Consider the following 72089-nt stretch of genomic DNA (forward strand, 5'->3'; position numbering starts at 1 on the left):
CAGAGGAATCAGCCAGGCAATTCTGGACACGGTTCCTAACAAAGAAAAATAGAATAGTCGACTGTCCGGATGCAGAGGCCCTAGAAGCCTTCAAACACAATATCCGTGACGAGTGGCTTGCCCGGCACCTTGGACAGGAAAAGCCGAAATCTATGGCAGCCCTCACGACACTCATGACCCGCTTTTGTGCGGGAGAAGACAGCTAGCTTGCTCGTAGCAACAATATGACCAAGAACCCTGGTAATTCGGATACCAAGGACAGCAGTGGCAGGTCGCGTCGCAACAAGCAAAAGCGCCGCATTAACGGCGACAATGCTGAGGATACGACAGTTAATGCCGGATTCAGAGGCTATAAATCCGGTCAGCGGAAAAAGCCATTCAAAAGAAATACTCAGGGCCCGCCCAGTTTGGACCGAATACTCGACCGCTTGTGCCAGATACATGGCACCCCCGAAAAGCCAGCCAATCACACCAACAGGGATTGTTGGGTGTTCAAGCAGGAAGGAAAGTTAAATGCCGAAAATAAAGACAAGGGGCTGCATAGTGATGACGATGAGGAGCCCCGGCCGCCGAACAACAGTGGACAGAAGGGTTTTCCCCCACAAGTGCGGACGGTGAACATGATATACGCAACCCACATCCCCAAGAGGGAGCAGAAGCGAGCGTTAAGGGACGTATACGCGATGGAGCCAGTCGCCCCAAAGTTCAACCCATGGTCCTCCTGCCCGATCACCTTTGATCGAAGGGACCACCCCACTAGCATCCGTCATGGCGGATTCGCCGCATTGGTTCTAGACCCAATTATTGACGGATTTCATTTCACTAGAGTCCTTATGGACAGCGGCAGCAGCCTGAACCTGCTTTACCAGGACACAGTGCGGAAAATGGGCATAGATCCCTCGAGGATTAAGCCCACCAAAACGACCTTTAAAGGCGTCATACCAGGTGTAGAGGCCAACTGTACAGGCTCAGTTACACTTGAAGTGGTCTTCAGATCTCCGGATAGTTTCCGAAGCGAGGAGTTAATCTTTGACATAGTCCCGTTCCGCAGTGGCTATCACGCACTGCTCGGGCGAACCGCATTCGCCAAGTTCAATGCGGTACTGCACTACGCATACCTTAAGCTCAAGATGCCAGGCCCTCGAGGAGTAATTATGGTCAATGGAAACACCGAACGCTCCCTCCGAATGGAGGAGCAAACGGCGGCCCTCGCAGCGGAACTACAAAGCAGCCTCTCAAGGCAATTCTCCAGTCTGGCCATTAAACATCCGGACACCGTCAAGCGCGCCCGGAGTAACCTACAACAAGACCGTCTGGCACGTTCCGAGCAGGCGTAGCAATGCGGCCCCAACCCCAGCCCTCGCGAAAATGCGAAACCAGTGCTTCGCGTACATAACTACGCTCTTCAAATACCATGGGCGCGGGGGGAGGGGCAACATCACGGCACGCCCGAAACACGGCTTAAACCGTACTAGGGGCTGCCGAATTTTTTTAAAATTTTCTCTTACTTTCAGGACTCCATTCTTTGGAAGGCCTGTCCGGCAGTATAATTGCCGCACAAACGATGCAAGAACCTGGGAAGTAGAAAAGCTACGCCGCATTATGGAACTCCCAGGTGGTCTCTATCACGAGCAGTATACCTGTTTCGCATACCATTTCACAGCCTGCCCCTGGAAAGGACATGTTAAATAGTCCAACCTTTTGCTTATCGTGTTATTTGTATCGTTCTGCCTTGATCGCAGCCTTTTTAATAAACAATGCATAGCTTTTGTCTATTTTTGCATTACTCTTTTTACAAATATATGTTCATTAACGACATGTTGCAACCGTACACTTTGGTACGGCCAATACGCCAGGGGCTTCAGTACCCCTCAATATGGTGTGAGAAGTCCGAACACTTTAATAAGTGCGGCACCCCGAACATATAGCATTATATGCATCGGCTCCAAATCATGTCTTGGGTCAATAGTTGGGTTTGCCCGGCTCCTATGTTTTGGTGCCTTACGTTCCGCTATATCGGCTAAGGTAGCACTAGGAGAACTACTGCGATTGTGCCCTAGTTGAGCTGGGCTAAGCACCTCAGCAGAGAAAGCTAAAACTGACTGTCATGATGAAGCGAGAGCTGGTCGCTGTTCGAGAGGTTCTTCGAGTCCCTAAAGACTTATGCTGCTTAGAGCGAGGAGTCGGCTTTGTCCAGCCAAGGCGTGGATAGCGCCCCGAACTCGGTCTTCCGAATACTAGGGGCTTCGCCAAAATTTTAAATTATAGAATTCTATAGCTAAGTGAGAGTGTTCAAGCATTATAGTCCGATAGCCTTGTTCGTTGTGCTGAGCGCCTCCCTCGAAGGACCCAAACATGGGAAAAAGAGCGCTCAGGTTTATCTCGAACACCCCAGCACTAGTGGCATGGGGGAAAAAGCCGACGACTCGCCATCTCTCAAATTTGATAAACGGCCGCACAGAAGGTAATATTTTAAATTCAAAAAGCATTGCTTAGCGCATATGAACAAGTTTTCAGTGCACAGGACAAAACGAGCGAGTTTACTCAAAAATTACATCCCTGGAACATTCATCCGCCATAAGGCGGGCACCCTTCAGAACGCCCTCATAATACATCTCGGGCTTGCGATGCTCTTTCCCCGGCGGTGGCCCGTCCTTCACAAGCTTCTCAGCATCCAACTTGCCCCAGTGCACCTTAGCACGGGCAAGGGCCCTACGGGCACCTTCGATGCAGACGGAGCGCTTGATGACTTCGAGCCTTGGACAGGCCTCCACCAGCCGCCGCACCAGCCCGAAGTAGCTCCCAGGCAGAGCCTCTCCAGGCCACAGCCGAACTATGAGGCCCTTCATGGCCTGTTCGGCCACCTTGTGGAGCTCGACCAGTTGCTTCAGCTGGTCGCTCAAGGGCATAGGGTGTCCGGCCTCAGCATACTGAGACCAGAACACCTTCTCCGTCGAGCTGCCCTCCTTGACTCGGTAGAATGCGGCGGCATCGGACACGCTACGGGGCAAATCTGCGAATGCTCCTGGAGAGCTCTGGATTCGGGTAAGTAACAAGTAACTCACTTTTACATGTTTGCTTTGCATAAAGAATGCCTTATCCGCCGCTATATTTTTCATCGCATCCACCTCCTGGAGGACCTTCTCGGATTCGGCCTTGGCAGACTTGGCATTTTCAATGGCCGCCGCGAGCTTGGACGCTCGCGTCTTTGAGTCAAGCTCCAAACTCTCATGTTTTTTCATGAGAGCCTGGAGCTCTTGCCGTACCTCGCCAACCTGGGCCTCATACCTCTCCCGCTCGGTGCGCTCCGTGGCCGCCCTCTTCTCAGCCTCGGACAGCGCTTGCTTAAGGGTCGCCACCTCAGACGTGCCCCCTACAATAGCCACGTTAATCCTGTCATTTTTTGCAATTGCACTTTTTATATATTTCAATAAGGTATCTCTTACCTTCCTTCTCCTCGAGCTGCCTCTTGGCAAGGCCGAGCTCTTGCTCGGAACGCTCGAGGTCCTGCTTCAGCGTACCCACCTCCGCAGTCAGTGCGGCGGACGCTAGCAGCGAAGCCTGCATACGCATATTGACTCATTTTTTGTTAGACTCCTGCGAATTTCATTGGATCCTCTATTCGGCTTTTCTTTCCGAACGCCAAACAGAGCATCAGGGGCTACTGTCTATGCGGTAATATTTTTACATATTCTTTACTTACCTCAAAGCCTATTAAAAGGCTGGCGCAGGCTTTAGTCAGTCTGCTCTTGGCGGACTGAACCTTCTGGATCACCACACTCATAACAGTGCGGTGCTCCTCGTCGATGGAGGCGCCGTTAAGCACCTCCAGCAAATTGTCCGGTACCTCCGGTTGGACGGAGGCCACCGGCTCGGTAGGCTTGCTCCTCTTGGAAGGAGGCTGCCTACTGGAGTCCGGAACCATTGAAGGTTCCGGCACGGAGTCCGGCTCAAAGCCAGACTCGGAGCCCTTGGGGGATCTATCCCCTTTACTCCTGGAATCCGGGAGGTCGCCTTGCGGTGCCTCTGGGATCACCTCCTCCTGACTTGGAACCTGTTGGGACAACACTTCAGCGTCGTCCGTAGGGTGGAGGAGGTAGCCGTCGGAAGTGAATTCACATCCGACGAATCCAGGGAGCCGCTCGACGACTCATCGAGCCCGGCCTTGGGCGGACTGCACAATCATATTCGACATAAGGAAAGGCTGTGCAATAAAGGAATACTATGAATTACTCTAGTATCCGGATACTTACGATTTCGCCGGGCGCTTGGCCCTGTGCGTCCACTCCTCTTCGTCGTCGGCGGCGTCGGTGGAGTAGTCCGGAGGAAGGGTCTTCCCCTTCTTGGACCCTTCGGCCTCCCCGGTCGGGGCAGCCTTCCTTTTCTTTCCTCCCCCCGCTGGAGGGGGGGAGGTTTCTTCTTCCTCCTCCTCGTCTTCACGGGAGGAGCGCGTCTCGGATTCGTCAGATGATGAATCCAACACCTCCAGGCGTCGGGCGCTCTTTTGAGTCCCTGTGGCCTTCTTCTTGGCCTTCTTCTCCGGCACCACATAGGGTGCCGGAATCAGCAGCTTTGCCAAGCGAGCATCGGCTGGGTCTTCAGGCAAAGGAGCCGGACAGTTGATCTGTCCGGACTTCGCCTGCCAATCCTGTCAAAGGTAAGGGAGCTTAGATCCCGCATAGAGTCAAACTATGAAAAACTAATACCCTGTAAAAGGTAAAAATAGCTTACCGCACTAGCGTAACACTGCGTGCTGAATCCGCGGTCCTCGGAAGCGGATGCGGGAGCCTCGGCGCCCTTGAATAGCATCTTCCAGGCATCTTCGTACGTCGTGTCGAAGAGCCTGCTCAGAGTTCGGTGCTGCGCCGGGTCGAACTCCCACAGGTTGAAAGCCCGTTGTTGACACGGGAGGATCCGGCGGATGAACATAACTTGGACTACATTGACAAGCTTGAGCTGGTTGTTCACCAGGGTTTGGATGCATGTTTGCAGTCCAGTCACCTCTCCTTTGTTGCCCCACGACAGGCCCGTCTCTTTCCAGGACGTGAGCCGCGTAGGGGGTCCGGACCGGAACTCGGGGGTTGCAACCCACTCAGGGTCGCGCGGCTCGGTGATGTAAAACCACCCCGATTGCCACCCCTTCAGGGTCTCCACAAAGGAGCCCTCGAGCCATAGGACGTTGGCCATCTTGCCCGCCATGGCACCTCCGCACTCCGCCTAGTTGCCGCGCACCACCTTTGGCTTGACATTGAAAGTCTTGAGCCATAGGCCGAAATGGGGGCGGATGCAGAGGAAAGCCTCGCACACGACGATAAACGCCAAGATGTTGAGGATGAAGTTCGGGGCCAGATCGTGGAAATCCAGGCCATAGTAGAACATGAGCCCCCGGACGAATGGGTGGAGAGGAAAGCCCAGTCCGCGGAGGAAGTGGGGAAGGAACACTACCCTCTCATGGGGCCTTGGGGTGGGGAGGAGCTGCCCCTCTTCGGGAAGCCGGTGCGCGATGTCGTTAGACAAGTATCCAGCCTTCCTCAGTTTTTTGATGTGTCCCTCCGTGACGGAGGAGACCATCCACTTGCCTCCCGCTCCGGACATGGCTGGAGAAGGTCAAGGTGGGAAGTGCGGACTTGGGCGCTGGAGCTCAAGTGCGCGGAAGATGGATAAGCAAAGGAGGAAGAAGGCGTAGGTGAAAAGGTGGATCCTTGTCCCCTTATATGGGCGGATGCAGCTATGCGTCCCCACCAGCCTGATAAAACTCGCTTATCTCCCAAGCGCCGTAATCAATGGCGTGGTTGGGTTACCCACGTCCGTATTGATGAGAATCCCGTGAAATGAGGGGACACGATCTCTGCTTTGACAAGACGTGCCAAGGAACCGCCTCGCGAAATGCACTGAGGTGGGGGAGTAAAAACGATTCGAATAAAGGCTTGGCCGCAGTGTGATGTCACGCTACGGAATACGTTAGTAGATTATATTTGTGTAAATATTATTCTCTCTACGGCAATATGTGGAAACTTATTTTGCAGAGCCGGACACTATCCTTTGTGTTCAAAATCTTCCATGAAGTACTTGGAGGAGGAACCCGCCTTGCAATGCCGAAGACAATCTGCGCGCCGGACTCGTCGTCATTGAAGCTTGGTTCAGGGGCTACTGAGGGAGTCCTGGATTAGGGGGTGTTCGGATAGCCGGACTATATCTTCGACCGGACTCCTGGACTATGAAGATACAAGATTGAAGACTTCGTCCCGTGTCCGGAAGGGACTTTCCTTGGCGTGGAAGGCAAGCTTGGCGACGCGGATATGTAGATCTCCTACCATTGTAACCGACTCTGTGTAACCCTAACCCTCTCCGGTGTCTATATAAACCGGAGGGTTTTAGTCCATAGGACAACAACAGCAGAACAACAATCATACCATAGGCTAGCTTCTAGGGTTTAGCCTCCTTGATCTCGTGGTAGATCTACTCTTGTACTACCCATATCATCGATATTAATCAAGCAGGAGTAGGGTTTTACCTCCATCGAGAGGGCCCGAACCTGGGTAAAAACATCGTGTCCCTTGTCTCCTGTTACCATCCGCCTAGACGCACAGTTCGGGACCCCCTACCCGAGATCCGCCGGTTTTGACACCAACACATGCCATTACGGCGGTTTATCACTACGGGCCTTAAGTCGCCTGCGGGCTTTAGACCCTTTATTGAACCGTCATCTTCAAGCTTTATATTGGGCTTCATATAATAAATCGTCATAGCGTAACTCGGCCCCTCCTGGGCGGGTTACACTAATAGTTATATCCCCAACACTACCCTTCCGTAGTAATCTACTTTATTATCTCCTTCGGTGGAGACTCCGATATTTATAGTTTTGGGATCAGGCTGACTGTTCTGGTGCTCCTTTGTATGGAAGCGATACCCATTCACATCATACTTTTCGCATGTCATGACCCGACTGTTAAAACCCATGGAAACCCATCTCAATTCTTCATCCATTGATGTGTTCAGATCTTTTCCCTACAAGTTTAATTGAAATTATAGGGTGCATGAGTTTAGTTGGAATTGTAGGGTGAACTAGCTAGGTAATAGGGAAGTGTGAAAATTTACTTTCTCCATGAACCACGCAACAATTTTTTTCCTTCCATCGGCACCCTTTCGAAGAAGAGCAAGTGCCTCCGCTTCAGTAGGAGGCAGCATTCCCGTCCACTCTTCATCAACAAATCGACTAAAATAAGAAAAGTGGTATTAAAACTAGGCAAAGTTAACATAACGAATTGACTAAAAGAATGGTGCAAAGGCTCATCCTCAACTTCCTTGATGTTGTGCAAGATATAGAAAATGACATCCTCCCACTCATCTTGTGGCATGATACAAGGTGTCGAGCATCTAGCCCTGCCACCTTGCCTGCTGAATAGAGGCAGTTTGGGTTTATACTTGGGTTCTTCTGTATTGTATTGAGACACCTTATTGTGCAGCGTGGGAACATGGTCCGGATAGTACGCTATCCTGAGGTCTGCCACCTCCTCTAGGATAACTGCCTCGGCTATGGAAGCTTCAATCTTAGCTTTGTTTCCACATTTCTGTCTTAGATGCTTGTTCTGTCTCTCAGGGTCGTACTGCCAACGATTCTGCACAGGGCCCCCCAACAATACCTCGTTCCCGAGGTGCAAAATGAGATGTGTCATCGGAGTAAAGAAGCCTGGCGGGAAGATCTTATCTAGTTTGCATATCAACTCTGGCGCCTTCTTATGCATTTCTTTTATCATCTTGGGACATACTTCTTTAGCACAAAGCGTCCGGAAGAAATGGCTTAGCTCCGCAAGCACACGCCAGACGAGCTCGGGAACATAGCCCTGAACCATCACCGGCATAACCGCTCAATCCATACATGATAGTCATGACTCTTGAGCCCGGTCACTTTACCCGTTAAAAGATTGACCCCCTTACGTATATTCGGCGCATAACCATCAGTGAACTTCATGACCTATTTCATCCACTTGAATGCCTCCATCTTATGATCCTTTTTAAGTACAAAGTCAGCATCTAGTTTGAACCAAGATTTTCGACCGTCTGTTGGAGGCTGCATGTGTAGACGTGGTCTACCATAAATATTCTATTGATCGACTCTAGCATTAACATTATCCTTTGTCTTATCAGGAATGTTGACGATCGTGCAAAAAAGGGCCTCCGTGACATTCTTCTCGGTGTGCATCACGTCGATGTTGTATGGAAGTTTGATGTCCTTGAAATAGGAAAGCTGCGTGAAAGGGGGTAATATGAGTCCAGTTTTTCGTCTCACCATATCCTTCAAAACCTTTTGCTTTCCCTTTGCCTTTTCCTTGGCCCTCGCCCTCGCCCTCGCCTTCGCCTATAGCTTTGCCTTTGTCTTTGGCTTTGGCATTGGCTTTTCCTTCGTCGGCAGGCTTAAGAGCTTTCAGCTGAGCAAGCACATCCGCACTAGAAAATGTTGGAATCTCGTTTACTTCATGGACGACTAGGCCTTTTGTGAAGTTCTTCTTGTCTTCCCTATTAGGATGGTCTGGAGGGAGGAACTCTCGATGCAGGTCAAAGGAAACATACTTGCCACCCTACTTCAGCCAAATGAAACGCAAGGCCTGCATGCACACTGGGCAAGGCATCTTACCACTTGTACAGCATCCGCAGAATAAGGCATGGCCGGGAAAGTCATGCATGCAATGCTGTAGCCAAACTTTCATCAAGAAATTTTTCTGGAGATGTCGGTCGTACGTAAACCTCGGGAAGTACCAAGAATGGTGCAAATCATCCACCAACGGCTGCATAAACACACTCAAATTCTTCCTCGGATATTCAGGCCCCGGAATTATAAGCGACATGAACATGGTCTTGCGTTGCATTATGGCGTCGGGCGGGAGATTGAGAAGAATAACAAACACAGACGAGCAGCTGTATGGATTAGACGACATACCATATGGATTGAACCCATCACCTGATATAGCAATTCTGACATTCCCAGCCTCCGCTGCTTCCTCAGGGTATTCTATATCGAATGACTTCCATGCTTCACCTTCTGATGGATGTACAATTTTATTTGGATTGTACTTTTTCCCTTCCTTGTGCCACTTCATCATTTTGGCAAACTCCTCGGTGATGAAAAGGAGCTGCATTCTTTCTATGAAATGAAGATACCAAGAACCTTCGCAGGGATTTTTACCTGCTTCTTCTGACCCTGTTCATTGACCACCTCAATATACCGAGAGGAACCGCACTTCCTACAGAAGTTGTCATTCGCATACTCATGCCTAAACAAAAGGCAATTCTTTGGACAAACAAGTATTTTCTCATAATCCGTGGAGAGCGCCTTCATGGTTTTCTTCATAGCATACATGGTTTTCGGTAGTTCATGGCCCTCAGGGAGGCTGTTAGCCCATACTCCCAGAAATGCTTCAAAGCAACCTCGGCTACAACCGTACTCGGCCTTTGACTGCCATCAGTTGCGAGGTGGCATCCAGCACAGAGAGCGTGGCATCCTCATAAAGAGGTTTCTTTGACGACGCCAAGATATCCAGGAAGGCCTTTGCGGTTTCCTCCGGCTCCTCCGGTTCATTCGCTGAATGTGATGGAGGTGTCGGCTGTGCAGCAAAGACATCATGTAGCATGTCTCTAACCCCATCGTCCTCATAACCAGGGACGTGTTGTCGTATCACCTCCTCTCTATCACGGTCCCGCAGGGCAAAGTTTATTGGCATATTAAAGTTTGGCATAAATCCATGCGTGCGAAGGTGCTTAGTCATCTCACTCTTATCTCTGCGCATACGTCTCTTACATTTGGCACAGGGGCATTCTGGTACCATCCTCAATGGACTACGGAATATCTCTTTAAAAAACACATTAGTTTTCTCGACCCACTCTGCTGTTACTTGATTCCGACAGGAAAACCCACTATACATCCACTGATTATCTGCCATCTCTGCTTTATTGGAAGCCACACAACAAAATTAAGGATTCATTTAAATTATTCACATCAATATTTTATTTTTTACAGGGTTGACGAGAAACGACATTTAATCCACCTACATCTCTAATAGGTAAAGATGGGTCCTAATCCCACCCAAGAATGTGTAGATAGAGTACGTTGTCCATGCTCTATCCCATTCCGAGATAAAATTTCGGCAGCACCTCCCCGTTGTTCTCCAAATACACGTCTCGGAAAAATGCCGAGAGAATGTGCATCCGGAGAACAACGGGGAGGCGCCGCCAAAATCCTGTCTCGGAACGGGGTAGAGCATGGACAACGTACCCAATCTACATATCCTTGGGCTGTCAATGGAAAACGCTGGACAATCCGAAAGAGTTGCGGTGATAAATATGAAATTGAATGCATATTTATCGATGCAACCCTTTCGGACGGGAGACACCTAGGTTACGCGACTTGATGTGAAAATTTAATCTAGTGACATGGAAAAAAAGCGAACGAGGTGCTGGAATTGTTGCTCACCCTCATATGTAGAGGATGTAGTCAATCAGAGGAGGGACAACCGTGGACCAACACCTCCAACGTCGATGATCACTCCACAAAGATAGAACACCACAAATCCTATTAATTCCATCGAGTGAAAAAAATTTAGCTCATCACATATCACATAAAGCATTGACACTATATTATGAACCAACATGAAACAACATCTCAAATTGCAAAAAAAAAAAGCTTCATTAAGTATTTTATAAACCAAGTGTCTCGAATTGCTTCCATCTATCAATGACCTAACACTAACTTGACCAAACACAAAACTTGCTAATATCCATCAATGCATCCATCTATCACAAACTTGACCAACATCCATTCATCCATATTTTAAACTAAATGTCTACAAAATGCAAAACTTGACCAATATCCATCAATCCATACATGCACATATTCACAAACTTGACCAATATCCATCAATCCATATTTTAAACTAAGTGTCCATATTCACAAACTTGACCAATATCCATCAATGCATCCATCTATCACAAACTTGACCATCAATCTATACACGCACATATCCTTCATCACATATCCATCTATGCACAAAATAAACAGTAACAAAATGCAAAAAATGAAAAAAAAAAACTCACCGGGGGCGTCTTGGGCGCCGGTGCAGCGGGCGAGCAGGGAGGCCGGGGGCAGCCTCCGGGTAAGGCAGATAATATACTTGCGTGGCCTGTGTAGCGGCGATAAAGAGATCAGCTCCGGCATAGACGGTTGATGGTTTAACTTCAACTAAACCAACAGAAGGCGTATGTCTCAGACCCTTTTTGGGGTCGAATGATTGGCATTTGAACACAGTGACACTTACGGGTTCGCGGACACATTTGAATGTAAGCTCGTATATTTTTCCTATCCTTCCGTAGAATTGCCACAGCTATCTTGGAACCAACTTGTCCAACAAACGAACAAAGGCTTAAGCCAAGGTGGAACTGAAGAATAATTCGGCAGATTCTTTAATTTGACCACTTGGGATTATTAATAAAAAGCTACTAGAAAGCAGTAACACCCAGGTTGAACAATAGGGTATCCACAAGAAATCAGCACGAGAAAAAGAAAAGCAGCAGCCCATTTTGTGATAATTAATTAATTAATTATTAGAAGAGTACTTGCGCAGTGACGAGGGCGAACAGAATCAACTCGAATGGCCTTCACACGATCTTTCCTGACAACATCTCGGATCAGCACCTGGGCTTCCCTGGTTCCACTTATCATGAAAACATCAGCAAGCATGCTTCCTACAATCGTCACGAACTGTAAATAGACATCACCATCGCAGCAATTAGGGTAAGGTTCAGGTTTCATAAATTACACACACCTCCAATGTAATTAATGGAACCGAACACCAATCTCCCACACATGTTGTTCACTGGTTCCTACACATGACACCAATCCGAAACAAAGAGGTGGCTATCACGGAGCCCATGCTGGACACTAGAAACGATCACTATTTTCGAGCGCTTCGGCTTCGGCAGGCAAATGTGGATTCATCTTGTTCTCCCTCATGGCGCAGTTTCTGTCGCTGGTCCAACATGACTGTCAGCGCAAGGCAGAGGGTTTGTGAAACTGTTCATCATCCACACCATCCTCCAGCCGACAGTTCGCTTCCACTCGAGAGCAGCAGCAACCCGAGGTAGTTGGATCACATGCTATTGCCCCAGCACACACTGCCTGTGCGCCGGACAACATTCAGGTTGGCAAGCCTTCCGACAAGCACATAATTCACAACTCTGCATCGGCTATGTTGGTTTCATTTATGCAATGATACGAAGGACAGAGGAATAACAACTCTGCAATATGACTGATTGCATTCATGTCGCAATAGTACCTGAAACAAGTAATGAATTACATCATCATGCTTATGTTCCAGAGCTAGTACATACAGCCATGTAGGCCAAACAACATCATATACTCCTACAGATAAGCTGACGTAAGGCTTAAGACATGATACAACTGTATATATGCGTTCTACAACACGGAACATATGTGAACTTCAGAATGAAAGTAATATATGTAGAAGTCATATTACATCTCCGTACCGCAGGGATAGCACCCTTCCAGGAAAACATGCAGTTCACTTTAATTAGATGGAAAATATTGGCACATAACTTGAGAGACCATATCCCAAACAAATCAAGGGCCTTAGTTTTTTTATTGGAAGATTCTACGTACTCCCTCTGTAAACAAATATCAAAGCGTTTAGATTACTAAAATAGTGATCTAAACGCTCTTATATTTCTTTATGGGGGGAGTACAAATGTACAATGGAACCAGCGTTGCATATTTGTCCAAGCAAGCTGAAGAAAACTTAAATTGTAAGAATACATGAGCATCTCCCGAGGGGGAGTGGCAGACGTATCAAAGTTATCTTGGAGACTGATCACAGCTAGGGAGTGCAGGGTCGACAAGGACGGGCAAATAGGACCAACAAGATTACAATATCTCAAACTAAGAACTCGGAGATTCGGAAGAGAATTAGCAAATGCATCGCACCAATCATCTGCGCTGGTAGACATATCCACTCCATCGAGGTAGAGCTCTCTCAAATTGTTGAGGTTGCCAACTAGGATCTGAAAGTTGGGTTCCTGCAGCCATAGCCAACTAGTAACGCCGGGCATGCTGGTGCCATGGCCATTAAGAGAATCGTCAGAAGCGGCATAGTAGAGAACAGAAAGATCCAAGGAGATAAGGTTGGCAAGTTTGCCGATGCCAATAGGTATCTGGCCTTGGAAGCCCGAATTGGAGAGGTTGAGGTGTGTGAGCAAGGAGAGCCTCTCAAACCCAGTTGCCGGAAGATTGCACTGGCCAAAATTGTTCATGCTAAGGTCGAGTAGTTGGAGCGAGGTGAGGTTGAAGATTGCAGGGTCAAGGCCTTGACTGTACAAGCCACGGCCGCTAAGCTCTAGGGCAGTGACATAGCCAAAGGAGTTGCTGCAGCCAACACCTTCCCAAAGACAGCAGTCAGTGCCATCCTGCCATGAGTCGAGGGCGCTGGGGTAGCTGAAGAAGGAGAAGGATCGCTTTAGCTGGAGGAGGCTTGCGGCCTGGTACTGATGGCATCGGAGAATGAGGTTATCGTCGCCATGGGTGCCGGAGGCGGCTAGTGCCGAAAACATTGCGAGAAAGAGTAGTGGCACCCAAAAAATTGAAGCCATTTGGTTGGTTCTAAGTAGTTGTTTCTCTTCCTTTTGAGAAAACAAGCAGGAGTGCAGTTAGGCTTTATAGAGAGAATACCAAAGAAAAATAGAAACAAGAGGTTCAGAAATTGTAGTGACGGATTTGTCACAAGTTGTATCAATTCAAGTTTTATGCCGGTCTTCGCTCAAGTAATCCAACTAACACAATGGGCCAAAAAAAAAAAGGAAAGCCCCCGACGACTTCCATCAAACGTGTGAGACGGGTTGCGTGGAACTGTGATCCTTGCATATTTTCCCGTAGGGCAGGGGCCATGGGTTCCATCAGATACGTCCATAATAGCTAGTAGATATTATTTGGAATCTACTGTCCTATGGACCACCGAGACCTGAGACCTCGTTTCTGCAACGCCATACGGCTGGTCCAGCCCAGTGTTTCTTTTTGGTTGTTTTTCTGTTTCAAATTTACTGGAAAATAGGGGGGGACACAGAATTCACTGTGTATTGAAAATGCATTCTCAACGGTCAAAGGGTTTGTAAAAACTATTGAAAAGATAAAGACATGTCTTCATGCAGAAGAACAAAATTACTAGAGTAACATCTCCGGAAAAAGATAGAGTAACAAAAAAATAGGGGGGAACACAGAATTCACTGTGTATTGAAAATGAATTCTCAACGGTCAAAGGGTTTGTAAAAACTATTGAAAAGATAAACACATGTCTTCATGCAGAAGAACAAAATTACTAGAGTAACATCTCCGGAAAAAAAATAGAGTAACAAAAAAATATCATGTGTACTAAAATAATAAGTATAAAAAATGCAAAATTTTCAGTGAAACAAAAATTGTACATGGCCTCGTGGGAGGAAATAACAATGAGAAAAATGACATGGTTAGGCAGGAACATACGCAAACACTCAATATTCCTGTAAAAGAGAGGTAGAGAAACTAATTCTGCAATATGATGATCAGATTCATCTGTCACTCTGCGCCCAAACAAATTACAGCAGCACAGTTATCTTCCAGAAATGGTACTTAGTCACAAGAAGCTAGTGCAACTTTATGAGAAAAAACATAAGTCTTGATGAAGCGTATAACCCTTGTCAGGCCGCGTGGCGTTTATTTATATCCAAACAAGATAACATAATGGTTACAAGATTCATCTCCAGGCTAAACATATACATGATCACACTTAAACTAGAAATAACAAGAAACAGATACCAGAGATAGATTACAAGATGTTCAACCATCTAGCCATCTAATCTAACCCAATCAATATTGTATAGCATACACCATGGGAGATAATGTGTAGCAGGGGCTTAATAGATGAAAGCACAGCACAAAAAGTATACTAGTAGATAAAAAGCCTACTTACAGTACTTCGGAAGCAACGACTGCTGCAGAGGAATAAGCTCTCTTCCAGGACAGCAAGCTTGCACCAGGGAACAGTCTCCCAGATCAGATCACGCATACAAAGCTCTTGCAGATTTAATAAACCATTTGCTGATTCGACCCCATCTCATCAGAATGGAAGCTGCAAATCCAACACCGAAGCCCAGCCCGACAAAGAGAAACAGGATGACGTCCACATCAGATGACTTCTCCACGCGTGCCATGCCTGGAGGAGCAAGTGAAAGGCCACAGGGGTTGGAGAATGGCGGTCCACACAGTCCCAAATTCCCATCGAATGAATTTTTGTCAAATGTGAGGAACTGGCGTGACTGCGGTATCTTCCCCACCAACTGGTTGTCAGAAAAATTTAGGATGGCCAAGAAGGTGAGATCTGCTAGTTCTTGCGGAATCTCCCCTGAGAGTTGGTTGCAAGAAAGGTCCAGCGACTCCAGATCAGTCAGGTGGCCAAGCTGCGCTGGAATTTTCCCCTTGAAAGCATTGTGAGACATGTTCAGCACATGTAGTGAAATAAGTTGTCCAACTGATTCAGGAATAGTACCTTCCAGCCTATTGTTTGAGAAGTCAATTGCTGTAAAGGTAGTCAAGATCCTTTCAAATGTAACAACTGACCCTTTGTATGTTATCTCAATAGAATCTTGATAGAATCCCCTGGGAGCTGCTGATATGTTTTGAGCAACGATAGTATCTCCTGAACTGTTTAAGTTGGACATCAATGATGTTAACCGCCCAAACCATTCAGAACTCAAATTGCCGTAGAAATTGTTTGAGGCTAGATCAATAATCTGCAAACTAGAGAAGTACGCCTTGGATTGATGATCCCGAACAAGACCACCAATGGAACCCTAGAACTGATTAGATCTCAAGATGAGGACATGAAGATTCGGAAGCCCGCTCAGCCAAGACGGGAAAGTGTCAACTATTAGATTGTTTCCAACATCAAGAACCTCCAAGTGAATGCAGTTAGAAAGTGCCCTCTGAAGTTGGCCTTCAATCTTATTGCCATGTAAATCCAGTGTCTGAAAAGTACAGGCAGCTGTGATATTGGATGGCAACATCCCTTCAAACTGATTCTCCCGCAAGTTTAACACGCTCAGTCGAGCATTTTCTATCAGACAGGATGGAATCGGCCCACTGAAGTTGTTATATGATAGGTCAAGGACACCCAACATGCTGGAATTGCAAACTGAATTTGGTAAATGCCCATTTATACTATTGTTGGACATCCTGAGATACATGGTTTCACTGAGACACAGAGTGAAGTTTGGAAGGAGAGAAGAAAAATAATTATGTGAATAATCCAAATAATTTGCTGATGAGTTTGGCATAGGAATATGTCCCTGAAGCCTATTGGAACTAAGATCAAGAACTTCCAAGGGACAACTGAAAGGAAGAACATGTGAAGTAAGTTCCATACCAATGAACATGTTGTGTGAAAGATTTAAATGTAAAAGGCTACTGCTCCACCTCTCCCATATCAACTTCGGTATATCCCCTGTGATTTTGTTGCAAGAAAGGTCCAGGTAAGACATGTCATGAAGACGTGTCAAAATTCTAGGAATTTTGGTTATATTGCAACAGGCAACTCCTAAGGTTTTAAGTCCAGAGAGATAGGTGGAAAAAGAGGTGGTTCCTTCTTCATTCGTAACAGAGAGCTTATTGTGTGAAAGATCCAAAGAAGAGAGCTTTCTTAACCTCCAGAAAGATGAAAGATCCAGTGAACCTACAAAGTTGTTCTCATTGATTTCTAGACAAACCAAATCTGTAAGTTGAAAGAACGAGTTGGGAAACTGCCCAGCCAGTTCATTTCCGCTCAAAATTACTAACTGTAATTTTGAAGATGCCGCGTCAAACTCTTCTATAGGACCAGAAAATTGGTTCCAACCAAGATTCAAGTAGCGTAATTTTGGAAGAGAGAAAAGAGGTGTCGGAATATGACCTGCAGAATGAGTGAAGGTTATTATTCTCCCTTGTAAAGTTCAAACATGGGGTACACACAACTGAGAGCTCCTGAACACAATAATACGAAAGATGGCAAGCTTATGTTTATCAATGAAACCGTATCATTCAAACTTTAAAATTGGTCTGGCCATCTGCCATTGTACCATCTTGACTATCCATCCACCAAACCCGATGGTCAATAACTCATTAAAAATCTGTGTTGGGCCATGAGGTATCCTGGTTTTGAGGCATAAACTTACAAAAACTGTTCCCCTTGTTACCACTATGACACACTGCCCACTACTTCCACCCAAATATATACTCCCTCTGTTCACTTTTGTAAGGACAGCTGAAATTGAACTATTTTGGGTGTTGTCCTAAATGTCTAAAACGCCTTACAAAAGTGAACGGAGGGAGTAGTTTTTTTAGTCATTCATTTCCTTGTGTCTATCCTTATGTTGTTTCAGCATTTGGTGTCTTGTTGAGAATGTCAAAAAAAATGTGATAATTCGAATATGCATAATATAATCTTACCGCTCACATGATTATAATAGAGATCCAGTTCTGCCAGTCGAGTTAAATTGAGAAGTGAACTTGGTATCCTCCCAGAAATGCTCCTCCCTAAAATAGTTAGACGTGTCAATTCCTTGAGTTGCCCAACTGCATAAGGTATTGGCCCAGAAAGCTGACTACTTTCAATAACCATGCTTTTCAAATTAGTGAGGTTGCCAACTGCAGATGGTAATGCCCCAGTAAAGTCACAACTGTAGATCGCCAATCTTCTTAAGTTTCCAAGATAGCCAATTGCAGCTGGAATTGCTCCACAATAATCACAATTCTTCATGTAAAACCTTCTTAAATTTGTGAGGTTGCCTATTGAGGATGTAACTGAACCATGCAATTTGCAGTCGGACATACCAGATATTTCCAAGTTTTGCAAATTAATGAGATTGCCAATTTCAGACAGTATGGGCCTAGGGAGGTTGCAATCGGACATCTTCAAGCTTCTCAACGCCTTCAGGTTCCTAATGGAGGAAGGCATTATCCAAGAGAAGTCGCAGCTATAGAGTTCCAAGCTCATCAAGTTCCTGAGGCCTCCCATCCATGACAAAATCGGTCCCAAACCATTTTGTGAGTCCATCAAATCAACTGTCAACCGGCATAAAGACCCAAGTACACCGAATGAAGAGAGAAAATCCATCGATAGAAATTTCCCGTCAAGAGTTAACTCCCTCAACAGCTTGAAATCACCAGAAGAACTTGGTTTAGAATAGGAGAAGTTAGTCCCCTCTAGCCTCAAAGTATGTAGAAAACTTGCATGGGGAAAGTTTGGCAAATGCCCCGAGAGATTCGGGTTTGAGGACAAATCTAGGACCCTTAAATTTTTGAGTTGAAAAAATCTTTCAGGGAACCACCCCTGAAGATTCATATACGAAAGTTGAAGCTCACTTAGATTGGGAAAATCTGCGAAGAACTCTGGAATCGGACCAACATCATTGGATCCAAGGTTGATCGCAACAAGAGAATGGAGGCTTGAGAGGGAATGATGAATAGGACCATTCAGCCTGCATCCCTGCAAGCTAAGTACCTGAAGATGAGGAACATATTTTGCAAGAGCTTTGCCCCAATCTTCACCGCTGCTAGACATTATCTGCACTCCATCAAGGTAGAGCTCTCTTATATTGTTGAGGTTCGCTACCAGGATCTCAAAATTGGGCTCCCACTGCAGATCATTAAAACTGTCAGCTGCAGAGGTAGGATCATCATAATCGGAAACTGTGTGACTTGAAAGATCCAAGGAGACAAGGTTAACGAGTTTGCTGATGCCAATAGGTATCCGCCCATACAAGTCCGCATTGGAGAGATTGAGATGGGTTAGCAGAGCGAGCCTCTCAAACTCAGCAGTGGTGATGTTGTAGCTGTAATCTCCTAAAGAATTCATGCTAAGATCGAGACGTCGGAGGGATTTGAGGCTGAAGAGCGCAGGGTCCAAGCCATGACTCACCAGGCCATGCCCACTGAGGTCTAGTACTGTCACAAGACCAGAAGAAGCATCACAGATAATGCCCTCCCAGAGACAGCAATTGGTGCCATTTTGCCATGACGGAAGGAGAGCCGCGGTGGTTGCGGCAGCAAAGAAGGATTGCTTTAGTTGGAGAAGCGCTGCAGCCTGGTCTGGATGGCACCACAGTGTGAGGTTACCATCACTGTGGGCGCTGGAGGTGGCCAGTATGGGAAGTTGTACAAGAAAGAGTAGCAGCGCCCAGTGAATGGAAGCCATTAGCCTAACACGGTTCTGAACCAACAGCAAGTGCCCAGGCATTCAAATAGGCATAAGTATATATAGTGGTACTTCAATAAGCCAACAATCAGTGCAATGATCCAAAATAATTGGTGCGATGACGTATCTTGGAATGGATATTAACTCGAGTTTTAGTCCGGTCTTCCTGAAATCGTTCACTTATTGCATCGGGCCAGGGAAAGCTCCAGTCAAGCAGGAGCCTTTACTGCATGCAAGGCGGGTTGCGCGTAATTGTGACTCTTGCAGATTTTTCCACTAGCTAGACAGGGACCTGAAGTGACCTCACAGCCATATATTTAACTTTTTCTTTAGCCATATATTGTTTCACTGTCAGAGTTGCACTAGATTGGGAGAGAGGACCAACGACCATGACCATCTAGTGTTGCAGGTTAATTGCAGCACCAGCACGCAACTGCAAGTAAAAATATCGTTGATGAATGATAACATTCAATTGATGAAGGAAAGCTCAGACTGGAATTATTTTCCTGTGCCACACAAATATATTATGTGGAATAGCCACACAATATAGGTACCATCAGATGGTTAACTGCAGAGACTGATAGTTTGACCGCTTCCAAGTCAAGTAGGCACCATCAGATAGTTAACGGTGGCCGAATGGCCTGCTACCAGGTTTGTCCCTGCTAATTGTTATCTTCTGTAACAGCTTTCATTTTCCTAAAAGAAAATAAATTAAGTAGGCAACTATAGACAAGTACCAAGGAGGTGAACAGAAGAATCTGAACTTGCAGCCCATGAATTGAGCCAGGTTTAGTTCATCAGTATATCTCTAGCTAAGCCAATTCATCTTCAAATAGTGGGGAACTGCAGCCTGCATGCCATCATCTGTTTTATTTCTACCGCAGTTTATATTTTAGTGATGGACTTGAAAAACATGGAGAGACAATTAGAGCCAGAAATTTTGTCAGTAACAGCAGCCACTAACCAAATCGTGTAAACCCTCCAAAGTCCAAACCTACTTATCATGCCAACCAAAAACAGTACTGATACCAAACATTATGAGAGGACACGTTTGTAAACCCAAGACTACTCAATTAGTCAAACAACCTCCCAGAATTTTTAGAGGGTGATCCATAGGGCACATATATTAGCACCAAACAAGCCACTATAAGCTCATGGAATCCATATTAATACAGAGGAATAAGCTGTTAGCGCGTTGAAATTCACTTGCTAGATAGTAGTAGTAGCAGACTAGCAGTTTATTCATTTTTTGCAAACATAACAAAATGGGCGACAATACATTTCTAGGGTTACTGATTTGGGGAGAAAACAAGGGCACCAAATTAACCTGCAAGTTCACTACTGTGTTGAATAAAAGAATCATCATTATTACTAGAAAAAATTAGTGAACTATCCCATACTAATCGCATCAGCTGATTCCAATATAGTAAAAGCAGCCGGGCAACTGGTCGCTGAACCTAAGCAGGCAAAGCTACTAGAAATTTCGATCCTCCTGCAATGGAACCTGTGGCTAGCGACGGAGAAGGGAGAAGGGCGCGCGGATGGGCTGCCTCTAGCAGCCGCTCGTGAAGGAAGCGCTCCATCTCCGGGGAAGAATGGCGCGCGCTAGTGGCTGCCATCGCTGGCGTGTCCGCAGGATTGGAAGGCGAGGTGGCCGTGGTGCTCCGCTAACCGGTGGCGGTGGCGGCCGCCGTGAACAAAATCGGGCGTCGAACCAAACAAGGATTGGACAGTATGGGCCACAGTGGGCTTGGGCTAAGCTGGAGGACAGAACGGATGGATGGCCCAGTCCGGTCATTCATCGTGGCGCACTTGGCCAGTGGGTTAGCCCTCCAAAAAAACTTGGCCAGTGAGTTCGTCTCAGAAAAAAAGGCTACTGAGTTCTCAAAAAAATAAAATTGGCTAGTGCCAAGTCATCTAAAAATTGGGACAGGTGGCCTAAAATTTAGGACAAGCATATCGAACGGATGTCTGATTTTTTAGGCATGCCAAATCAAATATTTTTTATGGCAAATCATGTTTGTCGAGGATAACAACTTTAGTTGGAGAGCATGGCTAATCCGCTTCAGTTCATTTATTTCTTTTGTTAGGAAATTGCCATGCTTACAAACTTAAATTTGACATCCTCATGCCAATATAAAGTGCGATGAGAAACGTTTGACTTGGCATGCCTATAAATTTGACGTGAGACTTTTACCCTTTTTGTAAATTTATTATGCGTAAGTCGATTTTCTGGGTCCATTAGATTAAAGATCCCTCTTCCTTTAAGCGTTCTTCCTTCACCAACCATTTCATTTAGCTATTATGTAAAGAAAAGGCGAAGTCTACGTTTGCATAAACAAATATATCCGTAACCGGCACATGAGTGCCGAGCAATAATGACATGGAGGGCTTTCATGTTCTTTGATGATGTGGAGGCTTGCATGTGGTAGAAAGCGAAAAGTTCAATGATTGCATGAGTTCTTGGTGATGTGGGGGCATGCATGCGGTGGAAAGTGAAAAATTGATTGATTGAATGCGCTTAATGATGTGAATTATTTGTGTGTGCATTTAAATGAGCGGTGACATGTGTGGGACATATGTGATGACGTGGATAGACTGCATGTGTTAAGATAATTTAGACAGTGAAGCTAAACCTTTTAAATATCGGAATTTGTAATTTCCAAACGTTCGTGATTTGACAATAGATCCGAACGATCTAATTGACGTTCGATCCGAAATTCTAGCGCGCGCCAGTTTCTCGTGAGGTTGATCCGGAATCGAGCCCACAACGCACTGTTGGTGCTGTAGGATCTCAACCACCTCAACAAGCACCTGCTTACATTAAGTTTTATGTTAGTTTCTTCCTTTGTACTCCAGTATATGTGAGTAAAAGAAAGCCACAACAATCAAGGCTATTGCATTGGATTTTTGACGCAATAACCAAGGCACACCAGCTTTAGTCCTTGTCCAATATACCTTAAAAGGCATATCCTCGCTAACTCATGTGTGGATAATATGGTAACACACACACACTTCGGATCTGATAACTAACTTATATACAAATACGATAGTAACTTTGATACTAAAAAAAAAGTTGTTGAAATATACTCTGGTAACCTCTGCAAAAAATCATGGTAATTTACTCCCGACGAGCATCATAACTTACGTACAAACACCCGTGGTGACCTCAACCCAGTGAAAAAAAATTATAGACATACCACCCATAATTTTATGTGTAAATATCATGGTAAGAAATGCACGACATGGCTGATATATTACGTACAAACACCCTGGTAACTTTGACCAGCGGGAAAATTATTGAAAACAATAGCCGTTAACTTTGGCCCCATAATTTCTATGTAAATAGCATGATAATATATTCATCGCAGACCTGATAACTTAGGCACAAACATCATGATCACTTTAAGTCGAGGAACAAATGTTGTTGAAAACATAACCCCGGTAACTTCTGTGCAAATATCATGGTAATGTATGCACCACAGGCATGGTAACTTTGGTACAAAAAATGCGGTAATTTAACCCATGGAGAGATGTTGAAAACACAGCTCCGGCAATTTATGTGTAAATAATATGGTAATATATGCACCACAAACCTGATAATTTATGTAGAAACACCGCGGTAACTTTTTTAGCCATAGGAAAAAGAATTTGTTGAAAAAACATACTGCCAATAACTTATGTGTAAATAACATGGTAAGCTAGGCACCGCGGAGCTGATAACTTATGTACAGATATTATGCTAACGTTGATCTGAGAAAAAGTTGTTGAAAACATAGCCCGATAAGTTCTGTGTAAATAACATGGTATTTTACATGCCGCACACCTGATAATTTATGTTTAACACCATCGTAACTCTGACCCAATATAACAAAGCTGTTCAAACATCATACCGTAGGGCTGGTAACTTAATGTACTCTCGGGGTTGGTAACTTAAGTTAAGAAAAGAAAAGAAAATCTTGATATGAAAGTAAAGAAGTTGCCAATATCTCTACTCCTAATGGACGAGTTGGTAGCCTGGTACGGTTTATTTTCGTCCCACCTCCCACCTTCTTGGGTTTTTTTTCGTCCTCCTCCCACCCCGTATGGTTTTTTCAACTCCCCCTGTCCCACACAAAAAAACGGACCAGGAGGCCATCCCCCTCGCACAATTAGGCTGCCCTCGAAGTTTTCCTACGACGACGTGAACCACCCCAGCCGCCATCGATCCCTTCGCCGCCGCCATCGATCCCTTCTGTCGTCGATCCCGTCCTGGCCGCAGCTGATCTCATGGAGGCCGACGCAGATCATGCACATAGGTGACAGTGCCGTGTCTCGCCCTCGCCGCACAATCCCACTGACGCCTCCGCCGCTGCCGATCCGTGGGAGCCCGCCGCACAACCCTACGCACACATCTGCCAGTGAGGGTACCGCCGATCTCACGAAGGCTGCGCCAGATCAGGTCCGCCTAAATCAGGTTCCCCTAAACCCTAAACCCTTCGTCCATTCAACAAGGCCCGATTTAATTATACAACACATACATACAATAAGACACTTGAAGGTTTCCGGAATTTTACAGATCCGCCGGCAGCACATACATACAATTTGATGGTTCCGCCGGCAGCACATACATACAAGCTGATGCTTCTCTGAATTATACAAACAGCTGATTTACACCTTTTCTTTATAAATGTCCCCAGCTCGACCAGGTTTCAGTTTTTCCTGTAAGCACGTACCAAAGGAAGCTTTACAAAAGGAAGCACGAAAATCAGCAGGTTCAAAGGAAGCACATGCATAAATATTTTACCAGACATATACTAATTATCATCCGGTTTTGTCCTCCTGTACGTTGACATTGAAATTGACCTCTAACCCCTCTTGTTGATCTACATCCCCAACGAAGTATGGGAAATTGTAATAGCAAGGCACCGGAACAGAGAAAGGCATCGGATGTACCTCTACCCCATCTTGTTGATCTACATCCCCAACGAAGTCCAGGTATATCTCTGCCCCGTCTTGCTGACCTTTATTCTGATGTAAACACAACATGAGAAATCATTTTACAGGCCATATTGAGGGTAATTCCGTCGATGAATCCATCCCAGAAATCGTTCCCGCACCAAGTCACAACATTGACGAGTACGACCCAATGACTCCAGGTTTGGGGCTTTTGTAAATAACTTGCATTATCAAATGGTTTTTATTTCATCTTCTCATGTTGACCTACAATTGTGATAGGTCACTCATCACAACAAAAAGTAAGTATGGTAACTTCAAATAGCAAGGCACTGGAACGGATAAAGGCATCGGATGTACCTCTACCCCGTCTTGTTGATCTACATCCCCAAGGAAGTCCAGGTATACCTGTACCCCGTCTTGTTGACCTTCGTTCTGGTATAAACAAGACATTTCATATAACTACCGTGTTACATGCCATAATGAGGGTAAAAATGTCGACGAATCCATACCAGAAATCGTTCCCGCACCGAGTCACAACATTTACGAGTATTACCCAATGACTCCAGGTATGTACCTTTTGTAAATAATATGCATTATCAAATGGTTTTTTTTCATTATCAATATTAGTCCCTCTGAACCTGGGCAAATCTCCATAAACTTGGGAATGCAAGTCATATGGAGAAAATGCAAGTCATAAACCTGGGAACACAAATCTGAGCATGGCTCCTGCAGTCATATGGAGAAAATGCATGGCTGAAGTGACAATTATCAAGCAGATTACTAACAGGAATAAGCATCAGGGGTGTAAACTGAATTCCAGTAATAAAGAGCATCAATTGTAGTTGAAAAGCAGTAGTAAAGTAAAATTAAAGCTTGTGGCTGGGGTCATATATAAACATAATGCATGTTATATCAAATTTCTCATAACACGTTCTTTTATGGGCATACATGATGTTATTTAGTACTATTTTGTTGTTATTATTGTTCAAGGTGTGACTAATATTTTCTTCTCCAATATCAGAAATGTTTGGGTAGCCATGCCTGACAAAAAAACTAAACCATGCCACACTCATATTAAGAGTATCAATAGTATACTTTTGGATGGTAGTTTTCCTAAAAGTGCTATAATAATCGCCCTATATGTTGTAACTTATTATATCCATGATATTTTTGGCAGTTGAGTGGTTATGTTTCTTTTTGTATTGATGAAAGTTTGACAGACGATGAACTGGAGTCATTGGGTATTAGGAAATGTGACTGTGATTCAGTAGATTTCCCTTCTGCCATAATAGTGATTCAGCTGCAACTTTTCTTCATATAATCCCAACGCACAAACACATGTAGGACAATAATAATGACAACAATCATGGAAAAACATACCATTACCAAAAACAAAGGGACAAAATGATATAAGCTGGCACTACTAGAAAAAGGGCTATAGATGAGATTGACACTAATGGCGCACTAGACAAGCGGTGCGCCATTAATATATACTAATGGCGCACCTCCTTCTGATACGCCATTAGAGTTGAAACTACTAATGGCGCACCTGGCCCAGGATACGCCATTAGTATCAAAAAAAATTTGAACTAGTGCGCCTGTCCAAACATACTAATGGCGCATCCACACACAGTGCGCCATTACTAGTTGTAACTAGTAATGGCGCACATGTCGGAAAGTGCGCCACTAATGTTGTTTTTTTTATTATATTTTTTATTCCTTTTTTTGCAAAACTACTAATGGCGCACTGTTCCACCGTACGCCATTACTAGTTTAAACTAGTAATGGCGCATTGTGGGACAGTGCGCCATTAGTATGTTTTTTTTTTGCAAAACTTGGTGGTGCGCCATTAGTAACCTGGATTACTAATGGCGCATTTAGAGTTGGTGCGCCATTAGTGCCCAGGAATCCCACAATCCCACATCCATCCATCCATCCGACCCAACGCACCAACACACACACACTCTCTCTCTCTCGCTCGAACCCATCCAAACTCTCGTCGCCTCCTCTCTTCCCCCCGAACCCCTCTCTCCCTCGCCGCCGTCGCCACCCACGCCACCCGGTTCCGGCGAGCTCCGGCTGCGCGCAGCACGCCGGCGAGATCCCCTTGGTCCGCATCTGGCTTACCTCCATGCAGATCCGCGGCTCCCCCACTGGCTAGGGTTTTGCATCCCCTTTTGTTCGCCGGGATCCGCCATGGCAGGCCACGGCGAGGCCATAGGTGACCGGATCCAGCACTGGTAAGCCCCTCCCCCTCCTTCGCCCACCATCTCCTCCTCACCTCACCTCATCTTCTCTTCCTTCTCTACAGGTCGCCATGGGCGTGCCGACGACGACGGCAGGAGGGGCGCACCTTCGTGGGGCGGGACGCCGCCATGGAGATGGATTCCCTTGTCCGCCACCACGCAGCGGCACCATGGAGCCTCCCAGCGCCCCAAACCCTAGCGGAGAGAGAGGAGCTGCTCCTAGTACAGCACGCCATGGAAGGGATTTTTTTGGTATTTTTGTTGTTGTTTCTCTTCCCGATCTAATCATGTGGAAGGCCCTTTTCCTCACCATGATTTATTCATCTCCCCTTCCTCTGTTTTGTGCAGGTTGCTCTAATGGCGAAGCTTCTTCTGCAGGACACCCTCCACCCCTCCCCTGCATCCACCTCCTACCCCCATACATGGTGAGCTACAACCTCTCTTTCTAGCCCTTGCAAATCTGATCTGGAGTGGACATGAATTGCAATTGTCATGGACACTACATAACAGCAAGTATTGGTTCAGTTTTTGTGTGAAATTCGATTGTCATTGTGCTTTTTGATGCTTGCTTCAGAAAAATAAAATCATGGATAGATAGAAGATGGAAACAGTGAGCTTCCTTTCAAGTTAGTAATACTAAAAATCATTTGGCTCATCAATTTTTCATGTCTTGTGTTAAATCCACTCCATTGCAATCTGGCTATGTATGGATGGTTTGGTACAATTTTCCATGGATGAGTATAGTAGTTACGTACACATGTGCTCTGTAGTTTTAGTTCTTCTTGTGTTGCTACACTTAGTCTAGAGATACAACAACATTAGTTAGGTCATGGATGGATGGATCAATACATACAGCTAGCACTGCTAGCAACAACAACAAAATAACCTTGTGATTGATTCTGTTGACGCTAGCATGCTCTATTAGTTTTGGAGCCCAACCATGGACTGTACGTACTAAGCTAGCTCAAGCACACACACATGCAGCTTGATTTATTTCTATAGATACTAGCAGCAGCACGCGTGTCTCCTATACTAGCTTGCTTAATTTCTGTACTAGATCAACGACACTAGCACTTACTTGTTTGTTAGATTCGGAGCAGCAGGCATCCTCCGTGGACGATGACGACAACCAGGTCATCCACCGCCACGACGACACCCCGCACATGGTCCAACTCGACTACAACATCCACCGCGTGACGGCGACGTGGTCGTGTGCGGCATCGACCAACCTCCTCTCCTGTGAATCCGTCTCCTACCTGTAGCTCCCACTCTTGTGCTGCTATATTAGTACCTTGCTCTGTTTCATGCGTATGGGTGATTTTCTTTGTGCTTGTGTCATGGAAAAGATCATTCCTATTTATTTGTGCTCTGTTTTCTTTATTATCACGAGTTGCAAAATTAGTAGTGGGAAGTAAACTTTTGTTAACTTGTTGGTTGAACCAATGGAACTACTGTTATATTTGATTTGTTGCTCAACTAGTGCTGCAATGATGGGATCGAATGATTGCATGACCCTAATGTTGGCCTATCATTTCAATTATCTTGGTCTTATAGATGTTATTGTTCCTGTCATATAGCACATGCTAGTTTCTTTATTGGTTGGCTGCTGGTTCTGTTTGTTCATATGCATAAGTGCTACTATTTCTTTGTTATCTTATAAAGGATATAGTCCTTCATTTGTATATAGCCGTAACTCTCTTATTGATCAACATATACTGATTCATCTCTTTACTGCAATTACTCTGTGTACTTCATGATTTGCTCCTGTAGTGGTATGAAATTATAGTTTCTCTTTCAAGCTGGTATCTGTGTTTGATATATACTAGTATTTATCTAAATACCATGTATTGGTATTTCTTGTATGGTTTAGTACATCATCTACTGGTGGTTTAGTTGTATATTGTACAGGACATAGTCCTGACGGTTGCATGTAGTGATAATTCTTTCTTTGCATTAGCTATTTCATATGTTTCAGATAATTTAGATGCATGCTTATACTCCTCTATCTATACCAGGTGCATGTGTTGTCTTGTGTACCTATATACAGAATAGTACCCATGTGTAAGTGGGTGTATGTGTTCTGCTTATAGCAGATGTTTAGTAAATGTGCTATCAATGGCCTATTTCTTCTTGCGGGTTATGGACTATATCTTTCCTTGCCAATTCCCTCTCTCTTAAATCTGATTTGAACAGATGCTGCACTGGTCTCTTCACTTTCTTTCTTTCTCTCCTACTCTCACTGATAAGAACATGTGCTCCTTAATCTTGCCATGCCAATGATGGTGTCATGAGGCTCTCATCGTTACTTAAAGATGTTGCACTACTTGATCCAATGATGCAATAGTCCTAGCACTACTAGGCTGCCTGAGGACAATCCCTACTTCAAACCCTACCTCTGGGCTAGTTGATTAGTAGTGGGTTCGTTGGATTTCATCTGAAAACTAACCCAAGCTTAATTGAGGGATCCCCTAATCATGGAGTTAGTTCTAGTTTGAGTTGATCTTTGGGTTTGGCTTTGATCTATACTTTGCTGGCTCTACTTCTGTCTTTTGGGTTATTGGCTCCATTTATGCAGTGTTGGCTCTCTTCTACTGTTTCTTTGATCAACTTAATCTGATTGGGGTTTGACTAATGTTTCCAAACTCGTAAGTGCTAGCTCCTACAGCAAAGGCATTTTGCTAAGGGGAATGCTACATTTAAACCTTGATCAAGTTTTTCATGTTTGTTGTTTCTTGTTTTGTAGGTTGATGAACTGGAAGAAAGAAGCAGAAGATGAAGAACTAGATAGTTTAGTATAGGTTTAGTTTAGGACTTTTTCTAGATACGCCCGCTATCTAGCGGGAGAGGGGAGGGAGCGTTGGAGGAACCGGATAAAGACGAGTTTCATCGTGATGATGCTCATCGTGATGACCGCAGCTCTCTTCTATGTGATGGTAGTTTAGATGATCGATATCGACTTGTAATGTGAAGACAAACTCGCTACTCGCGGTCTCGAGACTTGTAATATAATGTTCTATCTTTGTTCGGTCTTTTCAATTCAGAGACTAATATGATGAATTGTATTCGGAGACTAACATGATGAATTGTATTCAGAGACTAATCTTCTATTGTATTCGATGAATCTGTTGTTGATGTGTGCTGTCTATATTTTGTCCAATTATACATTTTGTAACCTGTGCAAAAAACAAAAAATAAAAAAAATAAAAAAACTAATATTCATACTAATGACGCATCACATCACAGTGCGCCATTAGTATGCCAAAGGATACTAATGGAGCATCATTAAACAGTGCGCCATCAGTATGCCGAAGTTACTAATGGCGCATCTTGTGTGTCATTAGTATGCCAAAGCACCTGGGTATACATGGCCCCCTGGGAGGCATACTAATGGCGCACTGTTGTATATACTAATGGCGCATCTGAGGTGCGCCATTAGTATACCAGATACTAATGGCGCACCAGTGGTGCGCCATTAGTAAAATATACTAATGGCGTGGCACTAATGGCGCACCACTAATGCGCCATTAATGGCCAAATTAGGTGCACCATTATTGGCCTTTTCCTAGTAGTGTGGTTTACATGGTAATATAAAAGGATATAGGGAGGAGCCATTGCAAAGAGATCAACCAGAAGACAAGAAAATATATGTGATGTTCATTGACTCTAAAAGAAACCAAATAAAGATCCATCTTAAACAAAAACATCCAATGGACAATGTCGCAATGGGACACACCTTCCCTTCTTGTGCTTATGGGTGTTCATATTCTTCTGTGAGCCTAACCACTAGCTTTTGTTCTGTTCCTGTAGGTCCAAAATCTCGGCAAAACGATGACTGCCCAAATGCCCATGGTCATGATGGTTTAGATTTTGCACCAGCGTCTACCCCAACTGGTTCCCAGACAACATCTCTACTCCTGAATGATGCCAAGTGGTCTACCAGAAAGCATCATAAAGAATGCAGTAATAACTTGACAGAAGACCAAAGGGAGCGGAGAAACGCGCGAAGGCGAGAAAATTATTGGAAGAAAAAGGAAGAGAATACAATCAAGCTTCAAAGTGAAAACTACAATGTTTCTCGACCCCCTCTTGGCGATATCACTAATGTTCATCAGCCTTCGCATGAGATACCAGGTACGGATCTAGAATTTATTCTTGTTTAATTGTAGCGTAAATTAGGTAATGGTAGCTATGGTGCAACGCGATAAAGAAAGCAACAATAACTTCACAGGCGATAAAAAGAAGCAGAACAACACGCGGAGGCGAGCAGCTTATCCGAAGAAAAAATATGAGGATATGACCAACCTCCAAGCAGAATTTCAGTGTGTTTCCCGACCCCCTCTTGGTGATATAACAAGTGTTGATCAATCTTCCCATAGCATATCAGGTACATGTGCTTAATTTTTCAGTTCATAAATTAAGTAATCGTTGGATAGAATGACTTCATTCTGCAGCTTCGTGCTTGCTGAACATGGATGATATGGTTATGTTCCAATTTTATTGTTCAACCAACCAACCCAACTAGCTCCAGCTATACATCCTTGTCACATGCTGATGCAACGTTGCCTACTTCGAGTACTCCCATTGATGGGTTCATTGATGACAACGTACTAGCTGGATGGCAACGTGAGAAAGAAGAACAAAGGAAGCAGAGAAACGCACAGAGACGAGCATCTTATCAGAAGAAAAAGGAAGAGGGTATGATCAACCTCCAAAAAAATAATCAAGTGCAGCGTGAGCGACGAAAGGAACAACGAAACTGCAGGACCCCTGATGAGCAGGGGGAGTCAAGTGCGAATAGAAAGGCAGACTATGCTAGGAGGAAAAACACCCTTTGTGCTGAATCGATCGCAATGCCACGTCCAGATCTAGCTAGCGCATTGTCCAACTTTCACACTTTCAACCCTCACGCACATTGTCCGACTCTCACACTTCCAACCATCACACAACAATTTGACATTGAACAGATAGATCGTGCCACAACCGACAAGTCGGCCCCCACATACATTCGCAACACCGAAACCGATGGTAGTTATCCCATCAATGATCATCTTTCATTTTGTAGTCATTCATCGGTTATTTATAATGATTCGATAATGTTGTAGGTGCATACCTAAGCAGAACCCTAGGTGATGGTGACGTAGATGGCAACCTCGACAAAATCAATGAGCACCTACCAAATGCCGACCAGCAAACCAGTGATCCGGTAACAAAAGCGGATTATGGCTCCCCCGAGCAGAGTCATGGGTCCAGAGCTTAGCGTAGGACGAGAGAGCGAGCTTGCAAGGGAAGTATGGCGGCGAATAAGCGTCAGGACGAAATTAGCAAGCGAAAATCATGTTTGCAGGTGCCACGTGGTGAGAGGAAGGCTCTGCTAGATCATCGTAATGCAAGCTTTGCAGGTAGGGTGAATACCCGAACTGTCAAGACCATCTCCACATCGGAGATTAACTCAACGGGACAACCTACCATAGTTGAAGCAAACGGTGCCTCAACATCATCTAGCACGCCGGAGTACATGATCAGAAGTGAAGGTAACACACCCATCCTTACTGTCCGATCGTCCCTTGAGACTGAACCCTCATTTGTGTTGTTTGGCACCTGGGCAGACGACATGGACGCTTACCTCAATGGTCTCATGAATGATAATGCCAATCCTGATGACCTCTTTGACGATGAATATTACCTGTTTGTTGGTGAAGGTATGTACACCCGCTTAAGCATGATCCACATTGTTTGGGGTATCACACTTATTAGAAACATTGTTTGTAGGCTCAGATGCTGATGACATGGAGCACGACGAATTGGAAGACTCAAGTCACAATAACTATGTCGACCATGATCCACTGGACTATGTGTACTCAAACCTCCCAGACAACACACACATCCTAAAGCATGCCGCGAACTGCGCCCACTGCAAGGCCAAGAAATTTGAGTCCGAGGCCCCAGGATTCTGCTGTCGCAGTGGGCAGATCCAGCTGAAGCAACCGGAACCCATCCCGGAGCTCATGAGGCTTTGGTCTAGCAGTGATGCGGACTCTAGGAATTTTCGGGAGAACATACGGTTCTTCAACGGCCACTTCTCCTTCACAACCCTCGGCGTCAGCCTCGATGAAAGTTACACAAACATGAAGTCTGGGGTGTACACGTTCCGGGCACACGGCACCATCTACCACAACGTTCATTCCTTCGGGCCAACATCCCGTCCAGAGCATCTACAGTTGTACTTCTATGACGACGACCCAGGCCTAACCCATCGCAAGGCTGCCACCAAGCAATTAGACCAGGATGTCGTCAGAAAGTTAGTGGACATACTCAGGGAAAACCCGTACTCACAGCAGTTTAGGAGTTTGGGTGCGCACAGGGACAACCTCGACGACTACAGGATAGACCTCAACACTGACCAGAGACTAGACCAACGGAAGTATAATAAACCTCTGTCATCTGAGGTCGCTGCAATTTGGGTGGAGGGCACTGACCTAGCGAAGAGGTTCGGTCGTAGGATTACACTTTGCGGGAATGACAACCAGAGGCACAGTATACATGTGACGGCTGGCTCGTATGACCCTCTCTCTTACCCACTCTTCTACCCAAGGGGGGAGCTCGGTTGGCACCCAAAACTACCTAAACGTGATGTCCCTTGGCCGGTTGTGCAACAACCAAGAGGTAGACGTGATGATGATGAGGAGGAGGATGGAGGTAAGCCTTATGCGTATTCTGTCGTTTTGATGAATTGTATAGTTCTCATATGAATCCTAACTTATGTGTTACTCATACATGTGCAGAGGGGAATAGCAGGTTATGCGTCTCCGTGAGAGACTACTACTGTTACATGCTGCAGACACGACCTGGGATATTCAATCCCATACTCTGTGGAGCACGATTGCTCCAGCAATGGGGGGTGGACATGTACATCAAGATTGAGAGTTGTAGGTTGAAATGGTACAGGAAGAACCAGACAAAGATCCGTGCCGACCTGTATAAAGGAGTTGTTGATGCAATTACATCCGGGGAGACACGGGCAAGTGCTGTTGGAGTAAGGATAGTGCTCCCTGGAACGTACCCAGGTGGCGACCGCGACATGAAGCGGAGGCATATGGATGCCATGGCAATTTTCCATACATACGGGAAGCCTGACATCTTCTTGACCATGACCTGCAACCCTAACTGGGAAGAGATAACGAATGAGTTGTTTCCTGGTCAGACAGCGCAAGACCGACCTGATCTTGTGGCCCGTGTGTTCCATGGCAAGCTTGAGGCTATGAAAGAGATGTTGTTCAAGAAGAATATCCTGGGTGTTGTTGTCGCACATGTATACGTAGTCGAGTTCCAGAAGAGGGGCCTCCCCCACGCACACTTTTTGTTGATCATGGATTCTTCCTATAAGCTTGTCGTTCCAGAGCAGTACGACCGACTCATTTCTGCCGAGCTCCCAGACAAGCAGAAGTATCCAGAACTCCACGCCTTGGTGGTCAAACATATGATGCACGGACCATGCAGTGCTCTCAACCCCAAAAATGTGTGCATGCAACAGAATGAGTGCAAGTGCAGATACCCGCGGCCGTTCAATGAAAACACGGCACAGGGGAAGGACTCATACCCAGTTTATCGTCGTCGAGATAATGGCCGGCAAGCTAAGGTCCGGGGTAAAATGTTGGACAACAGATGGGTTGTGCCGTATAACCCTTACCTTCTACGGATGTTCAATTGCCACATCAACGTTGAGGTTTGCTCCAGCATAAAGGCCATCAAATACCTTTACAAGTACATATACAAGGGCCATGATAGGGCTTCTTTCAGCATCGACCAGCCCGACGCCGATGGTAACATTGATGAGATCAAAAGATATGTAGACGCGAGGTGGGTTACTCCTCCAGAGGCGATGTGGAGGATATTTGGCTTCCCCTTGTGTGCCAATGACCCGCCTGTCCTACAGTTGCCTCTTCATCTCCCGAATATGCATAGGGTGGCATTCAATGAGCAAGCTCACTTGACCGACGTATTAGCCTCTGAGAATGCTTCCAAATCCATGTTGACAGATTATTTCAAAGCTAACCAGAAACACCCGTGGGCTAGGAATATATTGTACAAGGATTTTCCTGGAAGGTTCACATGGCAGAAGGGTAAGAAGTATTGGAAAGAGTGGGTGGAGCGTTATCAGATAGGTCGAATTGTGTCTGCCAATCCTGCCGAGGGGGAGCGATACTATCTGCGTGTGCTGCTAAACCACGTTGTTGGCAAGACATCCTATGAGGACCTGCTCACCGTGGACGGTAGGCTATGCGGGAGCTTTAGAGAGGCTGCTGAAAGGTTGGGACTCATCGAGGCAGATAACACGCTCGACGACTGTCTTACCGAGGCAGAGCAGTGGGCGATGCCAGGTTCGCTCAAGAGGCTCTTCGCAACAATTTTGGTGCACTGTGAGCCAAGCGACGTGGGTGGTTTATGGGATAGGCACTTCGAGCCTATGTCTGATGACTATCGGCGATCACACACGTGCCCGATTGAGGTGGAACAGATGGTGTTGCTTGACATTAGGGGTATGTTGCAATCCATGGGCAAAGACATAGCTAATTTCGCTCTTCCATGCATTGACGATGCATTCGACCCAACCGAGGGTGAGGCCAGAGAAGTGATTGAGGAATCCAACATCGATTTTGACATCAACGGCACTAAATTGGCATCGTCGCTAAACTTGGAGCAGAGAGTTGCATACGACGAGATACTAGCTGCTGTTGAACACGGTAATGGGGGTGTGTTCTTTGTTGATGGCCCGGGAGGTACATGGAAGACCTTCCTGTACAGGGCACTACTTGCCAAGGTTCGAAGCGAGGGAAACATCGCTATCGCTACTGCGACGTCGGGCGTCGCCGCTTCTATCATGCCTGGAGGTAGGACTGCCCACTCAAGGTTCAAGATCCCATTGAGCTGCGACGATGGCGCCTCATGCACCTTCACAAAGCAGAGTGGGACCGCCAAGCTACTGAGGATGGCCTCATTGATACTATGGGACGAGGCCACCATGACTAAGTGACAGGCGGTCGAGGCACTGGACAACAGCATGCGCGACATCATGGGAAGACGGGACCGACCATTTGGAGGAAAGACTGTTGTGTTTGGCGGGGACTTCAGGCAGGTGCTTCCGGTAGTCAGGAGGGGGTCCCGGGGTCAGATAATTGATGCAACCCTCCGAAGTTCACATCTCTGGAAGGGTATGCGCCAGCTAAGGCTCGTCACCAACATGAGGGCTCATAATGACACCTGGTTTGCGGATTACTTGCTTAGGATAGGCAATGGCACCAAGGTAGTTGACGATCAAGGAAACATACGACTCCCTGAAGATATTTGTGTGTCGTCTACAGGCGAGGGTGATGACCTGGAGAAGCTGATTGACCATGTGTTTCCGAGACTAGATGACAAGATGTCTGATCCGAATTACATGACTTCTCGCGCAATCCTCTCCACCACGAACGACAATGTTGACAAGATAAACATACGCATGGTAGAGCATTTTCGGGGAGAAGAATTAACCTACCATAGCTTTGACAGTGCAGAGGACGACCCATATGGCTACTACACTCCTGAGTTCCTGAATGGATTGACTCCCAACGGTCTGCCTCCGCATGCACTCAAATTGAAGCTCAACTGCCCTGTGATACTTCTGAGGAACATTGATCCAGCTAATGGCCTGCGTAACGGGACGAGGCTCGTCGTCCGAGGTTTTGAGAGGAACGCCATTGACGCAGAAATCGTGATTGGACAACACGCGGGTAGGAGGGTCTTCCTTCCTCGAATACCCCTATGCCCGTCTGACAACGACATGTTTCCATTCAAGTTCAAGAGGAAGCAATTTCCTATAAGGCTTAGCTTTGCTATGACGATTAACAAGGCTCAAGGGCAGACTATTCCGATTGTTGGCGTGTACCTACCTAATCCGGTGTTCTCTCATGGTCAACTCTATGTCACGTTGTCTCGAGCCACTGCGAAGATGAACATAAAGATCCTCATTGAGAAGGAGAAGGAGAAGGATAATGGCAATAAGCAAAGCAGTAAATCAAAGAAGCGAAAAAGACCTGCCTTGTCCTTACAGGCCTCAATGAAGAACATCGTCTATAAGGAAGTCCTTACAGGCTGAAGTCCGCACTTAAGAAACTGGTGGTTTTTTTTACTGAAATCTTATCTTTGGTTGTTAGCAACTGAGCTTTATTATGTTTATACAAAAAGTCAAATATTAATAATATTTCCTCGGAGTTGTGACTTTGCAAATTACCATTTTTTCCTGTATATGACAAACCTGGTACATGCATCCTATGTGTTTAAACGTGCACGACCATTATGTTTTCCTGCACAGATATTGCACACTGCACGTGTCACTCAGATGCTCTGAAACTAGACTCCATTGGAGTGCTCTACTTTAGAGAAATATTATGATGCGGCCCCAAAGCAGGCACACAAAATGTCCCCAAAACAACATTTGTGGTATAGTTGTTTCTTAGTTTCATTTATTTTGTGTCTGTTTGCTCCTTTTACCTTTTTTAGGTAGCTGGAGCTAGACTCCAATTAGGTGAACTCCTATCTAATGTTTCAGAAATGGAAATAGCAGCAGCATCGTCGTTGTTGAGGTTTTCTTTTTTTCTCCTTGTTTCTGGCATAGCCATGGTCAACTCGTGGTACGGACTATTACTTGTAGTTTAGATTATTTTTCCTTTTGTGGATTTCTTATGTATATTATTCTTTTCCTGGTTTGTAATCAATCATCTACTACATCTAAGTAAAACGTCGTTGCGGACATTTAACACACTGCAGCATTCATTCTTTGCTTAACATTAGTAGACAATGTAAATAACCAAGCTCATAGCATTCTGAAGCGATATATTAGCTACTTCAGCAGACAACAGACATAGAGAAGGAAGCAATATTTGATTTGCTCATACTAGTGGAGCAGCGAATTCTGCCCAAGGTTTCTCGCAGCACTTGTGGTCGGCGGCCAGGATGTGCACCCACAACCGCTCCTTGTAGTTGGCCTCTGCGTCCTCCTCCCTCGACGCGAGTCTATGCGGGAAGTTGATCTAGAAAATCCTGTTGTTAGTTATAACAAATAGGTGACAAGAAGTAAACAAGAACTATGTAGTGCAATATATGTGTCACACAGTATACTTTGAAATGTGTAATATGAGATTCTGATATAATGGTTGGCCTATAACACACCTTGAACATGCACTGAAGACCCTATTTTAAAAAGGATTTAATATAATTTGTAGTGATTCTTTTGTCAGATTGATAATATATTGCTTCTTATGCTTGATGGTTAATTTCTTGGCATCCTTTTTATCCCCTTATTATTCTGATTGGTCAAAACTATAGGTGCAAAGCATGCATGATATATGTCAATGTCCTAATACATCTCATACAGTTCAGTACAAGAAGAAATGTAGGCTCTGAAGGCTCAAAGCAGGCATACTCATGAAAAGGAGGAGTTCTTTATTATCTTGCATATAATTTCACCAGAATGATTATTTTGGTTATACCTCACTGAGCAATGATAAAAGATACTGAACATTGCAATAGTGTATTTTCCTTCTCCCTTTTATTAGGTTATAATATGTTCATGGACATAATTTTGAGGATTATAAGATGGTATTTTTTTCCCCATAATTCCCCAATACTTTGCCCATCTTATTTTTGCATAAGATTCCATTATTTCAACATTGTGGTCTACTATATCAAGTTCTATTATTGCCTTTTAAGATATATATTTTGTTTTCCACTAGGATCCAGAGTTTGCCACGAGCAGTGCGACTGTCTAATATCTGGTTTCCTCCACTCAGTTTTATACACTGTTAGTATATATACTCATGTGTGTGTTCTGCTGCAGAATGATACAATGAAACAAGATAAATGAATACAGGCTTTTCTTGCAATATTCACCTGCGAGCACTTGTTCCGGATATACACATATAAATCAGGTCTGCACCGCCCTTTCTCTGAGCAGAAATGCTTGTAGCGTCTCTCCTTGTTTTATTAGGAGTAAAAAAATTAGAATAAGAAGGTGTGAACTCTTCTTGGGCTTGATATTGTAAACCTCCCCTGCCATCCCTTCTCCCCCTCCCTCCTCCCCCCTCGTCCATCACAGATCCATAACAGATAACCAAGGAACATCAAGAAGTGAACGAGCATCAAGGATAGTCAAGAAGTAAAGCAAGTGCATCTAGGTGTGAACATCTGTGTATATTTCTCTTATCTACAAATGTGTAATAATTATCTTATGTGGAACAACCAAATTCATCAAACACAATGATATCATGCCAGCACTCCAGCTAAATTAAAGTAGTATATACTCATCTACTATTTCACATCGAGATCCATTGTGTCTAGCAAAATTCTGCCATAAATCCATCAGTTAACCACACACAGTTTTTAAGGCAAGCAGTGACAAGCAGTTTTTAGAGCAACCAGTAGACAAGCAGTTTGTAAGGCAAGCAATTTTACTCCTAAACTGTCATATGTAGTTTTTGTACTCCTTCTATACTCACTTAATCCCGTTATCATGTTCATAGTCACTTGGATTCTGTTTAATCATGTAAATTCACTTACCTACTGTATAGCATTTAATCATGTTTATACTCTATCTTTGCTGTACTACCTCGATGATATATACTCTCTGTTTAAGTAATAAAAAATACAGTACTCCTGCATGTTATATACTCCCATTCGACCATCCCCTAAAAACTGAATCACAATGATGTCATTGTTCTGCTACAACAGAACAATTATTCCAACAGAAAAACTAATCTAACAGAACTTGTAATCAGGACGTTACAATACATAGGAATCAATTTACCATCATTTGTTCGGATGATGCAAAACATTGTGGGTATAGAAATATGCTACGTGCCATGTTACAAACAGAACAAAATTAACATGAAGAGCCTCACCAAGGAGCGTGCGTGCAAGTGCCGACGGCAGAGATGATGGCAGGGGCAAGCTGGAGCTGGCAATGCCACGACGACGCCTCGTGGGCGACTTCTTGGACATGGAACAGCAGCACGCCATCGTTGACTACCTGTGCGGCAGCGGCGGCGGCTCACAGGATCCAAAATCATCTTCCACGCCCACGGCTGTTGTATCCACGGGCGGCATCTCCTCAAGGACGGCGTTGCTGCATCATTTGCCCGCGTCCTTGCACTAGTAGAAAAAGGGTCAAACGTGAAGCACATTAGTGCCGGTTTGAATTAGAGCCGGCACTAATGTGTACATTAGTGCCGGTTCATGGCGGCGATCAATAGTACCGGTTCGTGGCGAACCTTTAGTACCGGTTCATGCCACGAACCGGTACTAAAAAGGCTGTGTCAGCCTGCAGTCAGGCTATGGCCCCACCATCACCATTTAGTGCCGGTTTGTACCACGAACCGGTACTAATGAGGTTATGGCAAGTTGTTTTTAGTCCCACCTCGCCAAGAGAGAGGCAGTATGAGCGGTTTATAAGCCGTGAGTGCACAGACAATGACGAAGAGTTGCAATGCTCATCTACATGTTGATTAGCTTCAAGCCTTGCGGAATAGCATAGATTGCACTGAGCTATGTGCAGTGCAGTCTACACTATTCCGAAAGGCTTGAAACAAATTAACCAGCATTGCACCTCTTTTTTATTTTTAATAACTTATTTAAACTCCGGACTTCTTTTGTGTTCAGTATGCAGCATTTAAAGCGACGTCATCAATTTCCAACATGTTCCGACATCATTTGTTGTTTTTCGGTCATTTACCTAATTGTTTAGAGAGCTAAATGACCGTGAAATTGAAAATCACTACAAAATGAATCCTGAAAATGTTGAAACTTGGCATGGTATCATCATATCACCCGCATAGCATGCGCAAAAGAGTAGAGAGGGTCATGGCAAAAACTGGACGCACTTCGTGTACAAACTGGACATACTCTTTCCGAGTATCAGGGTTTCAGACGAGAACTCATCTGTTACATGGCCACTTCAATGTTTTTTAAACTTATTTGAACTCCGGACTTCTTTTGTGTTTAGTATGCAGCATTTAAAGCGACGTCATCAATTTCCAACATGTTCTGACATCATTTGTTGTTTTCGGTCATTTACCTAATTGTTTAGAGAGCTAAATGACCGTGAAATTGAAAATCACTACAAAATGAATCCTGAAAATGTTGAAACTTGGCATGGTATCATCATATCACCCGCATAGCATGTGCGAAAGAGTACAAACTGGACATCATATATAGGGTCACGGCAAAAACTGCACGCACTTCGTGTACAAACTGGACAAACTCTTTCCGAGTATCAGGGTTTCGGAGTCCGGAGTGGGTACTAATGTGCATCCCACCAATCAGGAAGAATCACACGGATCGTGTGTTTCTTTCTAGCTCTTGCGAGTCGTTGGATCAAGGGTGTGTTTCTTCCTAGCTCATGTGAGTCGTTGGATCGAAACTACCACAATCACTTTGTGAGCCAGACGACCCTATATATAGCCCACCTCTCGCCTTCCCTGCATAAGTCTTTCAGTTCATCGATTACATACATCTACCAGTTCATCGACTGCATACATCTACCAGTTCATCGACTGAATACAAATCATTCGGATTCGCCATCATACGTCCAACCGTGCATTTGATATGCATATATATGCATCACGAGCCACGGTTGGGTTGTATGATGGCGATACCGATTGGTTTGTTCTACATCCGACATAAAAGGTTTGATACAACTTTTTTTTGTGACATAAGAGCTATCTCTCCTCCTACCTATTTTAGTTACACAACTACCTATTTGTGCCAAATTTCACTTTTGCTGTTGCTCTTGCATCATAAGCATCCATGTTAACTGGACTTACAAGTAATGCAATTTAACCAAACTATCTTGTGATCTTCGCCAAGAGAGAGGTAGTATGAGCGGTTTATAAGCCGTGAGTGCACAGACAATGACGAAGAGTTGCAATGCTCATCTACATGTTGATTAGCTTCAAGCCTTGAAACGCGAAGAAATTTTATGTGCAAGCAAATTCTTTCATGCATTTACTAATTTTTTCAGCTAAATGACCCTGAAATTGAAAAGCATTTCAAATGAACTCAGAAAAGGATGAAAGTTGGCATGGTATCATAATTTCACCCACATAGCATGTGCAAAAAAGTAGAGAGGGTTACCGCAAAAACTGGATGCACTTCGTGTACAAAATGGACAATCTGTTTCGAAGTATCAGGGTTTCGGACGAAAACTCATCCGTTACAAAGGCATTTCATTTTTTAAATAACTTAAGCATTACCAAATTGAATATAATGATAAAACACACTAATATTAAACATAAGAAAAAAGAATCACTGAAAAATGTATTTTTAAAGTTAAGTTATTCACAAACTAGTGATTCACACAAATTTCAAATAATTCAAAATTTAAACTATTCAAATTTAAAAACTACCGGCACTAACTGAAAGTTTCTAAAAACTATCAAAAATATTCACAAAGAAACTCTAAATACAGCAAAAAACAACTAAAAATAAATAAAACAAAATAAATAAAGCAGAAAAGAAAAAACTAAATGAAAAAAGCCCACCTGCCGGGCCACAGCGGCCTGCATACGACTAGAAACCCAACCTGTTGTTGGGTCAGGATGCAGGCCCGCAAGCCCAATAGGCCCCACAGGGCAGAGTAGCAGAGGTAGGCCCAGAAGGCCTGCTTTAGAGAGGAGCTCGAGACAGCAGCGGCGGCGGGGCTTATAAGCAGGTGTGTGCGCCCTTCGGCTAGCGAGGTGGGACTAAACTTCTGCGCCCCTCGCCTGGCAGCGCACACCCTTTAGTACCGGTTGGTGGCTCCAACCGGTACTAAAGGCCTTCGTTTCCCGCCGCTTGGCCTAGCGAAAATAGGCCTTTAGTACCGGTTAGAGCCATGAACCGGTACTAAAGGCCCATCCTATATATATAGCACTTACGAAAATTTCAGTTTCATCCCCACTTCGTGTCCAACCTCCGCCGTGCGCGCCGCTCGATCCCGTCATCGCCGCCCGTCGCCCGTACCGTCGTCCGTCGTCATCGTCGCTGTCCCCGCCGCCGCCCGTCGTCGTTGTCGTCTCGCGCTGCCGCCCCGAACGCCGCCGCCGTCCGTCGCCATCGCCGCGGCCGTACGTCTCTCTCTCTCGCTCCCGCACACACATACACACACATACACACACACACACACACACACCGGCGCCCCCGCCCCGTACGCCGGCGCCCCCGCTCGTACGTACGGGGCGGCGGTGTACGGGGCCGCACACACACACACATATACCACACACACACGCATACACACACATACACACATACGTACACACATATACGTATATATACACACACATGCATACACACACACATACACACACACATTTTTTTACTTATTTTCTGTTTTTTAGAAAAGTTAATTAGATGATCGAATGTTAGATTAATGTCGAATGTTAGATGAATTAGCTAGCTAGATAGAAAAATTGTCGAACTAGAGATTAGAACTAGTTGAATAATTAATATAACTAGTTTATTTTTAGTAAGAAAATTTAGGTATATGAGATTAGAACTAGTGGAATAATTAATATAACTAGTTTATTTTTAGTAAGAAAATTTAGGTATATGAGATGAGAACTAGTTGAATAATTAATATAACTAGTTTATTTTTAGTAAGAAAATTTAGGTATATGAGATTTGATGATCTAATTAAAATATTATTTGTTAATGAGTTTTTCTATTTATTTAATTTTTTATATATTTTGAGTTTATATAAATGTTAGATTAATGTCGAATGTTAGATGAATTAGATAGAAAAGTTAAATATATAGTAATGTCAATTGAATATATAGTTAGATATATTAATGTCAAATGTTAGATGAATATATATTTGGCTAGATATAGGTGTTTAATGTTTCACCTATATGAACATAGGAAATGTCATCTGACGACGAAAAAGATTTTATTATGTGCGAACACTGTGAAGACCAGCACGGCATGTGCGACCAAAATTTCCTTGTTGATGGTAGGCGCTTCAGCATTAAGCTGGATGAGACATTCGAAGTTGATACAGTAAGTCACTTTGTCAATTATTATTTGAATGCAAAACTTATGCTTCATTTGCTTCAACTTATAATTTTAAATTTTCACTATTCTATTAGCGCATCCCCTGCTATGCAAGAATTTTTGTCTTGGATAAGATAGGTTTTAGTGCTATAGATGATATGGAGGTAAAGAGAGTTTACTTGAAGACGGAGCATGGGTATATTTTCAACGTCAAATTATATAATGGAGACACATACACCCATTTTGAATGCAAAACTTGGCAAGCACTATGCAAGGCTTATGCATTTGAGCCTGATATGGTTATCACCTTTGATATTTGTCCGGAAGATGATATTGAAGGTAATATAGACATCTGGGTCGATGTGCAAACGCCTCCAGTCCTACCATTTGGTGAGTTTTTCTCAACCATGCATGCATATGTTTATGTCTTTCATACAATTTATTCAAAAATAGTTGACAACTAATTTGTATTGTCAGCTTATTTCGGTTCAAGCAAACATGTCCGGCGCTTGGTAGACAGGACCTACTACTGCCCCGGAGCTCAACTAAACTGCGAGGAGATAAGTCATTATGTTTCATGACTTGAGGATCTTAATACTGTCAAGACAAATTTTTTTCCTAAACTTAGAAATGTTAGTACTCAAAACGTGCGACCAACGGTGATCGTATTGAACTACGGTCACATCTATAATCAAAAGATGGTAAGATTTTAAATATTTGTCCTTAATTAGTGCATCTTTTGCATACATTATTTTTGAAGCTAAACTTTCATTGCTTAGTATATTAATTACTATACGATGTTGTTCAACAGGGACTTCCGATGACAGCTGTGCCTCAATGGATCGAGACAAAAGGTCGCATGTCAATGGTTAGCTTACGACCAAGATTTCCTACATTGCACATGGGTGCATTCAGGATTTCTAAAAGCGAAGAATGCTTAATAGTGAAAGATTGGAGCAAAATTGTTAACGATCGCAGAGAAGTACTAGGGGGCAGTAAGGAGAAGCGCAACCCAAGATTAGGAGACAGATTCATCTGCATGCTCCAGTATGATGAATCAGGAGAGCTATACATGTTCTATGCTATTCTACCTGAGAGGGAGCAGCAGGATCAGTAGCTACTACTTCATGCTCTTAATTAGTACTTGTCTCATGGATCCGTGTCCTGAACTTCGATGTTGGTGATGATTATGTTGAACTTGATGATATCTCTTTGCTTCTGTTACAAAGTGAATGTTTCCTCTTTAAGCTAGCCAACGTTGATGATGATTACATAGCTAGCGGTAATGACTATGATGATTAAATAGTGGTAATTAAACGACTACGATGATTTTTAGCTAGCTAGAGTTTATTTATTTATTAATATGCGATGATGATGATGATGACGACTACAACTCATTATAACGTAAAACAATCCTAAATTAAATTGATAACACAAATTTAATTGAAAAATACAAAATAAAACAAAAACCCACAACCATTTAGTACCGGTTGGTTTTACCAACCGGTACTAAAGGGCTCCCGGCCCCCGGAGCTGGCTCGTGCCACGTGGTACCCCTTTAGCACCGGTTCGTGCTGAACCGGTACTAAAGGGGGGGGGCCTTTAGTGCCGAAATAATAGTGCCGGTTCCTAAACCGGCACTAAAGGGCCTTATGAACCGGTGCTATTGCCCGGTTCTGCACTAGTGTTGCTTCCTTGGCCGGCTCTGCTTGCTGCTCGTGGACGCTGGTGTGCTTCCCTGATGCCGCCGGAATGGAGCCACCGCAGAGGCGACGCCATCAGGACTGCAGCAGCCACCTCCTGGACCGAACCCCCACTGTCGCGTACCAATGGTTGGAGCAGCACGTCGCGGACGAGACCAGAGCTGATGAGGGCAGCTGGGTACAGGGAAGACGGTGGATGGCCTAGATCCAAGCTCGGGGTGGGGAAGGTGGCGGCGGAGGGTGGAATGCGACAGGGCCGGCTGCGTGAGATGTAGATCTGCTGGTGGCGCGTGCTTAGGGAGGAGGAGAGGAGGAGGCGGTCGGCACGGTGGGGAGAGGAAGGGGAGATCGATGGACGCCATCGCCGGGGAGAGGAGGGGGAGAGAGTGAGCGGCTGCGAGGGGGAGAGAGTGGGTGGGGAGATGGTTTTTTTTTTCTGAGCATCGGCTGGGGAGGGGTGGCCCGTTTAACTCAGCCGGACCGTGCCGTGGCGGGCCGGCCCATTTGGCTAGGTCTGTCTGTGAGGGGGAGAGACTGGGTAGGGAGAGATCTGGATAAGGTTGTAGGGTGAAAAAAAACTGCAAATAAAAATATCTGTGTTAGTCCCACTTTTGGTTTTATTATATATTATACAAGTTTATTTATATATGCAGTATAAAATACTATTATATTTTATATGTTCCACCTTTGTTCAACATAGATAAAGAGTGATGGACCTGGATGATGTTTCAAGAAATCAACTGACATATGCGCTGACGTAACGATGGCAGATTGGACTGAAACACCATGAAATCTATATATGTTATGCATGCTAATACAAAGGGTGCATTATTTTTTTTTCCAGAATGTAGGAGACACAAATATGGATATTAAGCGGAGATGCACAAAAAAAATCCATTGCCAGGGGCTCCGAAGCGACATCACTGCAAGGGGCCGACAATTCATCGTGTTTTTTACAACATAATAATATGGAAGCGGTGATATCTCATAAAAAAAGATGTCAATTTAAATTTTATCACGCAAGGTATTCTTTTCAATGTTATCATTGATCTTTCCTTCGTCATATTGCCTTCCATGTTCACTTAATTAGGCATTTTTATACTAATTGGCTCATTTTTGCAATCATGCCGAAAGACTATGTTTGTCCCTGTAGAGTTATTATAGTCATCGAATCAATCATATGTCTGCCTCCAAGAAAATCAAATTTGTGGACATTTGAAGATGCCTTGTTATCAAAATATTTACCTTTATATAACTTCATCAAAATATTTGAGAAGCCCGTGGCAATGCACGGGCATTCTACTAGTCTAGTTTATATGTAGTAGGACAACAATTGTAGTTGGTTGAGCTGGTTAGCATGTTGCACGTTTGGAGTAGAGGTTATGGGTTCAAACCCATGTGCAAGCATTTTCCTTTTTTTATATATAAAAAAAAACACAGTGGTAAGTAATCTCTACTCCTAATGAAGCGCAGTTGGTGAATAGTCCAGTTTATTTTCGCTGATTTTTTTCGTTATCCTCCCATTTCTGATTTTTTTTATCATCCTCCCACCTCCGTTAACTCGCAACCCTCACCCACCCCATCCCATCCCACGCAGACGCAGGCACCCAAAAAAACCCACCCCCACAAAAAACACTCCTCTCAATCCCATCTCCGATCTCCCTGCCACCGACTCTTTGTTGCCGCCGCCGCCGCCGTCCGAGGGGAGACGCCGCCGCCGCGTCTCCAGGGCAGGGCGGCTTGAATCCCTGTCGCCGGGATCGCCCCCGCCGAACTCCGGGCCATGGCGAGATCCAGCAGACCATGGCGGCGATCAGCGCCGGGACAGGACCAGGAGGCCGCCGGCGTCTCCCTGATCCGTGACCCCGACGCCATGGAGCTGCTCGTCAAGGTTCGACCCCCTTCCCTTCACGTCCCTAGCGTCAGGGTCTTCGATTCCCTTCCCTGATGCCGCTTCCTCTTCCTCACGCACGCACGCAGGCACGCGCAGGTCCAGCGGCAGGAAGGGCAAAGAGGAGGTCTAGCCTTTCTCACGCAGCACGCAGGCACTCACGCAACCACCACGGAAAACGCCGGGAGGGAACCCTAGACGCCCGCCCGGCCATGGCCGCCACCGCAGCACAGGTATGAATGGAATCCCTGGTCCCCATCTCCTCTCGTCTCTTCCCTCTAGGCAAGGGAGGAGGTCTGCTCATTCCTTCTCCACCTGCAGAGAGGCGAATCCTTCTCGGATGGCCCCGATCTGGTTTCATCTTTCACTAATTAATTTGATTTCATAAAAGATCAACTTTGATCAATGGAAACTGCCACGCTGTTTTGGTTCTACAGTATGTAGAAGTAGGATCTTAACTGTTGGTGTCTCAATCCAATCTGAAAATGCTGCAGGTTGTCATGGTAAATTATTAAGTTGTTATTTCTCTTGTTCTTCTTGCGTGGCAGGATTCGGTTTTTGTACAACACCATCACGGATGCAAACGACAAGGGCTTTAGCGTGCCAGTCACCTCGGTGTTGCTTCTTTCGGACCACGGCGGCAGCGGCGCTGTTCGACAACAACTACAAAAACAGCCACGGTGAGCTCCTCTCCTTGCCTCCAGCAATTGTGCTTGCTTGATGCTGCTGTGAGTCGTCACCGTCCAGAATCAGGCTTGGTTGGTGGTCACTATTTTTGTTATGTGCTTCAACTCAAAAAATAAATACTCTGCCTGTTTAATTACGCTTAGGAACTGGAACCTACCAATTCGATTCCTTCTCGTTTGCCAAATGCCACAATCTGAAATAATTTGCTTTGTTTGCTGCTGGTCTTAATCTACTTGCATGCTTGACTGAATTTATTCTGCCAATTGCTGCCCGTCAAGGAGTGGACCTCTCCGGTGCGCAGCTGGGCGTCATTCAGGAAGAGCACCAGCGTCATGCCCAAGCTGGTGACATGCAGCCGGAGCTTCGTCGCGGAAAGGGGCGACCCTCCTCCTCCTCCAAACAAGACCGTGGGCACGAGCGACGTGCTTGCCGCTGCCGAGGTAGAGGCGCCATTGGTGCCGAACGTCCTGCAGGAGATCGCCCAGAACAGGACGACCACGCCTGCGAGGCGGCGAGGCCTGCTCGGGTTCAAGCGAGTGTCAAAGTCGTTGTTGTTCGTGACCCTTCGAGCATCTCTCTCTCTCTCTCTCTCTCTCTCTCTCTCTCTCTCTCTTTATTTTCACATCGTACTCTTCTAATGTGCAGGATGTTGCTCTCTGTTGCTACTACTGTATGAATAAAGTGACAAGTCGCTGGTGTACGAATAAAGGTGAGTCACTCATTTTTTTCAACAACATTGACTGGAGCACATACATATACGAAGATAGGTAGATCTAATTTTAATGACCTTGTGTGTTGCCTGTTGTATGCATGTCGACTGAAAACAAATAAGTGGGTGTTGTTGGCTGTCTATCTCCTTTTAAGGTTTCACCTTTAAACTATGCTTTCTTAATTTTCTTGAAGCAGGAAATCTTGTGAAACTTAAAAGGCATACAAAAACATGATTTGCCTTCAAGTCAGTTTGCTTTCAACACATCTGAAAATAAGCAGGGCATTTGATTGGCCTATTTGCTTAGAACAAGACCAGCCAAACAGGGGCTCAGCATGTCTTTGGACGTTGTACTAAAATGATGATGATGATTTATGCTATGCTATGGTGACTTGGACTCTCTCTGTTTTCGAAATGCAGAGTGGGTAGCTAATTTGGTTTCCAGTATGAAGAATGAGACATAGCGCCGCTAGCTGGAGGAAGATTAATTTCAACAACATGGTGGCCAGAGGTACATTCCTTACCAGAAATCATATATTGTAGTTGTTCAACAATTCTTTTTTGCCTGACTAACGCAGTTATTCAACTGAAACATCAACCTGTCTTTCTAACTCACATGGCGCAAGCAAAAGATGAAGAGGAAGCAGGAGAAGGACGGGAAATCCTCTGAAAAGGAATTTGAGTTCTAGAGAGCTTTGTTGGGTTACCACACCATATTTGTGCATGGAAGTTAAACCATCGGAGTGGGAGTTTGAGGCAACAGTAATGGCAAAACTTGGGCTGCTGACCGGAGCCCGCAATTTTGTTATTCTAGAACTAGCTTTTCTATGCTGGAATTTCTCCCAACCATCAAGGAAGTACGACTGGATGTCATCTTTTTGTCATTGTATAGGTGGATATGTTGGGGCACACGTCATTTTAACACCACTAGGTTTCTGAAGTAGCTGATTATAGTTTGGTAATGGACATACATTCTTTGAAGAATTAAAGGTATTACTCACTTGATTTAATAGCTCATTTTATGCATATTCAAAATACTGAATGATAGAATGATATGCTGCCCGTGATAGTTGTTTCTTGTTTTATTGGACGTTGGAGCTTTAACTTGTAATTTGATCTATTTATCCATTTTTTATCATGAATAGTACGACCAATGAGGTAGAGGTGAAATGCTCTGTAAATAAAGAGAGACTAAGATGATTTCCTATACTACAATTTTGTAGAGATGTGGAGAAGGAAAGTGTTACTGTTCTTTCAATAAAGTTTCATGTTCTGAGTCTGCATGGCATGAAATTCTCTAATTTTTTTCTTTTAGTTTCTTGAGAGGAACAAGTCGCCATGGACAGGTGAGATCGAAAGATGGCACCATGGTCACGAGGAGCGGCGACTGAGAGGATAGGAAACAAATACCGGTGGCCGCGACGGCCCGAGCGTTTGGGAGATGGGATGGAGTGGCGGTTGTGGGGCCGTGTCGACACGACCAGTTGCGAGAGCGGTGGCTGCACGGACGCACTTGTGGAGGTGTCGGTATGCACCCTGGTTTTGAGCCTGGTAGGATCCTCACTCTGCTCTGGCCTCAAGGGTATTCGTCTACTTCGTGTCGTGCTCTTGAGTTAGGATGATGCACTAATGAATGTTTGATTCTTTAACTTCTTCTTTTCCAGTCATGTCGGAACTATGTACTTCAGCACATCCTCTCATCTCTCTCTCCCTGGGATGCCCTGGCCTCTCCTTTCTTTGTCCGCGAGTGATGGCAGCAGGCGATCCGGAGAACGGGGTGTGGCAGACGGGAATGGGGACCGGTGGCAGCAGGGAGTGAGATTTGGTCTCTCTCTCTTCAAGAGGACGGTGCCATGACAAACTTTGTGATGCAAACGCATCATCTCTGCAACTTTCTAATGCAAACGAATCAGGTTCCATGATAGATTTGTTTTTTTGACAGTGAATATTGACAATGAACCATTTTTCTGCCTGACTTGAATCATCAATGTAATACGTTGTGTATTGCTGGTGAGATCTTATGTATTCCTTTAGTTTGTCTACACTCAACCAATTTTGAACTGTCACTCATATATGTTGTCTGTTATTTTATTTTTCCCAGGGAGAATGTGACGCCGGACACTACAGAAATGAGTTTAGTAAAGGATTAAAACTAATTGTCATATGATGGGAAATTGGTTTCCTATGCAATAAACTTTACATCCTCTTTTTTTTCTTTACAAGGGATGGTGACTATGATATTGTCTATATCTGGTGGTCTGAAAGGCTTTCAAGGGAAGCGCCACGTTGTTGCTTATTCCGTGCGATGAGCACTCTAATCTTCCTTGTATGATATTAGGATGTGAGCTTTCAAAATTTTATTTCGTTAGTTAAAGCTGTTGTTGGCATTGTGATGAATTATAAAAAGGTTGTTTGTCCAAGGCTAATTGCCTCTTTTATTGTTGGGTAACCATCCTTTTCCCGCCAAAATACTTTCCCATGGTATAATTTATTGATGATATATGGTGTTAATATAATTGTAGTGTAGATTTTTCTCATCCAAATGCGTCGATATATAAGACTGAAAGTGTTTTGCTATATGATTCCTGTAAAAGCAGTATTTAAGTTTTTCTGTGGTGAATGGTGTCTAACATATGAGAATATTTTCTATACCCATTTGACATTGGTCAGCTACATTTTCATCTTACTTTATATGAATTCTTTTCAGACTTGTAACCAACTATACACATCACATTCTGTACTACATTTATGTGCATTTGGATCTCGCCAAGGCTAAGGTACTGTGATTCAAGCTTTTCTTTCTAGCTAGGATTTTATTTTCTACAAACCGAGGAATATCTAACATACGAGCAGAAGGAAGCGCCGAGGAAGAGGGTAGAGGAGATGGACACCTAATCTGCAAGTTCCTGAATTTCAACGTTTTCCTGCAAAAACACTTTCCCATGGTAGAATTTATATGCTGTGTTACTATTGGGTGTAGCAATTTCGCAACTCTGGGAAGAGCTTTTGTGGTAGGGCGTCAAATGTGCCATCACCCGCGTCGACCTCTCGCCGATCGCTGTCGCGGGGATGTGCGACCAACGGGCAGAGCAGGGCACCAGTGATAAGTTCACCGATTTGGTCGACTCACCGTTCCCTTCCTCTGTCCATGCGACGCCGCCTGTCGTTGTTGGGTGTTAATTCGTTAGGCCCCTTATGGCGCTACATAGTGTGTTCATCTCGCCTGCCTTCTTATGAGAAATCATGTACTGAAGGTAAGATATTATTCATTTACATTTTATTTCTTTCTGATCATCGAACAAGATCTTCGCTTTGGAGATCTTCTGACTACATGCACGAATTTTAGGTCCTACTTGCACAGTTGCCTGCACTTTGGGTTGAGAAATATCTTATAATTAACAGTACGATAATACTTGCAGGATTATCTCAGTAGTCAGCACCACCATCTGAGATCGCACATTTAGAACCACGGTGGCACACAGAAAAGTAGTAGTACCAAGTTCATATGGTCAAATAACTAATATGAAATACTACCCTCAGTTTAGATCCATTTCAGAGGGTCTCATATCAACACCTATATGTGGGAGTTTCAGAATATAGACTTACTTATAAGCTCGGATAATATATTAAGCTTGAAATGTACTCCCTGGTTCTGTAGGGGTTTCTGAAATGAGTAGAAGATTAATATCTGCTAATTAACAGTACATATTGATTTACTTATCGATTTATTCACATTCTATCAGATTTGTCTTGAATGTGATACTTTATTGACTGTACTGAACACTGGAAGCAAACTGTTTTATTATATAGGATTAGCCTGCATTAATTTCTTTATAAGTTCTCCTTGAGATCAATTTGCATACTTGGGCCACTAGGGCCTTTGGTTAGTTTACAACTGGAATTCTAGACACGTATACTGAGTTCATGATGGAAATATATACGAGTATTCTCAAGGTATGGAAAATGTTTTAATTACTACCAGATGGAATTATTTTCACCATATTTCTAGATATCATTTCCTCTGACAACTATGTGCGAGTTTGCGGAGGATCCAAAGTGATGCATAAAGTGGGATATTTTGGCTTTAATTTATGTACTCATGAAATGGGAAAGAACTAAATCAACCAATTTGCAATGTGAGCATTCATTGTTTCAGAATTTATATTCTTCCATGTTAAAACTCCAGATGATGACTTATAATGCGCATATAGGATGGTTGCAAGTTAAGAAGGTGATTTTTGGTGCACCTTCTCAACTACATCGATAATGAAGCTATAAACAACATCCTTAAATTTTTACTCTATGCTTATGCAGCTGCATTGTAATACTCATTTATTTGTAACGTTTTTGTATCGTATCAAGGTACCATGGGTGGTTAGAAGATGCAGTTATTTTGGATCCCATGTATTTCTTGTTTCGCAAAAGGTCGGTAATTTTCTCAAAGATAGAATAGGCTGATCAGAAGATCTACTCCACTGAGGTACACCTCATAATTTTTATTTTCGAGTATATCTAGCTCAAGCCAGTGCATTGAGGCTAAACTCAGCAGCTACTGTTCGTGTATGATTCAAATTACTGCTAATCATATGTTTTTTCTATTTGCTGGAAGATGGCACGTTGCATAATTTTACCTTGTAATTTATTCTTCTCTTTTGTGTATATGCACTGCTATTATTTTTATGTTCTTGTGACAGTCAGCGAGCCTCGATTGTTATGCTTCGGGAATGTGAATATTGTACTGCTTATTTGTAATGATGATGATCTAATTCTGCATGATGATCATGGAAAAGCAGCGACATTGTACTCTATATTGTTTGTGCATGTGAAATTTAACATGTAACTCTTGTAAACTTTTTTCAAGAGCCCGTGGCAACGCACGGGCACTCTACTAGTGATCAAGTAGATGGACACTCCAATTTGTTGGACAAGAAACAACATAACGTGTGTTGGTCGTTGGATTAATACTTGATACAAGAGAGCAGAGTTCGAATCCTCTCCAGCCTGGTTTAGTGGGAGAAATAAAAAAACACAGCGGTAAGTAATGATCAAGTAGATGGACTCCAATTGCGAATCAACATGTGATTGAGTTGGTTAGGTGGACAGTGGTATTTCCAATCCATCAGGATTCAAATTATGGTGCTCGCATTATTCCTGGACTTATTTCAGGATTTCTGGCGATGCGCTTTCAGTGGGAGGAGACGTTCCCGTCGACGACGAGGCGCCTACGGTGATTTCGTAAATCTCAAAATGATATGCCGCTTCAGTCTCTCAAAGGTGCTCATAGGGGTAGGGTGTGCGTGTGTGCGTTCATAGGAGTGAGTGTATGCGCGTGTATATGAGCGCTTGTGTCTGTACTGATGCTCAAAAAGTAGATGGACTCCAATTTGTTGGACAAGAAACAACATAACGTGTGTTGGTCGTTGAATTAATACTTGATACAAGAGAGCAGAGTTCGAATCCTCTCCAGCCTGGTTTAGTGGGAGAAATAAAAAGAAAAAGAATAGGAAGATATCGAGGGACGCGGGGTAGGATCGATCGGGATTAGGAAGAGGGATGGAATCGTTCGGATCTATCCAATAAGCACGAACGTTTGGTATATATTGATGTCCTTTAAATATACTCCTATGACATGGAGTAGTTCGTCGCACATGGGACAATACCGTGCACATAATGGTTGTGATCACACGATGGACCGATGCATCGACCGTCGAGTCGGTGTGCCATAATGCCGGAACAGAACTATCCAGCCCAAGAAATCAATCCGCCATTGCGCCGCGCGGGGACTAAAGGCCTGTTTGGTTTCAAATAAGTCACCAACTTATAAGTTGAAAAGTGAAAAAAATGACTTATTTTATCAAACAGACCCAATTTATAAGTTATAAGTTGCTCCACTCAACTTAAAACTTATAAGTCACCCCCTTTTGCATGGGTCTCACCATTTTTACATAAAAAACAAGGTGGAAAAATATGGTTAAGTGACTTATAAATCAGATAACAATCAAATAGACGTGACTTATAAGTTACTGGTTTTAAATCACCTGACGTATAAATCAAGTGATTTATTGAAACCAAACAGCCCCTAATCTAACACGATCTAGGAATAGGATGGCACGTTACCACTGCCCTGGCCTCTCCATCGTATTCCATTGACATGCCAGGCAATGAATGCATCGTACATGGATATCATTCAGATCGAGAAGCTGGCTGCAGCGTTTATATAAGGCACGTACGTACCATCGTTCACAACATCCTACCTACTCCCTCCGTTCCAAAATCTTTTACGCATAGTTTCTAACACACATACCAATGAGTGCGCTGGCATTAAATTTTGAAAAAAAAAGCCCCCACTCCATCTCTCTCATGCCCGGTCCAAGTAGTACTAGTATTACTAGTACCGATTAGTGCTCCAGCCATGCGTTGCCGACGCTAGTCTCCGGTGCCGTCGTCGTCAGGTGGCGCCTTCTCCGGCGCCGGCGTTTGTCAGGTGGCTCCTCTTTTTTCTTACTCCTCCCCATCTTCTTCCTCCTCCCCCCCCTCCCCTTCATCCTTCAGCCAGAGTCACCGTGGTCAGCCGTACGCGGCCGCGGCGGCCGCCAAGAAGCCGTACACGGATGCGTTGCTCCAGCTACTGGTGGCGGACTCGCTGATGCCTGCTGCAGTGGACGTAGAGAAGCCCGCCATGGAGAGAGAGGCTGGGCGGGACCGAGTAACTCCAGACATGGTCATGCCGAAGTAGAAGCGGGCGCACGGGCCAGGTTCTCCTTCTACCCGCGCACGCTTGCCCGGCGGAGACACCCCACCTCCCCCACAAGCACAACGGCGCCCGGAAGTTCCACTTGATGACCATGCTAGGCGCCCGCAGCCAGATCCTGCTATCGGTGTCCGCCGCCGCCGGCCCCTCTGTCGTCTTCTTAACCGAGTCGTCCAGCTTGATTCTCGCCGCCGTCGGTCGGTTCATGCTGCGGCCAGATGCGGCGCGCAGCTGCACGTGTTGATAGGGCTGGTGGCCGCGACCGCGCCCGACTGGTGGTGAATATGCTCTGCGCCGCCGACACTTGCGTGCGCGTGCTCGCGCTGGAGCTCCATCGGCTAGTGAATCTGCTCTGCGCCAGCGACCTTCACGTGCGTGCACGCGCTGGAGCTCCTCCTCCGTGTTGCGAGGCCATGGACACAGCGAGGTAGAGGCGATGCGTACGGGAGCAGGAGATATGCGAGGAAGAAGACACGGGACATTTTCGTCAAGAGCGGGGCAAAGTAGCAAACACGCACTACAATTCGGAATTTTCCCCCAAAAACTATGCGCACTACATTTTAGAACAGAGGGAGTAAGCTTTAAGCTGATCGAGCTGCCCAGCCCACCGCCGCCCGAAATGTGGCAACCCGTACTCTTCGTCCTCCTTGTCGCCGTCTTGCTCGGCTCGTGCACAGCGACGGCGAATGGTGGCCGCGGCAAGCCGCTGGTCACGACAGTCACCAAGGATCCCTCCACATCTCTCTACACGGCGACCCTCAACGCCGGCCGCCCGCTCGTCCTCGGCCTCTCCGCCCCGGCCGTCACGATGCCGTGCAGCGTCGGCCACGGCCAGAGCGCGTGGCGCCGTTCGAGCTTTGCTACGACTCCACGAGGCTGCTTGTTAGAAGGGAGAGAGAGGATTGGTGAAATAGTTCATTGTATTGCTTAAGCCTCATGGGCATATATATTGAAGTACATGATCTACTTGGAGTACAAGGCAAGCCAGAATATTCCTAATCTAACCTATGTTTCCTAATACAATCACATTACCCAACAAGCCCCCGCAGTCACAACGGTAGCGACGCAGACGGTGAGACTGGAGAAGAATCCGAAGGCAAGCCGATGGACACCCTCCCACAGTCATAACGGTCGATGCATCGCGGAGTCGTGGCTGGATTGGAAACCGACGAGATTGTTCAAGCAAGGCGGTAGCCCTTTGTGCCGTTTGTCGTGGAAGCCGAGAGCGTGGGTGGTGTAGCCGTGGTCGTGGTAGCCGCGCGAAGAATACCGTAGTCGATGTCGAGTCGGGATGGCCGGTGTCGAGGAAGTCGCCGTGGAGCCACGGGCGCAAGGGGGCGCCGAGTTAGCATGGGCGCGGTGATGTCGAAGTAGTGGTGCGCCAGAAAGAAGATGTTGTTGACGACGCGTCGCGGCGGGTTTGCCAAGCCCGGGGACACGTCGTAGATGAAGGCACACATTGGTGTTGCCAGCACCGCACATGCGTAGACGGACGAAGACGAAGTTGACGAAGTGCCGACAAGGCTTGCCAGGCCTAGGGACACGTCGTGGATGAAGGCACACATCGGTGTTGCCAGCACCGGGCATGCGTAGACGAGGGACCTACACAAGCTGTACGCCATGTCGAAGAAGTCGGAGAGGCCAGCAGAGAAGAATTCAACAATGATTACAGCGTCCATCGACGTAGGGCCAATGTCACCAACGATGGTCGGAGTAGACCAAGTGGTCGAGGTAGATGACGGCGACGCTGACGACGGGCTGGTGCTGGACGAAGACGAAGGAGGTGGACGAGCGACTGCGACGGCTACAGGGGTAGCGGCGGTGGCGGCGGTCTGATGGCAGCGGCGGCGGCTAGGTTAGGTGCACGGTGACGGTGCTCGAAGTAGGCGAAGAACCCTGACAACGTGACGAAGACCGGCGCAGACGGTGGCGTTCCCGCGTCAAGGGAGACGGCGCGGCGCATACCACGGGAGGTCGACGCGCGGTGACGGCGGAGTGGACCGCGGGCCGCAGCGCTACGGCCCGAAGGGGCGACGCAGCGGCAGCGGGCAGGTCGGGGCGACGACAGGAAGACCTTGTTGGGAACATAGCAGATTTTTAAAATTTTCTACGCATCACCAAGATCAATCTATGGAGTCATCTAGCAACGAGGAAGAGAGGAGTGCATCTACATACCCTTGTAGATCGCGTGCGGAAGCATTCAAGAGAACGGGGTTGATGGAGTCGTACTCGACGTGATCCAAATCACCGATGACCTAGTGCTGAACGGACGACACCTCGCGTTCAACACACGTACGGTCGGGAAGACGTCTCCTCCTTCTTGATCCAGCAAGGGGGAAGGAGAGGTTGATGAAGATCCAGCAGCACGGCGGCGTGGTGGTGGATGCAGCAGGATCCCGGCAGGGCTTCGCCAAGCGCAAGCGAGGAGGAGAGGTGTTACGGAGGGAGAGGGAGGCGCCAAGAGCAAGGGTGCGGCTGCCCTCCCTCCCCCCTCTTTATATAGGGGCCTTGGGGGGCCGGCCCTAGGAGATGGATCTCCAAGGGGGCGGCGGCCAAGGGGTGGCTTCCCCCTCAAGCCAAGTGGGGGGCGCCCCGACCCCTAGGGTTCCCAATCCTAGGCGCAGGGGAGGCCCAAAGGGGGGCGCACCAGCCCACCAGGGGCTGGTTCCCCTCCCAATTCAGCCCATGGGGCCCTCCGGGATAGGTGGCCCCATCCGGTGGACCCCCGGGACCCTTTCGGTGGTCCCGGTACAATACCGGCGACCCCCGAAACCTTCCCGATGGCCGAAACTGGACTTCCTATATATAAATCTTTACCTCCGGACCATTCCGGAACTCCTCGTAACGTCCGGGATCTCATCCGGGACTCCAAACAACTTTCTGGTTACTGCATACTAATATCTGTACAATCCTAGCATCACCGAACCTTAAGTGTGTAGACCCTACGGGTTCGGGAGACATGCAGACATGACCGAGACGACTCTCCGATCAATAACCAACAGCGGGATCTGGATACCCATGTTGGCTCCCACATGCTCCACGATGATCTCATCGGATGAACCACTATGTCGAGGATTCAATCAATCCGTATACAATTCCCTTTGTCAATCGGTACGTTACTTGCCCGAGACTCGATCGTCGGTATCCCAATACCTCGTTCAATCTCGTTACCGGCAAGTCACTTTACTCGTACCGTAATGCATGATCCCGTGATCAACCACTTGGTCACATTGAGATCATTATGATGATGCATTACCGAGTGGGCCCAGAGATACCTCTCTGTCATACGGAGTGACAAATCCCAGTCTCGATTCGTGCCAACCCAACAGACACTTTCGGAGATACCTGTAGTGTACCTTTATAGTCACCCAGTTACGTTGTGACGTTTGGCACACCCAAGGCACTCCTACGGTATCCGGGAGTTGCACAATCTCATGGTCTAAGGAAATGATACTTGACATTCGGAAAAGCTACAGCAAACGAACTACACGATCTTTGAGCTATGCTTAGGATTGGGTCTCGTCCATCACATCATTCTCCTAATGATGTGATCCCGTTATCAATGACATCCAATGTCCATAGTCAGGAAACCATGACTATCTTTTGATCAACGATCTAGTCAACTAGAGGCTCACTAGGGACGTGTTGTGGTCTATGTATTCACACATGTATTACGATTTCCGGATAACACAATTATAGCATTAACAATAGACAATTATCATGAACAATGAAATATAATAATAACCATTTTATTATTGCCTCTAGGGCATATTTCCAACATTCTCCCACTTGCACTAGAGTCAATAGTCTAGTTACATTGTGATGAATCGAACACCCATGCAGTTCTGGTGTTGATCATGTTTTGCTCTAGGGAGAGGTTTAGTCAATGGATCTGCCACATTCAGGTCCGTATGTACTTTACAAATCTCTATGTCTCCATTTTGAACACTTTCACGAATGGAGTTGAAGCGACGCCTGATATTCCTGGTCTTCCTGTGAAACCTGGGCTCCTTGGCAAGGGCAATAGCTCCAGTGTTGTCACAGAAGAGAGTCATCGGGCCCGACGCATTGGGTATGACTTCTTGGTCGGTAATGAACTCCTTCACCCAGACTGCTTCTTGTGCTGCCTCTGAGGCTGCCATGTACTCCGCTTCACATGTAGATCCCGCCACAACACTTTGCTTGCAACTGCACCAGCTTACTGCCCCACCATTCAAAATATACACATATCCGGTTTGTGACTTAGAGTCATCCAGATCTGTGTCGAAGCTAGCATCGACGTAACCCTTTACGACGAGCTCTTCGTCACCTCCATAAACGAGAAACATATCCTTAGTCCTTTTCAGGTACTTCAGGATATTCTTGACTGCTGTCCAGTGTTCCATGCCGGGATTACTTTGGTACCTTCCTACCAAACTTACGGCAAGGTTTACATCAGGTCTGGTACACAGCATAGCATACATGATAGACCCTATGGCCGAGGCATATGGGACGACACTCATCTTTTCTCTATCTTCTGCCGTGGTCGGGCATTCAGCCGTGCTCAATCTCGTACCTTGCAATACATGCAAGAACCCCTTCTTTGACTGATCCATTTTGAACTTCTTCAATATCTTGTCAAGGTACGTACTCTGTGAAAGACCAATGAGGCGTCTCGATCTATCTCTATAGATCTTGATGCCTAATATACAAGCAGCTTCTCCAAGGTCCTTCATTGAAAAACACTTGTTCAAGTAGGCCTTTATGCTTTCCAAGAATTCTATATCGTTTCCCATCAACAGTATGTCATCCACATACAATATGAGAAATGCTACAGAGCTCCCACTAACTTTCTTGTAAATGCAGGCTTCTCCATAAGTCTGCGTAAACCCAAACGCTTTGATCACCTCATCAAAACGAATGTTCCAACTCCGAGATGCTTGCACTAGCCCATAAATCGAGCGTTGGAGCTTGCACACCTTGTCAGCATCCTTAGGATCGACAAAACCTTCCGGCTGCATCATATACAATTCTTCCTTAAGGAAACCATTAAGGAATGCCCTTTTGACGTCCATTTGCCATATCTCATAATCATAGAATGTGGCAATTGCTAACATGATCCGGACGGACTTCAGCTTCGCTACGGGTGAGAAAGTCTCATCGTAGTCAACCCCTTGAACTTGTCGATAACCCTTAGCGACAAGCCGAGCTTTATAGATGGTTACGTTACCATCCGCGTCTGTCTTCTTCTTAAAGATCCATTTATTTTCTATGGCTCGCCGATCATCGGGCAAGTCAGTCAAAGTCCATACTTCGTTTTCATACATGGATCCTATCTCGGATTTCATGGCTTCCGGCCATTTGTCGGAATCCGGGCCCGCCATCTCTTCTTCATAGTTCGAAGGTTCACCATTGTCTAACAACATGATTTCCAAGACAGGGTTTCCGTACCACTCTGGTGCGGAACGTGTCCTTGTGGACCTACGAAGTTCAGTAGCAACTTGATCTAAAGTTTCATGATCATCATCATTAACTTCCTCTCTAGTCGGTGCAGGCACCTCAGGAATATTTTCTTGAGCTCCGCCACTTACCGGTTCAAGAGGTAATACTTCATCAAGTTCTACTTTCCTTCCACTTATTTATTTCGAGAGAAACTCTTTCTCTAGAAAGGACCCATTCTTGGCAACAAAGATCTTGCCTTCGGATCTGAGGTAGAAGGTATACCCAATAGTTTCTTTAGGGTATCCTATGAAGACGCATTTTTCTGATTTGGGTTCGAGCTTTTCAGGTTGAAGTTTCTTAACATAAGCATCGCATCCCCAAACTTTTAGAAACGACAGCTTAGGTTTCTTCCCAAACCATAATTCATACGGTGTCATCTCAACGGATTTCGACGGAGCCCTATTTAAAGTGAATGTGGCAGTCTCTAAAGCATAGCCCCAAAATGATAGCGGTAGATCGGTAAGAGACATCATAGATCGCACCATATCCAATAGAGTGCGATTACGACGTTCGGACACACCATTACGCTGAGGTGTTCCAGGCGGCGTGAGTTGTGAAACTATTCCACATTTTCTTAAGTGTGTGCCAAATTCGTGACTCTAGTATTCTCCCCCACGATCTGATCGCAAGAACTTGATTTTTCTGTCACGTTGATTCTCAACCTCGCTCTGAAATTCCTTGAACTTTTCAAAGGTCTCAGACTTGTGTTTCATTAAGTAGACATACCCATATCTACTCAAGTCATCAGTGAGGGTGAGAACATAACGATAGCCACCGCGAGCCTCAACACTCATTGGACCGCACACATCAGTATGTATGATTTCCAATAAGTTGGTTGCTCGCTCTTGTTCCTGAGAATGGAGTCTTGGTCATTTTACCCATGAGGCATGGTTCGCACGTGTCAAATGATTTGTAATCAAGAGACTCCAAAAGTCCATCTGCATGGAGCTTCTTCATGCGTTTGACACCTATGTGACCAAGGCGGCAGTGCCACAAGTATGTGGGACTATCATTATCAACCTTACATCTTTTGGTATTCACACTATGAATATGTGTAAAATTACGCTCGAGATTCATTAAGAATAAACCATTCACCTAAAACATATCTCTCATATAAATACAACAACCATTATTCTCGGATTTAAATGAGCAGCCATCTCGAATTAAACGAGATCCTGATACAATGTTCATGCTCAAAGCTGGCACTAAATAACAATTATTGAGGTTTAAAACTAATCCCGTAGGTAAATGTAGAGGCAGCGTGCCGACGGCGATCACATCGACCTTGGAACCATTCCCGACGCGCATCGTCACCTCGTCCTTCGCCAGTCTCCATTTATTCCGCAGCTCCTGCTTTGAGTTACAAATGTGAGCAACCGCACTGGTATCAAATACCCAGGAGCTACTATGAGTACTAGTAAGGTACACATCAATTACATGTATATCACATATACCTTTAGTGTTGCCGGCCTTCTTGTCCGCTAAGTATTTGGGGCAGTTCCGCTTCCAGTGACCACTTCCCTTGCAATAAAAACACTCAGTCTCGGGCTTGGGTCCATTCTTTGGCTTCTTCCCGGTAGCTTGCTTACCGGGCGCGGCAACTCCCTTGCCGTCCTTCTTGAAGTTCTTTTTATCCTTACCTTTCTTGAACTTAGTGGTTTTATTCACCATCAACACTTGATGTTCCTTTTTGATTTCCACCTCTGCTAATTTCAGCATTGAATACACCTCAGGAATGGTCTTTTCCATCCCCTGCATATTGAAGTTCATCACAAAGCTCTTGTAGCTCGGTGGAAGCGACTGAAGGATTCTGTCAATGACCGCGTCATCCGGGAGATTAACTCCCAGCTGAGTCAAGCGGTTATGCAACCCGGACATTTTGAGTATGTGCTCACTTACAGAACTATTTTCCTCCATCTTACAACTAAAGAACTTGTCGGAGACTTCATGTCTCTCGACCCTGGCATGAGCTTGGAAAACCATTTTCAGCTCTTCGAACATCTCATATGCTCCGTGTCTCTCAAAACGCTTTTGGAGCCCCGGTTCTAAGCTGTAAAGCATGCCGCACTGAACGAGGGAGTAATCATCAGCACGTGACTGCAAAGCGTTCATAACGTCTTGGTTCTCTGGGATAGGTGTGTCACCTAGCAGTGCTTCTAGGACATAATCTTTCTTGGCAGCTATGAGGATGATCCTCAGGTTCCGGACCCAGTCCGTATAGTTGCTACCATCATCTTTCAGCTTGGTTTTCTCTAGGAACACATTGAAGTTGAGGACAACGTGGGCCATTTGATCTACAAGACATATTGTAAAGATTTTAGACTAAGTTCATGATAATTAAGTTCTTCTAATCAAATTATTCAATGAACTCCCACTCAGATAGACATCCCTCTAGTCATCTAAGTAAAACATGATCTGAGTCAACTAGGCCGTGTCCGATCATCACGTGAGACGGACTAGTCAACATCGGTGAACATCTTCATGTTGATCATATCTTCTATACGACTCATGCTCGACCTTTCGGTCTTCTGTGTTCCGAGGCCATGTCTGTACATGCTAGGCTCGTCAAGTCAACTAAGTGTATTGCGTGTGTAAATCTGGCTTACACCCGTTGTATTCGAACGTTAGAATCTATCACACCCGATCATCACGTGGTGCTTTGAAACAACGAACCTTCGCAACGGGGCATAGTTAGGGGGAACACTTTCTTGAAATTATTACGAGGGATCATCTTATTTAAGCTACCGTCGTTCTAAGCAAATAAGATGTAAAACATGATAAACATCACATGCTATCAAATAGTGACATGATATGGCCAATATCATTTGCTCCTTTTGATCTCCATCTTCGGGGCTCCATGATCATCGTTGTCACCGGCATGACACCATGATCTCCATCATCATGATCTCCATCATCGTGTCTTCTTGAATTTGTCTCATCATCTATTACTTCTACTACTATGGCTAATGCTTTAGCAATAAAGTAAAGTAATTACAGGACGTTTATGTTGACACGCAGGACATAAATAAATAAAGACAACTCCTATGGCTCCTGCCGGTTGTCATACTCATCGACATGCAAGTCGTGATTCCTATTACAAGAACATGATCATCTCATACATCACATATATCATTCATCACATCCTTTGGCCATATCACACCACAAAACACTTGCTGCAAAAACAAGTTAGACGTCCTCTAATTGTTGTTGCAAGTTTTTACGTGGCTGCTATAGGTTTCTAGCAAGAACGTTTCTTACCTACGCCAAAACCACAACGTGAATTGCCAATTTCTATTTATCCTTCATAAGGACCCTGTTCATCGAATCCGGTCCGACTAAAGTGGGAAAGACAGACACCCGCCAGCCACCTTATGCAACTAGTGCATGTCAGTCGGTGGAACTAGTCTCACGTAAGCGTACGTGTAAGGTCGGTCCGGGCCGCTTCATCCCACAATGCCGCCGAATCAAGATAAGACTAGTAACGGCAAGATAATTGATAATATCGACGCCCACAACTGCTTTGTGTTCTACTCATGCATAGAAACTACGCATAGACCTAGCTCATGATGCCACTGTTGGGGAACGTAGCAGAATTTTAAAATTTTCTACGCATCACCACGATCAATCTATGGAGTCATCTAGCAACGAGGAAGAGAGGAGTGCATCTACATACCCTTGTAGATCACGCGTGGAAGCGTTCAAGAGAACGGGGTTGATGGAGTCGTACTCGACGTGATCCAAATCACCGATGACCTAGTGCCGAACGGACAGCACCTCCGCGTTAAACACACGTACGGTTGGGAAGAAGTCTCCTCCTTCTTGATAGATCCAGCAGCACGACGGCGTGGTGGTGGATGCAGCAGGATCCCGGCAGGGCTTCGCCAAGCGCAAGCGGGGAGGAGAGGTGTTACGGAGGGAGAGGGAGGCACCAAGAGCAAGGGTGTGGCTGCCCTCCCTCCCCCCTCTTTATATAGGGGCCTTGGGGGGGGGGGCGCCGGCCCTAGGAGATGGATCTCCAAGGGGGCGGCGGCCAAGGGGTGGCTTCCCCCCCAAGCCAAGTGGGGGGCGCCCCCACCCCTAGGGTTTCCCAACCCTAGGCGCAGGGGAGGCCCAAAGGGGGGTGCACCAGCCCACCAGGGGCTGGTTCCCCTCCTAATTCAGCCCATGGGGCCCTCTGGGATAGGTGGCCCCACCCGGTGGACCCCCGGGACCCCTCCGGTGGTCCCGGTACAATACCGGCGACCCCCGAAACCTTCCCGATGGCCAAAACTGGACTTCCTATATATAAATATTTACCTCGGGACCATTCCAGAACTCCTCGTGACGTCCGGGATCTCATCCGGGACTCCGAACAACTTTCGGGTTACTGCATACTAATATCTGTACAACCCTAGCGTCACCGAACCTTAAGTGTGTAGACCCTACGGGTTCGGGAGACATGCAGACATGACCGAGACGACTCTCCGGTCAATAACCAACAGCGGGATCTGGATACCCATGTTGGATCCCACATGCTCCACGATGATCTCATCGGATGAACCACGATGTCGAGGATTCAATCAATCCGTATACAATTCCCTTTGTCAATCGGTATGTTACTTGCCCGAGACTCGATCGTCGGTATCCCAATACCTCGTTCAATCTTGTTACCGGCAAGTCACTTTACTCGTACCGTAATACATGATCCCGTGATCAACCACTTGGTCACATTGAGCTCATTATGATGATGCATTACCGAGTGGGCCCAGAGATACCTCTCTGTCATACGGAGTGACAAATCCCAGTCTCGATTCATGCCAACCCAACAGACACTTTCGGAGATACCTATAGTGTACCTTTATAGTCACCCAGTTACGTTGTGACGTTTGGCACACCCAAGGCACTCCTACGGTATCCGGGAGTTGCACAATCTCATGGTCTAAGGAAATTATACTTGACATTCGGAAAAGCTACAGCAAACGAACTACACGATCTTTGAGCTATGCTTAGGATTGGGTCTCGTCCATCACATCATTCTCCTAATGATGTGATCCCGTTATCAATGACATCCAATGTCCATAGTCAGGAAACCATGACTATCTTTTGATCAACGAGCTAGTCAACTAGAGGCTCACTAGGGACGTGTTGTGGTCTATGTATTCACACATGTATTACGATTTCCGGATAACACAATTATAGCATGAACAATAGAAAATTATCATGGACAATGAAATATAAAAATAACCATTTTATTATTGCCTCTAGGGCATATTTCCAACAGACCTCGGGGCAGCGGCGGGACCGCGGGCCGCGGCGCTACGGGCAAAGGGGCGGTGCAGCGGCGGAGCGCGGGTCGGTGTAACTGCAGGGATGGCCTGGGGCGGCAGCTGGGACCGCGTATCACCGCACTACGGCTCGTAGGGGCGACGCAGCGGCGACGCACGAGTCGATGCAGCCGCAAGGAGAACCACGAGACGGCGGTGTTGCGGCCCGACGGGGCGACGCAGCGGCAGCCCGTTGCTCGATCGGCGAAGGGGCGTGCTGAACTCGGGGACAATCTTCACGGGACCTGCGGAGGTGCGCGCAATCGATGGGCCAGATTGGTAGCGCGGTGTCGATGAGGTGGATCGTAGCGGCGAGCGGGTGCTCAAGCCGATCGCGCGCAAGGTCTGAGACGCTGCTTGATGGAGGCGTGGTGGCGGCGAAGTCCGTGATGAGGCCGACGACGACGGACTGCGTGGGACCTCGTGCGGACAAGTGTGTCAGCACCGGCACCCGGGTTGCCAAAATAGCTTCGCGCCCAGGCAGCGAGGCCCGAACGACCAACGAAGCAGCGGCGCCCGAGTTGAGGCATCCAACTAGCGTGACGCAGCCGTCCCGACGCAACCGAGGACGAGGTCGGTGAGGTAGACCGCTGGGCCACCATGCAGACGCGGCGGAAGCGGGTGGAGTCGATCGATTGGCGGGCCGACACGCGAGCGCGGCTATGATTGGCCGCCGCATGGCACGAGGCCGTCAGGTGGAGGCGATGGAGGTGTTCTGGTCGGAGAGGGCGCAGACGGTCGGCGTAGATCAATGGGTGGGCCGGCGCACAGACGACAGCCGTGAGAAGCCACCTGTCGCGCGAGGCTGCGGGGTCGGTGAAGAAGCCAGCTGATAACCCACAAGTATAGGGGATCGCAACAGTTTTCAAGGGTAGAGTATTCAACCCAAATTTATTGATTCGACACAAGGGGAGCCAAAGAATATTCTCAAGTATTAGCAGCTGAGTTGTCAATTCAACCACACCTGGAAACTTAGTATCTACAACAAAGTGTTTAGTAGCAAAGTAATATGATAGTGGTGGTAGCGGCAACAAAAGTAAAGACGGCAAAAGTAATGTTTTTGGTATTTTGTAGTGATTGTAATAGTAGCAGCGGGAAAGTAAATAAGCGTAAACCAGTATATGGAAAACTCGTAGGCACCGGATCAGTGATGGATAATTATGCCGGATGCGGTTCATCATGTAACAGTCATAATATAGGGTGACACAGAACTAGCTCCAATTCATTAATGTAATGTAGGCATGTATTCCGTATATAGTCATACGTGCTTATGGAAAATAACTTGCATGACATCTTTTGTCCTACCTTCCCGTGGCAGCGGGGTTCTATTGGAAACTAAGGGATATTAAGGCGTCCTTTTAATAGAGAACCGAAACAAAGCATTAGCACATAGTGAATACATGAACTCCTCAAACTATGGTCATCACCGGGAGTGGTCCCGATTATTGTCACTTCGGGGTTGCCGGATCATAACACATAGTAGGTGACTATAGACTTGCAAGATAGGATCAAGAACTCACATATATTCATGAAAACATAATAGGTTCAGATCTGAAATCATGGCACTCGGGCCCTAGTGACAAGCATTAAGCATAGCAAAGTCATAGCAACATCAATCTCAGAACATAATGGATACTAGGGATCAAACCCTAACAAAACTAACTCGATTACATGATAAATCTCATCCAACCCATCACCGTCCAGCAAGCCTACGATGCAATTACTCACGCACGGCAGTGAGCATCATGAAATTGGTGATGGAGGATGGTTGATGATGACGACGGCGACGAATCCCCCTCTTCGGAGCCCCGAACGGACTCTAGATCAGCCCTCCTGAGAGGTTTTAGGGCTTGGCGGCGGCTCCGTATTGTAAAACGCGATGATTTCTTCTCTCTGATTTTTTTCTCTCCGAAAGCAAATATATAGAGTTGGAGTTGGCGTCGGAGGGTTTCCAGGGGGCCCACGAGGTAGGGGCGCGCCCTAGGGGGGGGGCGCCCCCACCCTTGTGAGAAGGGTGTGGGCCCCTGGTCTTCATCTTTGGCGAGGATTTTTTATTGTTTTTTCTAAGATGTTCCCTGGAGTTTCAGGTCATTCTGAGAATATTTGTTTTCTGCACATAAAACAACATCATGGCAATTCTGCTGAAAACAGCGTCAGTCCGGGTTAGTTCCATTCAAATCATACAAGTTAGAGTCCAAAATAAGGGCAAAAGTGTTTGGAAAAGTAGATATGACGGAGACGTGTCAACTCCCCTAAGCTTAAACCCTTGCTTGTCCTCAAGCAATTCAGTTGACAAACTAAAAGAAAGAAAGAAAAACTTTTACAAACTCTGTTTGCTCTTGTTGTTGTAATTATGTCAAGCCAGCATTCAAGTTTTCAGCATAGATCATAACTAACCACATTTGCAATAATTCTCAGGTCTCACAATTACTCATATCAATAGCATAATCAACTAGCAAGCCATAATAATAAATCTCGGATGACTACACTTTCTCAAAACAATCATAATATGATATAACAAGATGGTATCTCGCTAGCCCTTTCTGAGACCGCCAAACATAAATGCAAAGCACCTTTAAAGATCAAGGACTTACTAGACATTATAATTCATGGTAAAAGAGATCCAATCATAGTCATACCCAATATAAATTAACAGTGATGAATGCAAATGACGGCTGATACGTCTCCAACGTATCTATAATTTTTGATTGCTCCATGCTATATTATATACTGTTTTGGGCAATATTGGGCTTTATTATCCACTTTTATATTACTTTTGGGACTAACCTATAAACCGAAGGCCCAGCCCAGATTTGCTGTTTTATGCCTATTTCAGTGTTTTGAAGAAAAGGAATATCAGACGGAGTCGAAATGGAACGAAATCAACTGGAGAAGTTATTTTTGGAAGGAAACACACCTGATGGACTTGGACCCCACGTCAAGGAAGGAACGAGGTGCTCACGAGGGTGGGGGCGCACCCCCTGTCTCATGGGGCCCTCATGACTCCCCTGACGTACCTCCTGCACCCATATATACCTACGTGACCTAAAACTTCCAGAAGGCAAGATAGATCGGGAGTTCCACCGCCAGAAGCCTCCGTAGCCACCAAAAGTCAATTGGGACCCTCTTCCGGCACCCTGCCGGAGGGGGGAACCCTCACCGGTGGCCATCTTCATCATCCCGGCGCTCCCCATGACGAGGAGGGAGTAGTTCTCCCTCGGGGCTGAGGGTATGTACCAGTAGCTATGTGTTTGATCTCTCTCTCTCTCTCTCGTGTTCTTGATTTGGCACGATCTTGATATATCGCGAGCTTTGCTATTATAGTTGGATCTTATGTTTCTCCTCACCCTCTTCTCTCTTGTAATGAATTGAGTTTCCCCTTTGAAGTAATCTTATCGGATTGAGTCTTTAAAGACTTGAGAACACTTGATGTATGTCTTGCCATGGATATCTATGGTGACAATGGGATACCACGTGCCACTTGATGTATGTTTTGGTGACCAACTTGCGGGTTTCGTGACATTGGGAACCTATGCATAGGGGTTGGCACACGTTTTTCGTCGCGATTCTCCAGTAGGAACTCTGGGGCACTCTTTGAGGTTCTATGTGTTGGTTGAATAGATGAATTGAGATTGTGTGATGCATATTGTATAATCATACCCACAGATACTTGAGGTGACATTGGAGTATCTAGGTGACATTAGGGTTTTGGTTGATTTGTATCTTAAGGTGTTATTCTAGTACGAACTCTAGGGCTGTTTGTGACACTTATAGGAATAGCCCAACGGATTGATTGGAAAGAATAACTTTGAGGTGGTTTCGTACCCTACCATAATCTCTTCGTTCGTTCTCCACTATTAGTGACTTTGGAGTGACTCTTTGTTGCATGTTGAGGGATAGTTATGTGATCCAATTATGTTAGTATTGTTGAGGGAACTTTAACTAGCGAAAGTATGAACCCTAGGCCTTGTTTACCATCATTGCAATACCGTTTACGCTCACTTTTATCACTTGCTACCTTGCTGTTTTTATTATTTCAGATTACAAAAACTATTATCTACTATCCATATACCACTTGTTTCACCATCTCTTCGCCGAACTAGTGCACCTATACAATTTACCATTGTATTGGGTGTATTGGGGACACAAGAGACTCTTTGTTATTTGGTTGCAGGGTTGCTTGAGAGAGACCATCTTCATCATATGCCTCCTACGGATTGATAAACCTTAGGTCATCCACTTGAGGGAAATTTGCTACTGTCCTACAAACCTCTGTACTTGGAGGCCCAACAACGTCTACAAGAAGAAGGTTGTGTAGTAGACATCAAGCTCTTTTCTGACGCCGTTGCCGGGGAGGTGAGTTCTTGAAGGTACATCTTTAGATCTTGCAATCGAGTCTTTTAGTTTCTTGTTTTATCACTAGTTTAGTTTATAAAAGAAAATTACAAAAAAATGGAATTGAGTTTGTCTGATACGCTTCACCTTTTTAATATCTTTCGTGAGTATGATGGAAAGGGTAATTGTGCTCAAGTGCTAGAAGAAGAAATCTATAAAATGTTTGGCACTAAATATTTGAATGATGAGCATGATTGCAATGTTGTTAGTATGAATTCCTTGAATATCCATGATGCTAATGGTATGCAAAGCCACAAGCTTGGGGAAGCTACGTTTGATGAAGATGATATTTTTTGTTCCCCAAGCTTTGATGAGCAAATTTATTATGATGAAAGCATGCCTCCTATCTATGATGATTATTGTGATGACACGTATGCTTTAAAGAATAATGATAACCATGAAACTTGTCATCTTGATCTTAATTTTCAATCTCATGATAGTTATTTTGTTGAGTTTGCTCCCACTATTATTCATGAGAAGAATCTTGCTTATGTGGAGAGTAGTAAATTTTCTATGCTTGTAGATCGTGAAAAGAATGCTTTAGGTGCTGGTTATATTGTTGAATTCATTCATGATGCTACTGAAAATTATTATGAGGGAGGAACATATTCTTGTAGGAATTGCAATAATATCAAGTTTCCTCTCTATGTGCTTAAAATTTTGAAATTATGCTTGTTTTACCTTCCTATGCTAGTTGATTATTGTTCCCATAAATTGTTTTCTCACAAAATCCCTATGCATAGGAAGTATGTTAGACTTAAATGTGCTAGTTATATTCTTCATGATGCTCTTTTTATGTTTCAATTCTTATCTTTTATGTGAGCATCATTGACATCATCATGCCTAGCTAGGGGCATTAAACGATAGCGCTTGTTGGGAGGCAACCCAATTTTATTTTTGTTCCTTGCTTTTTGTTCTTGTTTAGTAATAAATAATTCATCTAGCCCCTGCTTATATGTGGTTTTATGCTTTTCATTAGCATTTGTGCCAAGTAGAACCTTTGGGAAGACTTGGGGAAAGTCTTGTTGATCATGCTGTCAAAAACAGAAACTTTAGCGCTCACGAGAATTGCTGCCATTTTTATTTGGAGAGTGATATTTAGTTAATTATTTTTTCAGATTATTAATAGATAAATTCCTCCGGTCCAGAAATTTATTTGTGAATTTTATGAGTTCCAGAAGTATACGTTTGATTCAGATTACTACAGACTGTTCTGTTTTTGACAGATTCTGTTTTTCATGTGTTGTTTACTTATTTTGATGAATCTATGGCTAGTAAAATAGTATATAAACCATAGAGAAATTGGAATACAGTAAGATTAACACCAATATAAATAAATAATGAGTTCATTACAGTACTTGAAGTGGTGATTTACTTTCTTATACTAACGGAGCTAGCTTACGAGTTTTCTACTTTAAGTTTTGTGTTGTGAAGTTTTCAAGTTTTGGGTAAGGATTCGATGGACTACGAAATAAGGAGTGGCAAGAGCCTAAGCTTTGGTATGCCCAAGGCACCCCAAGTTAATATTCAAGGATAGCCAAGAGCCTAAGCTTGGGGATGCCCCGGAAGGCATCCCCTCTTTCGTCTTCGTTCATCGGTAACTTTACTTGGAGCTATATTTTTATTCACCACATGATATGTGTTTTGCTTGGAGCATCAATTTATTTT

General features: G+C 45.2%; 5 protein-coding genes, 1 long non-coding RNA gene and 1 pseudogene across 22 annotated transcripts; 4 read left to right on the plus strand and 3 right to left on the minus strand.

Annotated features, from left to right (window-relative positions):
• Positions 1–11643: 11643 nt before the first annotated feature.
• Positions 11644–14273, minus strand: LOC147977946 (receptor-like protein 6). Its single transcript, XM_087546049.1, has one exon. It carries the CDS (start codon positions 13651–13653, stop codon positions 12739–12741), a length of 915 nt encoding a protein of 304 aa, XP_087402175.1. The 5' UTR covers positions 13654–14273; the 3' UTR covers positions 11644–12738.
• A 448-nt stretch (positions 14274–14721) lies between these two features.
• LOC147977947 (uncharacterized) lies at positions 14722–19521 on the minus strand (annotated as a pseudogene). Its single transcript, XR_015617992.1, has 2 exons — positions 17516–19521; positions 14722–16979 (listed from the first exon to the last, which is right to left on the minus strand). The product of XR_015617992.1 is annotated as an uncharacterized LOC147977947 (transcript).
• Positions 19522–23942: 4421 nt separating this feature from the next.
• LOC147977948 (uncharacterized) lies at positions 23943–25611 on the minus strand. The gene is made up of 3 exons (XR_015599517.1): positions 24710–25611; positions 24558–24632; positions 23943–24464 (listed from the first exon to the last, which is right to left on the minus strand). It is a non-coding gene; the product is annotated as an uncharacterized LOC147977948 (long non-coding RNA).
• A 6533-nt stretch (positions 25612–32144) lies between these two features.
• LOC147977949 (uncharacterized) lies at positions 32145–33195 on the plus strand. Its single transcript, XM_087546050.1, has one exon. It carries the CDS (start codon positions 32233–32235, stop codon positions 33193–33195), a length of 963 nt encoding a protein of 320 aa, XP_087402176.1. The 5' UTR covers positions 32145–32232.
• Positions 33196–33350: 155 nt separating this feature from the next.
• Positions 33351–35477, plus strand: LOC147977950 (uncharacterized). Its single transcript, XM_087514599.1, has one exon. It carries the CDS (start codon positions 33351–33353, stop codon positions 35475–35477), a length of 2127 nt encoding a protein of 708 aa, XP_087370725.1.
• Positions 35478–35504: 27 nt separating this feature from the next.
• LOC147977951 (uncharacterized) lies at positions 35505–36578 on the plus strand. The gene has a single exon (XM_087514600.1). The coding sequence runs from the start codon at positions 35505–35507 to the stop codon at positions 36576–36578; it is 1074 nt and encodes a 357-aa protein (XP_087370726.1).
• A 10197-nt stretch (positions 36579–46775) lies between these two features.
• LOC147977952 (uncharacterized) lies at positions 46776–53150 on the plus strand. Of its 16 annotated transcripts, XM_087546052.1 has the most exons (10): positions 46776–47095; positions 47185–47328; positions 47644–47775; positions 48061–48335; positions 48428–48491; positions 48912–49002; positions 49384–49481; positions 49807–50042; positions 50156–50501; positions 50593–50911. In XM_087546052.1, the coding sequence occupies exons 3-6, from the start codon at positions 47673–47675 to the stop codon at positions 48953–48955; spliced, it is 486 nt and encodes a 161-aa protein (XP_087402178.1). In that variant the 5' UTR covers positions 46776–47095; positions 47185–47328; positions 47644–47672; the 3' UTR covers positions 48956–49002; positions 49384–49481; positions 49807–50042; positions 50156–50501; positions 50593–50911. The 16 variants fall into 16 exon arrangements, 4 of the variants coding, with proteins under 4 accessions (XP_087402178.1, XP_087402180.1, XP_087402177.1 ...); XM_087546054.1 differs by having other exon boundaries at positions 48689–49481; XM_087546051.1 differs by having other exon boundaries at positions 48912–49481.
• The last annotated feature ends 18939 nt before the right edge of the window (positions 53151–72089 follow it).

Source organism: Triticum urartu, chromosome 3A (assembly GCF_056163025.1).
Source record: "Triticum urartu cultivar PI428250 chromosome 3A, HENAU_Tu73, whole genome shotgun sequence".
Classification (NCBI taxonomy): domain Eukaryota; kingdom Viridiplantae; phylum Streptophyta; class Magnoliopsida; order Poales; family Poaceae; genus Triticum; species Triticum urartu.

Coding starts and splice junctions, on each gene's coding strand:
- LOC147977946 (XM_087546049.1), bottom strand. CDS start 13,653: ATGGCTTCAATTTTTTGGGTGCCACTACTCTTTCTCGCAATGTTTTCG.
- LOC147977949 (XM_087546050.1), top strand. CDS start 32,233: ATGGAGCACGACGAATTGGAAGACTCAAGTCACAATAACTATGTCGAC.
- LOC147977952 (XM_087546051.1), top strand. CDS start 47,673: ATGCAAACGACAAGGGCTTTAGCGTGCCAGTCACCTCGGTGTTGCTTC. Junction 47,776..48,060: donor CAACTACAAAAACAGCCACG/GTGAGCTCCTCT, acceptor CTGCCCGTCAAG/GAGTGGACCTCTCCGGTGCG. Junction 48,336..48,427: donor CGAGTGTCAAAGTCGTTGTT/GTTCGTGACCCT, acceptor TCTAATGTGCAG/GATGTTGCTCTCTGTTGCTA.
- LOC147977950 (XM_087514599.1), top strand. CDS start 33,351: ATGTACATCAAGATTGAGAGTTGTAGGTTGAAATGGTACAGGAAGAAC.
- LOC147977951 (XM_087514600.1), top strand. CDS start 35,505: ATGCGCGACATCATGGGAAGACGGGACCGACCATTTGGAGGAAAGACT.